The 70584-nt window shown below is 46.6% G+C and overlaps 2 protein-coding genes and 1 long non-coding RNA gene across 5 annotated transcripts; 1 reads left to right on the top strand and 2 right to left on the bottom strand.

Moving 5' to 3' along the window:
* Positions 1–822: 822 nt before the first annotated feature.
* On the bottom strand, positions 823–13199 carry LOC308561797. The gene is made up of 2 exons (XR_013999557.1): positions 13133–13199; positions 823–1021 (listed from the first exon to the last, which is right to left on the bottom strand). It is a non-coding gene; the product is annotated as an uncharacterized lncRNA (long non-coding RNA).
* Positions 13200–14589: 1390 nt separating this feature from the next.
* DLX6 (distal-less homeobox 6) lies at positions 14590–19890 on the top strand. Of its 3 annotated transcripts, none has more exons than XR_013999556.1 (4): positions 14590–15317; positions 16598–16791; positions 18656–19022; positions 19473–19556. XR_013999556.1 is itself a non-coding variant. In XM_081147304.1 (4 exons), exons 1-4 carry the CDS (start codon positions 14936–14938, stop codon positions 19540–19542), a joined length of 894 nt encoding a protein of 297 aa, XP_081003430.1. In that variant the 5' UTR covers positions 14590–14935; the 3' UTR covers positions 19543–19890. The 3 variants fall into 3 exon arrangements, 2 of the variants coding, with proteins under 2 accessions (XP_081003430.1, XP_081003431.1); XM_081147304.1 differs by having other exon boundaries at positions 18656–18903; positions 19473–19890; XM_081147305.1 differs by having other exon boundaries at positions 18656–19890.
* Positions 19891–29255: 9365 nt separating this feature from the next.
* Positions 29256–33590, bottom strand: DLX5 (distal-less homeobox 5). Its single transcript, XM_081147077.1, has 3 exons — positions 33063–33590; positions 30987–31171; positions 29256–29949 (listed from the first exon to the last, which is right to left on the bottom strand). The coding sequence occupies exons 1-3, from the start codon at positions 33412–33414 to the stop codon at positions 29620–29622; spliced, it is 867 nt and encodes a 288-aa protein (XP_081003203.1). The 5' UTR covers positions 33415–33590; the 3' UTR covers positions 29256–29619.
* Between the last annotated feature and the right edge of the window lie 36994 nt (positions 33591–70584).

The following is a 70584-nucleotide window of genomic DNA, read 5'->3' on the forward strand; positions in this document are numbered from 1 at the left end:
GAAAATTTCCTAAAGGCCGGTATCTGACTCTGAAACACAGAACATTAAAGTTAGAATTCCATAAAAGTCTTTAATAATTAAAACGCGGTGGAGGCACCCACAAGTTTTATAGTTTCTGCCGAGACATTGCTAACGTACATATATTCTAATAGGTTGCATTTTTTAAATGTTCATTTTTACAATGTCATATTTTGGACGTGATCCCTTACGTTGCAATTAATATATGATCTTTTTAAGCTAGCAAAGAATCTAAATTTTAAGGAAGGGAAGTTCAGGCTTACCTCTTAGTTTCATATTCTTTAGAAGTGCGATACCAACACTGACTTGTATTTGCTAACTTAGAAAACTTTAAAGGTAAATTTGGAAAATTAACTTGAAAGAAATATGTGACAGAGGGTGACCTTAATCTTCCCTTTTTTTTTTGAAGGGAAGATATTTAAATTAGTTAAAACCTACAGGGTAATTAAATTATGTAATATTTAAAGGGGGGGGCTTCATCTAACAATACTTACATAGAAGTCCATAACCACCAACAGCCAGCATTACTTGCAAATTATACTCAATTGAAACTCTGCTGACAGGGTTTATACTCCCGTGTAGTTTGGGACTGCTTGAAGGTATGTAAGTACAGGATCTATGTATATATAATTCTTATACTTTATATATATGCAGACATACATTCTTTTTAAATGTTTATGTGGTGAGTCACTTTAAGAACATCAAAATAAATGGTGCGTTGGCTTACCCTGACTCGCAGGTATTCCCAAACACTGATGAACAAAAATCTTTATATCGGAAATGAAGAGCTGCCCATTTAAAGGAAAGAATGGAAAGGGGAACTCGATTTATTCTCATTTGTTTATCGCTAGACAGTCCCCCCCTCTCTGCAAATTCATTTGAATAGCTTTCAAGCCGGAAAATGGAAATGTAGCTCCTGCCCTCTATTTCAGCGGCGGCGGCAGCGTCCTGGCAACAGCGCAATTTTCTATCATCAAGGATAAATGGCATCGAACAGAACATTCTGATAAAAAAAGGGGGGGGGGGAAGAAAAAAAAAGCTTCAGTCCAAGGAGCCCATGATTGCTGGCCTTCCTGTCTGCCATCCCTTTACAAAATCCTCTCCGCAAACCTGAGCGGCATGCTGTCAGAGCTAATAACGTCTTCTGACGGGGCGGGGTGGGGGGCGTAGAATTCTCTGCACAATGTTCCCATTTATTAAATCGAGTGCTTATTTTAAAATTGCAAATATCTTTGTTTGGTTCACTGCAAATTAAAACCAAGATGTGGGAAGTTACATGATGCAACAACTATTCGTGTCATATCATAGAATCAAGCCCCTATATCGCCCTTCTGGTTAAGGTCGATGATGGGGAAGGGGGGATCTGGGAGAATCCAGGACAGGAGGGTTTTTGATGGAAAAATACAAATCCGTTCGCCCTGCAGGTAAGCTGAGAGTAATTGAAAGCCAGGGGAGCGACGCCTGTCTCTACCGGGGAGAGTGAGCTGGCTGCTGGTCCGAGAGCGCGTGTGGGCGCGGTCCTGGCCACGACGCCGCACGCGGGTCCGCGGAGCTGGTGGCAGGGCCACCGAGCTTTCCCGACGGGGCGGGGGGGAGGGGGGGCGCTTGAACGTAATGGTGGCTATTTCTTGCCTACTGAGATCCCTTTCCAGAAAAGGCCATTCTGCTCCAAGGAGATGGATCCCTGGGGTCCCCGTGCTAGCACAAGGGGTCCTGGAGAGGTTTAAAGGACACTCTTGGAGGCATCCGGAGTCAGTCGCGCGCTTCTCCAGAGCCGAAGAGCATCACCCCACACCCCCGGGAGGGCTTGCAGATAATGGTCTTGGCTTCTTAGCGGCCTGGGCTGATGCCTGGAAATGGGCAGCCGGGCTTAGCTGGTGACCGGTTCTAGTGCCCGTGGAGTTCTTGGGCCATCCACGCTCCTGAGCTTTGGACTGAAACCCACACGGCCCAGGGGGTAAGGGGGGTGGGGGTGGGGTCCAAGCCGAGTGGAAGGGGGAGCAGTGGTGTTGACACTCTTTGCTCTAGGATCAACCGCTAGGGAATTTGTTATCTGGCTGATAGGAAGAGATGAGGGTGGGACCTAAAACGAAGAGAAAAATCAGATCTTACTGTCTTTGAAAGCAGGTCAGAAGAAAAGGAAATGGAGAGGTATGTAAAGCACCCTAAAATGCAGAGATCCTTTAGAAGAAGAGGGAGCCGCGGGCCGAAGTCTGGATGGCAGAGATTGGGAGCTGGGGGCGGGGGGGGGGGGGGGAGGAGAGGGCGGGGGTAATCAGCTTGGTTTGTAAGGAGCTGCGGCTGAGAACAGTGGGAGGAGAGGAATGATGGAGAAACCTTTTGTTTAATGAGGAAACCTAATTATTGCGCATCTGGGAGTCTCGGTCCCAGCTACCAGCGAAGAAGGGTACCCCCCACCACCACCACCCTTGCGGTGCGCAGTCCCCAGCCCAACGATTTGCATAAGGCGCGCGCGTGAGCCCGCTCCTGCCGAGCTGGGCCCGGTGGCAGCGGCCAATAGAATCCAACTCCTTCCTGCGCCTCAGGGTCACACTGACATCTCGGTTCCCCCACAATAGGCCTTTACAACCCAGTTTAAAAATAAGAAAGAGCGTTTTAGTATTGATTCTCACCTTGGCACGCTAGATTTCTGTGGCAAACAGACACATTTTACAACTGCAAAAACATTTACTGCAAGCGAGGGTGAAAGTATTCAGAATTTTAGAAAAGTTCGAAGGCAAGAGAGGAGTTCGTTCAAAGAGCACTTGTGGGAAGTCAGGGAATCGCGGGACTACTGCCTCCAGAGCCCGGAGACTTGCGCCAATGTTGATCCTTGTCTGTCACATGAAAACCACACCTACCTCCTTGACCAAGTGCGCCTCAGAAGCAGAAACATTATGTGTACATACAGGCCCCAGACCCGGCTCTTTCTCCACCCCCACCCCCACCCCCAGCCCCCACGGTTGCCAGGGAGATGGGAAGCTGGAACACCTGCGCTACATCTCGCTCCCTTTCCCAAACACCAAAGCAGTCTATGTGGCGAGGCCCATGTGTTAGCTCCCACATCTGTGAAATGGGGCTAATTATAGAGGGGCAAAGGGAACTAGAAAGGTAGAGAAGTGTCCCAAATTTCCAGCTTGTCTGGGCCTCTCCCACCTCCACCCAAGCTCTAAGGCTGGGAATGATGAGGTTGATTCTCTGGGGCTGCAGAAGGGGTGGGCCAGCTGGGAAATATTACCAGTCCTGCCCCTTCTGCACACCAATCCTGCTGCCTGCCCTCGCCGCAGCACCATCCTGACAGTTTCCAACCATCCTGACTGTTCCTACCATATATTCCTGCCAGAATTACTGCCCACAAAGGGGCCTGCAACGCCCCTAAGAGCTCTCCTGTCTGTGACAGGAAAACTGCTTGTTCATATCACTGAAATAAAACAGGTGGGGATTATTATTTGCAGTTCCTCTCCCCTTTTGTGTAATTCACAAGTCTCCAATGTAGGATTAGGCTTCAAATGCATTTGGTCAGGTACATACTTTTTAGTGCTCAGCTCAAACAATGTAATGCTTACAACCATCAGCAATGCCTCTGTTTGTCTCTTAGGTCTTTTTCACCCTCTGGGCTTAGCATGGCTTGCTTTTTTTTTTTTTTTTTTTTTTTTTTTTTTTTAGAGTGTGATCCAGAGTCCCATCCTAGCTCTCCAAAATGCAAGGCACTAAAGAGTGGCTTTAAGGTCTTACCTATTAATCTAAGATCAATACTATTTTACCAAAAAGTATTAAGTTGACATATACTATTAAGCATTTAGCTGCCAATATCCATGTCTATTTGTGAAAGAGATATCCACTGAACCTTCAGAAATGTCACCTGATAGTGTCTGTATAGAGTAAAACACTTTTTCACAATTGTGTTTGGAGACTGTCTTTGCAAAAATTAAGCTTTCTTCTAAAATGGCCCAATAAAATCAAGTGAGGCTTCAAGAGAAGGTGGCCATGTCGTTTAAAATACTTCTTGAACACTAGGTTTTAGGCTTTTTCGTATAATTGACTTATCTTTGTGCTTTAAGGAAAATGACGGTGCATTTGAAAGGAAATATAGACCTGGAAAAAAGAAGTCCATCAGTCAATCAATAATCTTCACTGCTCCCAGATGAAGCAAAGCCTCCTTCTCTGTCTTGGGAGTGGCTGTGATAAGTAAAGGGGTTTTTCTTCTTGAGCATTTTGGGTAAAATTGAACCAACTTAAGTCTCATTTTCATGTTCCAGCCTCTTTATTGAGGCAGATTTCAGATTCTCCATGAAACTAACTTTGATGACAACTCACTATCATCTCTGAGAGAGAGAAAAAACCCAGCAGGCTGGGAGTCAGGAGAGGAAACAGTGAAGCATGGACTCAAGACTGTGACCTGGAACCCAGCTTTGGCCAGTTTCAGCCTCTGGAGCTGCTACTTACAAGCATTGCCAGCTCCAACCCCTACTACCCCAGAATCTCTCTGTCTCCCATCTATACAGGCCTTTAGAATACCTACTGGCTCCTGCCTATCCCAGCAGGCATGGCTGGTCATTAGTACCCTGTGCCAACAGGGCTTGTTGGTAAACCAGCTGAGCTGGGAGAATGTCCTTCCCATGTGGGGCTGTCCCTCTCTGATTAATTTGGGACTGGTGAAGTTATAGGGAAATGATAAAGGAGGGTAAGGGGAAGATTACTGAGGAGGCTAGAAAAATGCAATTGATAGTGCTTAGGCTTCTCGGAACCAACACTGTCCTCCAAGAGTCTCTGAGGGCAGTGCCCACAAGTCAGCTGGGCCATGGGAAAAACCTCTTACCCCTTCATGTTCTGGGTCATCAGGAATGAAGTAGTTAGGGTGTGAGGGGGAGAGATTCCCTTTTCTCTGGCACAGGTCAGCCAGGCAGCAAGAAGGGCGCTAGGGGGCTTGGGACTCTCAGTGCCATGGAGAGTTCTTGAGGCACCTTGTCTGGCTGGCTGTGCCTGCCTGCTCTCCAGATTAATCTTTGGTGCCTGGGACCTCCTGAACATCTCTTGGGAGTTTACATAAAGGTGATCCAGGAAGGTTTCCTCTATCTTCTCAACACCAGGAAGCTAAACCAAGCCAAATCGCAGGAGAGTAGCTGAGCTTGGGAGGCTCTGGAGCAAGTGCCGGGGACTCAGAGTCCCAGGTGCTTGGGCAGGTAGAGCAGGCCAAGCACTCGGTGCCCGGGCTGACGTTTTCAAATAGTTAACAGGGATTACAGGCTGCATCTTGAATATGAATTAGCCTTCTGCGCTAGTGTGACTTTGCTTTGAAACTCAACTTGTCAAAGTATGGTTTTAATTAAACATCTTCCGGCCCCGAAAGATTACATGTTTTGTAAAATATATCCTACCATGAAATTTACTTCCACGATCTGAAATTAGGTTCCTTGTAAATGTTTTCATAAAACAAGAAATAGGAAGGGGGTGTGTGAGAGAATGGAACAGTTCCTACTCGCTGCGTTCCTTTAACAACGTCCTGCCAGCCGGCCCGACGCCGGGCAGGTCCTGGGCCAGGCAAGCAAGAGGCCGCGAACGCTCGCCCAGGACGCGCCAGTAACCCGAGTCCTTCCTGCACGCGAGACCCTCGCAGCTTTTGCAATTGTAGACAATTCAGCAGACAGACAAGTTAATCCTGCACTGATTTGTTTGGGATGCACCCGCAGGACGCCGGAGACCCCCTTGGGCTGCTGCTGCTGCAGACACCTGCCTCCCTCCGCACCCTGACTGCTGCGCTTGTCCCAGGAGAGACGGAGAGAGGAGAGGAGGGGTGCAGAATGGCTCTCAGCAGCGCTCGAGACAGTATTTCAGCTCGAAATTTAAAGTTCTCCTTTAAGAATCCCCGGCTGATATTTAAAACAACAGCCACGCTGGTCCACAGCGGCCCTAACAGACTGTCCCAAACTTCTCCGAACCAATCTCAAAGCTTCGCTACGCGAGCCTTCCCCTACCCGCCCCCCCGGGGGGAGGGGCTCTCGGTCACCGGCTTGCGCACCTATCCCAGGCGTGGCCCCGGGACCAAAAGGACCCTATTTCCCCGGCCCGGGGGCGGGGAAGGTGGCTGCGCCCGCTGCATCTTTCCGTTCAATACACAATGGAGACGGGGGTCCCCGAGGAAGCCTCCTTTCCTAAATGCTCTCTGAGAAACCCGCCAATTCTGGCGGGATTTGCTGGATTCGAGGAAAACTTGACGCGCATGGGGTGGGGTGCGCTGGGGAGGAGGGGGGAGGGGGTGCATCTCCTTTCTTTGGTAATTGGGACCCAAGAAGCGAGGAGGGGGCGGCGCGCCAGGCAGAGTTCTTCACCGCCCTCCACCTGGAATAAGCAAGACCAATGACGCGCCTCGCCTGTCGCCCCGTTTTCTCCATCCCGTTCCGTGATTGGCAAAGCAGGCCCTGAAGGCAAAGGCAGTAATTGCTCCGGCGCTCTCCTTGCTAGGGAAGTGTGCAGGCATTTGAAGTGTACTAAAAATAAACGAAGGAGCGAGAAAATGAAAAGGGGACACAGTGACAATTTGCGGCAATTAAAGCGTCTGCACTTGTTGCCGGGGGAGCAGGGACCCACGGCGGTTTTTGTTTTCCCAGGCCTGATGATGTGACTAACTGGTTGGGGAATTTTCGTCCGCCCGTGTGTGCGTGCGTATGTGTGTGTGCGTGTGTGCGCGTGTGTGTGTGCGTGCGTGTGTGCGCGTGTGTGTGTGCGTGCGTGTGTGCGCGTGTGTGTGTGCATGCGTGTGTGCGCGTGTGTGTGTGCGCGCGCGCGGCCCGCGCACATTCAGCAGCCAAGGAGTCCGCTGCAATTAGCCGGGTCCAGGGGCAACAGGGCAGCCTGAGACCATCTCTGGGCCCCTGGAAACCCGGTTAGCTTGGGAAAGAGCGGGGTCCAGTTCCCTCAGCAACCCCCCCAGTCCCTACCCCCCCCAGCGGTCTCAAGCGAGAGGCTCTGGTCAGCAGTCAGCCGCCACCTCTCCCAGGAACTTTGGAGCAAGTGTTCAGCTCTAAGGTGTCTCACCTTAAAGGGAAAGCATAATGCGCAATACCAGCGTTTTCTTCACAACCGCCGCAGATGCGGTGGGGAGGGAGGGAAGGGGGGCGGCCAGCCAAATCAAACCTTGGGAGGGGTTTGACAGCATGCTTGAAATATTACTCTTAAGTTTTGGAAGACTTTCAAGAAGAAAAAGGGTGGTAGGGTGGGGGTGGGTAAGGCGCACCACAACTTTCTCCCGTCTGACACTCCAGCGCCCAAACAGAAAGCGCTCCAAACTCCGCCACACCCGGGAACACACAGTGGGAAATTGCTTCAAGACACAGCGCGGGAGGGGGGGGGGGCTCGCTTCTCCCCCCCCCCCCACCCTACCTGAGCCATGAACTTCTCGAAAGGGTGGGAAGGGGCGGGGTTCCCGGTGTCAAAAATCTGCACAAGCCTGGAACTCGGAGATCCAAATGGTAGCCTCAGGCCCCGCGCTCCTCCAGGGCCTCAATCAGGCAGCCCGGCTTCGCACCCAAACCCGCACACCACGCTGATCAGCCCCCCATTCCCCACCTCTGTCCCCACCCCCACCCCGGTCTAGGGCCACGGAGACTGGACGGGACCGGAGACGCGGTGCAGCCAGCGCCCAAGTCCGACTCGGGCTGGCTTCAATGAGAGCTGGCAAACGCGGCCAGTCTCGCAGAAATTTTCTTCAACCCTAATTCAATTTTAAAGCGGATTTTTACTATTAAAAACGCTGCTGAGCAACACATTGAATTAATCTGACTGCACGGTTTTAATTACAGTGAGGGTTTCTCTACAAATCTGTACAAGACAGTGGCTGGCTCTTGGAGAATCTCTGCCTCCTGAATTCCATTACCCGGCCCCCGTTCCCTGCAGACGGCAGCGCGTGGGAGCCAGCTGCGGGCGCAGGCGCTCCCGGCCCCCGCTTCTGCCTGCCCTCCAGGCGCCTGTCTCCCCGCTTCCCTCCTCGCACCCCAGCTCCCAGGAGCACCCCGGACGCCCGCCTGTCTGTTTGGGACTGTCGCACTAAGATCCCAAGACGCTGAATTCCATTTTTGACTCTTGGGCCCGAGACCTTTAAGCTGCCAGAGGCTTGCTCTTAAAATGACTCCTTTGTCCAGGGAAGGTGACCTCTTTTGTAATTGTTTAAGGGTCTCTCCTGCTTTGACTTCGCAGCTGTTAGATGAGCAATGTGATGCCCTAGGTGTCTGAGGGGAAAGTAAGTGAAGGGATGGAGAGGAGAGGGGTAGAGAACACTAGTGGGTGGGCCGCTAGGTAATGGGATCTAGCCACCCCCCCCTCCAAATGCGGGAATAAATACAGGTGAAACAGAGCCGCTGGCAAACAGGACTCCTTTCATCAGCCTCAGATTCGTTTATTTGTCGTGCCTCTAACCTTGTGGGGCAGGATAGTCCCTAGCAAACAGGACAGAGAAAGAAACTTGAACAGCGGTACTTTCAAAAGGACCCAGGTTCCCACTGTTCTCTCTGGTTCACTCTGTTGGTTCTCTAACACCTTTCTTTCTATGTCCGCTGCTTTTCCACTCTGCTCCCTCTCTACAAAGCCTATGAGAAGAGAGATTGTGAACCTAACTATGAACCCAAATATGTGTCAAAATGGACACAACCCTCAGTGTGTATTTAAAGAAGCAAAGGCCTTGAGCTCTGTGGGGAAAGGGGCCCCACTTGACTGAGGGGGAGCATTTGTGCTCTCTGTACAAAATTAGTGAACACTACAGAAAAATACTATTTATTTCCCCTGGGTAGGATGGGGTGGGGGAGGGCTTTCTTTCTCTTAGATTTGTGTAAAAAGAAGGATTTTGTTCTGAACAAAAGAAAAAAGAAAGGGCACTATTGGGAAAATGTTTTAAAAAAACAAAACAAAAACACACACACACACACACAAAAACCCTCACTTTTTTCTAAGGGCTCTCAAACTGGCTGCCCTCTAAGGAAAGTTTTACTAAAAACCGAATAAATTATCTTAGCATGTACACTGGGATGTTACAAAATAAAAGAGATAAAAAGTGCCGGTGAACAGGTATGAATATGAAAATCACCAGAGCATTTACATCACAAGGGTAGTCAGGTACAGAACAAGTCTCTCTCTAATGAAAAACAGTTTTCATTTCTTTTTTCTGTTGTAACAAGAGAACCGTCTAAGAGCTCACAGGATAACAAGAGGATGTTTTCCATCCCAGGTTCTTCTGACTCGCTGTCCCAAACCTGGCTCTCCTTAACGCTGAGACATTTGCTGTGACTCTGTTATTGTTACTGCTGATGAAGGGATGGAGGAATTAAAAGAGAGGATGCTTGGAGGCATTTAGGAAGGGGCTTGGCCAGCTATATTAGCTCCTTATTATGCCTAAAAATAGTCTGCTGCTTCCTGTTGGTGCTTTTTCCCTGCCACTCTAGGGCCGCATTTATCCTTCAATGGTCAGGGGCTCCTGGTTTCCAAAGACTGGCTTGATTAAAGCTGACTTCTAACACCCCTGCCCTTCCCCCTTTGTCCTGCTATGTTTTCCAGCAGGGCAAATATGGGGCTCAACCTTGGTTTATCCAACATATTAAACAGAAAAACATCACCATTTATCTTGTTTTAATCTAAGTGTTTAAACATTGTTGTGTTCCGCCTCCCTCCCCCTCCCCCCAACTGAGAGAAAGAAGATATTTGTGTATTAGGGAGAGGAGGTCCTATGCTTGATAAAAGAGAAAGAAACTTCTGTATATAATCCCCAAACCTGGGAAGGTAGAAATATGTTATCCCCTCCCCCCCATCCATTCTAGGCCCAGAATATTGGCTCTGTTAAGAAAGGTTTGAGTGTCCAATAGCCTGGGAATGGGGTCAGGGAGAGGCAAACGGTGTTGGATTTGAGGACCTGGTTGGCTTCTTTTTCATAACTCCCCTGGATTCCAGGTTTGAAAAGACCTAGGGGCCTCTAGGTTGGACCGTGCTTCCTTAATATTCTCCAAACTGGACAGCCTAGAAAAAGTCTGTGAAGCCCATAGTGGGTAGCACTGGTCCTGTGGGCCAGGCCATACATGTTGGGACCAGTTCTTGGGACCCAGGACTGGAGAGATGAGGGAGATGTCATCTCCAAACTTCAATGAGCCTCCATCTGGGCCCACTTTTTAGCTGGATTTTGGGGGCCTGGGAAGGGAGTCTTTACATGGGCATTATAGTTTTATCACTACAGGAAATAATGCTATAATCTCAGTGTTTTGTTGCATAGATACTTTTGGCTACTCCAGTGATACCATCACTAGCCTGGGCTAAGGAAGGCTAAGAGGAAGCTCTCATGCCAGTCTCCCCACTCAAGCTTCCCCAGGTGTGTGCTGAGGGAGGAAAAAAGGGTGTCCAGGTTTCCAGGATATCAAGCACCCTTTCCCTACACATGTACATAAACAGAATTTTACAATGAATGGAGAAAATACTAGCAGGAATTTTTTTTCCACTAATGTCTCCTGTTGAGAAGGTTTTTTTGGTTTGTTTTTTTAAAGCCTGGCTATGTAAATCAATACCAAGTTATTTCTTTGAATTCAAAGGCTATTTATCCAGGTCTAATTTCTTTAGAATTAACGTGATAATTGAGCCCAACTTAGCAACCAAACCCAACCAGGCCCTGCCGGGTTTGAATATGCTTCTACATCTTGAGGGGGCTGAAAACCCTACCCATTCCCTGATCTACCGGTGCGCTGCAGGCACCCAGCCACAGCTAGAGCAGCAGGGGACTTTCCCACCCAAAGAGCCCATTGCTCCACAGTGGCCTTGCGCACACTGACTTGCTATCTTGTGTTGGCAAACCCGTGAGGATTTCTCTCTCAATAACACTGACGCCGGAATACAAGCCCCAACACCTGGACACCCTAAAGAGCAAAAAGCAGCTTAGGCCTCAAATCCTGCTTCTTTAAACTTCTTCCTGAATGAGACCCTCACCTACTACAAGCCCTGAAAGAGCCTTCGGCCTCCGAGTCCCCCAGATTGCTTCTATTTTGAATGATAAAGACTTAGAGGCCTCGCCTGACCTTCTCTTCCTACCCTGCAGCGTTGGCCCAGGTTCCCCAGGCGGCGGGCGAGACAAAGGGGTAGGAGCCAAGGCCCCGGTACCGCTGAGACCGGTGCTGGGGCTTGGAGCCCCTGGGGGTGCGCTTTCGCAGCGAGGCCCTGAAGAATCCCAGAAGGGCCGGCGGTGCTGGCTGGGCTAGAACGAACCGGGGGTGACTCCAACCGCCTTGCCTGAAGCTCATCACTGCCGCCCATGTCGCTGAGCGAAGAACTCGGAAGCTGAGATGCCGGGATCAATTGGAGAGAAATAGCGGTGGGGAGAGGCCCCCCGCCACAGCCAGCCACTGCGCGCAGAACTGCTTGTACCCAGGCTGGTGGCGGACACCCACGGCGCGCCGCCTGGCACACTGTGTGGGGCCGGACCCGCTCTCCCGCTGGCTCCTCTCGGGACTAGCCAGAAAGCAGGACGAACAAGCCTGCAGTTTGGATTCTATCCAGCAAGTGCACAGAGACCACTATCAAGCTGGGAGGAACCCCTCGCTCGCCCCGCTTCCCAGCCCCTGACTCACTGCCTGGGCCCAATCTGGGCGGCTCAGCGGGTCTCAGCAGGGCCTTTACCGTGCGCGCCAAACAACTGCTACCTCGGTGCGGCCGTGCGCCTGCTCCTCCCGAACCCAATACGGGGGTTTCAGCGCCCATCTAATGGGGGAGGGATGACAGCCCTGCGGCCACAGCCCAGACAACCCCAGGCCTCAGGGCTTCCTCCGCATTAAGCATACAAGGAAAACAAACAAACAAAAAAACCCAAAACAAAAAATTTTGCAAACAGAGACTGCTGCCCTGGCTCTGGTGTGGGTGCGGGAACCTTCCGGCCCGTGACGCCCCGCGCCGCCCGTGGTGCGGTGCGGCCCGAGTTGGGGGAAGCCGGCCGGAAAGGAAAGCAGTGCACCTGCGAGCATAAAGACAGAAACATGGACAGGCACGGGGGGGGGGGGGGCCGCCTTCACCATGTTAACAGCAAGCTGCAGGGTATAAAGCAATAAAACTGCCACTTCTACCTGCTGGCTTTGAGGACTTTACAAACAAGCTCGGCGTGCAGCCCGGGTGTACCGAGAGCGCTCCAGGGGAGGGGAGGGAGACCTTCTCTTTCCCTGACCTCCCCTTCTGCCCTCCTACACACACACACACACACACACACACACACACACACACACTCACACACACACACACACTCACACACCCGCACACATCTCCCCCTTACCCAGCCCACCTTTCATTTTCCTTGAAGCTTTTTCGGTGGTTGTTTTAATTCACTGCTGCTTTGTAAACGCGTGGATCGGGTTACTGGTTCGCGTGTTAAAGTGTACCTCTTGTTAGAAAGAGGGAAACAAGGCAGGCTACTTAAAAATGAATTCAGGGTTACTGAACCAGCTCCCGAAGCTCGAGAAGTTAAGCGCGGCGGCCTGGGGAAGGGAGGCGGGGAGAGGGGAGTAAACGCCGCTGCCCTGGGCTCCCCGGAGGAACCCGCGGGCCCTGGCGAGTTTCAAGACACCTGGTAAAACTGAAGAGGGGAGGAAAGAAAGAGAGAAACAGAAAAAGGCACACTAGCCCGGCAAAGCCCGGAGCCCCTGGGTTGCGAGCTGAGTAAATCGATTAGCACACACCGACGCCGCGAGCTTCGAGCGAGAAGTAAGTAGAGTCCAAGCCGCTAAGTCCGCAGCCACCTCTTCTGGAGTTACGCGGACAAGCGGCACCACTAAGCTGTCCATGGCTCAGGTTCCTCGGGCCTCATAACTTACGGAGTCCAAGCAAATAGAGTTGCAAAGAAGCCCACAGTATTTCCCCCAAAGAAAGTAATAACGCGTGCACGCAACCTGTAGGCACACAGATTCGGAGCGGCTGGATCACACGATTCCGCCGGCGGCCAGAGGCTCGCGGCTTTGGTCCTGGGGCGGACGGAAAGCTGGCGCTGCGCCCGCGGGGTCTGCGCGCCTGCTGCCCACCCAGGCCTTCTGGCGAGGCGGGCTCCCGGCGCGGCCCGACCTGCCCTCCTCCCGGCCCGGTTGCCCGTCCGTCAGTCCGTGCGTCCTACCTGGTTTCCGGGCCCGAGCAGCGCGCCAGGGCTCGGCTGTCTCTGCTCCGCTGCCTGGACCTGAGCGGGTCTGCGGATTAGAAAGCCACAGGCGAGAGCCGCAGCCCTGGGCTGCTCCGAAGTTCCTGTCTTTCCCCAGTCCATCTTTGAAAGAGAAGTGGTTCTACCACCTGGATGTGCGGATATAAATCCCCTTGCAAATAATAAATGGATTAATAATAACAAGGTATGAAGTTCTTTTTATAGAAAAAAAGGAGAGAATTGAAACTAAATGCGGCAGTTAGACAACCATTTTGATAAGAGGATAATTGAGGCGACACTGGTGTATAATTAGAGGATAATTTATGCTATATCCACTTTTATTCCACCTCCCAAAATAAACCCAGTCCATAATCATTACAGGCAAATTGTTCTGAATTTTATAGCAGCAATTTGAACAAAGTACTGCAGTTAATCATGGGAGATTTTTGTGTATTCCTGATTAGAACTCTAATTGCCTCCTTCCAGAAAGTAAAAATAACTGTAAAACGACTCTATTTTTATCATTAACAATGTTGACAATAAAATAAAATCAATTGGAATTGTAATCGAGAGACAAATTTAGGACGAAGGCACTTTTACTTGGGTAGTTTATATTGTAATCAAGATTTGCCAAACCACTAACCGCATGTATCATTTGCATATATTTGAAAGCATTACAGTAGCTTCTGTTTTCAATAGGAAAAAATGCATTACTGTCAGTCCTCCAACGATTCACTTTCAGAACCCGCTGCTGAGTTCTGGGGGGAGGGGGGTATTCTCCCCCTTTTTGTTTAATATAAGGCCTGGAACGGCAGAAACCTTGTCAGAACAGGGTCTGATTTTTCTTTTTCTTTCCCCCCCACCCCCTTGGGGTGGGGCCCAGGTGTGGGGGTTCTTCTTCCCTCTGTGGTTTCAATAAAGTACGTCTAGGAAAATCCACGGTGACAGGATGCTCCCGTGGGACCGTATTGGACTTGGCGGGGGAGGTCAAGAGAGGGGGGCCTCGCTTTAACTGCAGAGGGTATTGCTTCCGAGCACAGGCAGCCTGCGAGGGTGCAAGGGGACGGGGAGAGCGCAGCCCCCAGCCGGGCGGTGTCGGGGCTGCGGTATTGGGAACCGCGGCTCGGGGTTTGGGGGGCGCGAGCTGCGGCGGGAGGCCCGGCGGGCGGAGGCGCCTCCCTCCCCGGCTGCCCCGGGCGCGGAGCGCGCGGCCCCCGGCTGCAGCTCGCCGCGGGGATTGGAGCTGCCGGAGGTAGGCGAGCGACTCCGCGAGCCGCGCAAACGCCAGTAGAAGCCGTGCGCCTGTGACGTCAGGGGGCGACTGGCCAATGGGGAGGCGCTGCCCTTTGGAGACAAACCATTCGACTCGTGGCGTCTGCATCAAGTCTGAAAGCAGACGCGCAACTTTCGCAGAATCCACCTTAAAATCTCTGCCTTAAACTGCACCAGCCCCCAAAAAATCCAAGGGGGGAAACGAAGGGGGGGGAGAGCAGATTCCCCCCTCCCCCTCTCCTCTCCCATCCCTCCCCCTTCCTCCTCCCTTTGAGTTAACAAGGCCCCGCTCACTATATCTCTTTATATTAAAAATATATATATTAGAGAAGAGCGAGGGAGAGGGAGGACCACCTCCGCCCCCCCTCTTTTTTTTAATTTTTAATTTTTTTTTTTTTTTGCAAGGATCCCAAGAGCTAAGGTGGCTGCAGAGGGGAGAGCGGCGCGAGCCAAGTGGGGGGAGGGTGGAGGAAACCCGGGAGAAGGCTTTCTCCAGCCCCCAAAGTTTTGATGATGACCATGACTACGATGGCTGACGGCTTGGAAGGCCAGGACTCGTCCAAATCCGCCTTCATGGAGTTCGGGCAACAGCAGCAGCAGCAGCAGCAGCAGCAGCCGCCGCCGCAGCCGCACTCGCAGCAGAGCTCCCCGGCCATGGCAGGCGCGCACTACCCGCTGCACTGCCTGCACTCGGCGGCGGCGGCGGCCGGCTCGCACCACCACCACCACCAGCACCACCACCACGGCTCGCCCTACGCGTCGGGCGGCGGCAACTCCTACAACCACCGCTCGCTCGCCGCCTACCCCTACATGAGCCACTCGCAGCACAGCCCTTACCTCCAGTCCTACCACAACAGCAGCGCGGCCGCCCAGACGCGAGGGGACGACACAGGTGAGAGGCCGCCGGGGCAGCTCGCTTCTCCCGCCTCCCGGCTGCCCCCCACCCCGCCCGCGCGCCCCGCTCACTTCCTCAACGCCTGAGCCTCCGCCGGCCCCCTCCCCCAGGCGGCCCGGCGCGCCCCCGGCCGGGCCTCGTGCGCGCCCGCTCGCCTGGCGCCTGCCTGCCGGCCTCGCCCAGCCGGGCCCCTTCGCGCCGCCGTGGACCCTCGGCTTCCCCGTGGCGCGGCCCGCCTCGCTCCCCAGTCTCCCGCGCGCCCCCGGGGCCGCGCCTCCTGCTCGGCGGCGCAGGCTTCGCTCTAAGAGTTGGCCCTCCCTGCGCTCTCCAGCCCGCTGGGTCTCTGCACCCTTTGCCTCTCTCCTCGCCTCCGGGCTGTGACCCGTGTTTGGCGGGACTGGGGACATTTCTGCGCCGGATCTGGGGAGCGTGTTTTGCTTCCCAGTCCGATCTGGGCAGCCAGTGGCCTACTTTGCATGGGTCGCCCGGTGCGCTTCGGTCACCCGGAGGGAAGGTGGCATGGCCTCTGGCTCTAGTTAAGCTGGTGACAGTTGGGCTCTACCGGCGGGCTTTGAGGTGTCCCCCCACCCCCACCCCTGACCAGGCCCCCTCCCTCTGGGTGTTCGAATCACTGTTGGCTGCTCCTTTGTTCGTGGAGGCGAAGCAGAGGGCCTCGGGCGGATGGTTCTCAGCACCCGAGGGGGACAAAGTTGCGGTGTGAGGTTCAGCTTGCTCCGGAGCTGGCCTGAGCGTCTGGTTGTGTTTTGTTTGGGGTTTTGGGTCCTTTCAGCAGAATAATTTCAAACACGCCAAGGGGTTTTGATGTACCGGGCTTGGAACTAGTGACATCAAGTCAACTGGCCGCATAAACACCAGGGTGGCTCAAGCACAGTTTAAGGCACTATAAAGTCAAAACTGGAGCCCGGCTCCGCGGAGAGAGCAGCCGCCCCGCGGCGCCGCGCGCCGCGCGCCGCGCGCCCCGGAGAGCGGCCGGCGCCGCTTCTGCGGCAAAGCGAGGCTGTTTGCCCGAGGGCCGAGGGCGCTCCCTCGGTGCAGCCACCGCGTGTTGTTAGTGCCGGAGTCAGGGACCAGAAAAGCTTTTACAGCCTCTGGGAGCACCTGGGCACCGTGAACCGGAGAGGTCAGGGTAGCGTAGGGACGCTTTGAGGAAAACCCTTATTGGTCTTTGGGGAGAACCTGCGCAAGCCAGGCCATGCTCAGGGAGACTGCAGAAGGTGCCTCGCGGGTGACCGCTCCTCTGTATCCTTTGCTTGCAGATCAACAAAAAACCACAGTGATTGAAAACGGGGAAATCAGGTTCAATGGAAAAGGGAAAAAGATTCGGAAGCCTCGGACCATTTACTCCAGCCTGCAGCTCCAGGCTTTAAACCATCGCTTTCAGCAGACTCAGTACCTGGCCCTTCCCGAGAGAGCTGAACTGGCAGCTTCCTTAGGACTGACACAAACACAGGTAATTCCCGAGAAGCCCGAATATCCCTGAAATGCTGACCCCGCTTGCAGATCGGGCAGGGAGCACATCAGGAGGAATTCTTGGCCTAGTCAACCAAGGATGGAAGATTAATGACAAATGCTTTTCTCCAGTTACGAACTTTCCCGGGACAGCACAGTTTGGAATAAATGAATACTGGATTGGATTTGCACATCTCCCCAACCCTCGACGACCCCACCCCAGTCTAGTGTCCTTTGGTGACCAAGCTCATCATTTATTCGAGTCCTATTTCAAAACAGAACAACATGAAAGAGAAAGAAAAAAGATGTGCAGGCCAGGATGCAGAATAAGACCCACATATATTTTTTAAAGGATCCTTTTATGGGCCCTTGGACTTAAGGATTTCAGCTTGTTGACATAGAAAGAATTATGAAGTGAAATGAAGAGGGGAGATAGGCATAGGCTCCAATAGGATTTTGTAGAGGGACCAAGGTGCCAACTATTCATCCTGGGATGGGTGAGGTGAGTTTTTCTGAAGATTGCCCTCAGCTCAATAGTTAAATCATCCTGGGTGACTGGCTGGTGAAGGCTGAGGTACCTCCCTAGAGCACAGGACTTGGGAGCAATGGCAGAGTTGGAGATCAAAGAGAAATGCTCCCCAAATTACAGCAGGTGAAGCCTCAGTTAAGTACAGTTGGTGAAGTTCTGCTGTCCTACTAATTTGAAAGACATATGGGGCCTTTCAGACTTCACAGAAAGGGGCTTAGGCAGGTATATTAAGACCCTGGTCATAAAGCCAGGCTGCAATCACCTGTGGTTTCTGTCCTTGTCGATTAACTGAGCGGCATGAGGTGGTAGGCCTCATGTGAGGTGGGTGATCTTCAGCAAGGGGACTTCAGGTTTTATGAGACTCTCGTGTGGTGCCTTAGAACAACAGATGCTCCTAAGCTCTTCTTTTCAACTCAGCCTACTTTCTCTTGCCATGTTGCCACTGGAAATATGTGGGGCTTGAAACGAAGGGATTCCTGCTACTCCGTAACTTGTATTCCTCTTGGAAAAGCAGATTCCTATGGCTAAGGAATTTTAAAAGTAAAGGAACCTGCACCATAGAATTTCCTTCTTCAAATAAAGGAGTCCTGGTATGTTAGCTTAGGTATTCTCCCATCCCAGATTCCTGATTCCCATTTAATTTTCAGGGGCCCTTTGACTTTAAGTGACTGCACTAACAATCATGCGATGATTGCTGACCACAGTTTGAATAAGCAACATACAAAGTGGGGAATGAGGGAGGTACAATCCCTAATCTCTGCAGGATTATGGGGATATATTTATGTAAGGAGAAAGATGCCCCATGCACAGTTTGTGGCATGTGCAATATATGCATAGGGATATTCGAGGCATTTGGTTATAAATGTAAGGCTTTAATCTGTTCATAGTTATTTGCTCACTGTACATGCATAGAGATGCCAGGTTTATGGGTTGGTAAATATTAATAATAAAAAAAAACTATCAGAAAAAGTGCATTCAGCTGACTTTGATCCAAAAAATTCTGTTTAAAAACCCTTCTTTAGACTTTGAACCCAGCTGTCTCATTCGCCCTCTTTCTTACGTTAATCTTACCTAGGCTATTGCTCTATACCTAGGTTTGCATCCAACTAAAGAGTTTAGGTATCCAGACAAGATACCTTAGCAAATGGATGGTGTGGGGAAGTGGGGAAGAGACGGCCAGAAAGAGGTGGAGGAAGGTGGAGACTCGAGGGCCTGGTGTCTGCGGGGTGGTTTTATCATTATGCTCATTATTTTAAATAACTGCTCCCAAAGCCTCCACTTGAGGCCCTGGGTGGATGTTTTCGAGCCTCACGATCGCTGCTGCCTTTCGTTCCAGGTGAAGATCTGGTTTCAGAACAAACGCTCTAAGTTTAAGAAACTGCTGAAGCAGGGCAGTAACCCGCACGAGAGCGACCCGCTCCCGGGCTCCGCCGCCCTGTCGCCGCGCTCGCCCGCGCTGCCGCCGGTGTGGGACGTTTCCGCGTCGGCCAAGGGCGTCAGTATGCCCCCCAACAGCTACATGCCCGGCTATTCGCATTGGTACTCCTCGCCACACCAGGACACGATGCAGAGACCACAGATGATGTGAGTCGTCCGAGGGAAATCGACACCCTAGGGAACCGTCTGAACCAGGCCAGGAGGATCCGGGACCTGCTTGCAGCTGCCAGGCCGAGCCGGAGGAGCAGGCTCGGGAGGACTCTTAGGTCTGGAGAGACCATCGCGCGCGCGCTCTCCCCCTCTCCCTCTCTTTCCCTCCCTCCTCCCACCTTTCCCTTTTTTCCTTCCCTTCGTTCCCCATCCGCCTTTTTCCTTGAGCTGCCTCAGTAATTGATTGTGCATCTTCGGGAGAGAGAGAGGGAGGGAGGGAGGGAGAGGGAGAGGCTGGTTACTATGCCAGCGCCCCTGAAACCCCTCACTGTAAGTATATTTTCCCTTACCCCTTGGGATCCAGGCTCTGAGCCTCTTCTTCTCTTTGGGAGTATCCATCAAAACAACTTTTTTTACAGGCATCCCCCCCCCCTACACACACCCACACCCCACCAGAAGAATCTGCGCAAACGTGGCAGCGTTTTTTACTTGTTTAATGAACTTAAGACGTTACAGGATGAAACAGAAGCATTTCAGACGCCTACGTTTTTATTTACCCATCCCAGGCTGACAAGAAGGAGAAGAAAAAGAAACAGAAAGGAAAGAAAAACCCCTCACACAACAGCCGTGCTCTAAAGAAAAAAGGGAACAGCGGCTGTAAGGGTAGAACGTTGCCACAAAGGGAACGCTGCATGTTTTAGCAAAACGCAATGAGCGAGAATGATGGTTTCAAAACAAAACCAAACCACTCTTTCCCCGCCCCACCCCCAAACCCTGAACTGGAATCAGGAAAGACAGAGGAAACCACCAAAATCATGGTTCCATCGCTTTGATACCTTTACTAGGTGAATTGGTGGCATTCACTAAGCTAATAGGGACGTTTATATCAAGAAACATTTCTGTATATATTGTTGAATTTTAGTTGTACATATACTTTGTATGTTTTTGTCTTCTTTCATATATGGAGTAAAAGCCACAAAACGCTGGGAGTGTCCTGTATATTTCTCTCTGTGTGTCTCTATCGCATCACCTCCTGCTCCCTCCCTCTCAGTATATTTTCTGTGATTCTTGAAAGAATTCCCACTTCCTAATATGGGAAGCCCCTATAAACATCAAGTGCCTGCAAAGATGTCAGTTTGAAGCACTAGCCTTTGTCTTAAGTACTTTAATATTAACCATGGATGTTTTCTCAGCTTCCTTGATCTATTATATTTTTATTATAATTTCTTCTATTTTAAAAAAAGAATGATCTATCCCTGACAACCTCTAGACATCCAGTAGTTTCTAGTGCTGAAACCGAGTGTTCTCATTTCCCTTTTCTCAGCTAAAATAGTACAGCTGTATTTCTCTTTCTTTGGAAGCATTTTTTAACAACAACAACAACAACAAAAAGAGAGAGGAAAGAGTAAGAAAAAAGAACAGAAAATAAACACAATTATGACTATTTAATGTTACAACCCTTTGCAAGCTAGCTAGGTAGGAAAAGCATGCTCCTGGATGAAATATCTCCTCCGGTCTTGTGGAAAGCTTAGAAATAATGGAAATGAAAAGTCCTTTCGTCATACAAGCAGGAAGCCCCATACTGCGAGAATTAATGGCTACAGACCTGGGCATCCTTCAAATTATGAACCTTGAAACCACTGAGCCATTTATCAGAAGTCAATAGAGATACTCAGAGTGCTCCATATAATGACAGCGACATACAGTCGAGCAAAAGGACAGTCACTATAATTAGACACAAAGCAAAGACTACTTACCAATATACCCGTTCCTTTTTTTGTTGAGCAACTTCCACGCTCAGTCAGTCTTCAGAATGGTTTAAAACCGATCAGTCTTGTCATTTTCTAGCATTCGCATTGTTACATTAGGAAAAATGTTTTCTTTTCTTTTTTCCCCCTTCCTACTGTGAAACTTTGGGTTCGTAGCTCCCCAGGATCAATTCTGAACAAAGCCTCCAGCTGCAGTGCCATCCAATTTGAAGCAGACATTGGGGACAATTTAAGGTTTTTATCCACAAGAAGGTTTTTTTCCATTCTCTTAAATGCAGCCATAATTAGAGTAATTTTTCATGTAGCCCGCTGATTACAGCGTTTTTACCGTCAAAGATAATTACCTGTAATTTTCTTCCACTTTTAATACTAAAAAGCCATCTTTATTTAGATTCAGGAACAGGAAAGGCGAAACAAAAGAGGGAAATTATTCTGTTATTCATACACAAATTGCAGAGACGTAGGACCTAAAATTGAAAATTAACCAAAATTATAATGCTGAAAAGAATGGAAGAGGCTGCAGAAGTACAGCTGGTAGTGGGGCTTTGCTGAATTATTCAAATTACTTTAGAGAGAAAGCTACCATACATCGAAACCAACACTAATTTTTCTTTAAAAAAAAAAAAATCCACCAGACACATGCCAAACCACTGTGAGTGCATGAAATTCTGAAACCCAGCAAATGCATTTTAACATATGAGAGGTGTTGTCACGATGCACTTGTGTCAATTTATCTCTTAATATGAGTTTAATTAAATTCTGCCAAGGGGCCCTCCCCAGAACTCTCCTTGGAAACTGGGCTTCCTGGGTTCTCTGAACCTCAAGGGTTAATATTTTCTCTCTTTAGGGTGTGTTGACCCGGTAAACTGATTCCCGAGAGAGGGGGTGATTGGTAGGAGGGGCGTGGGCAGAAGGCATCACCCAGTCACGGTGCCCACGACACCTCCCCGCGTTCCCACTTCCCCCGAGTTCGAGTTCTAGAGCCTCATTCTGACCATATCTCCCGTGTAAAAAAAAAAAAAAAAAAAAAAAGGAACAATAGCTTCGGGCGGTGAGGCTGAAGGGGGACATTTCTCCCCGGCGCCAATAAGCATCTCATTATCTTTTGACACAATTTAGTCCAAAGGTTCCCGCCGGCGGCGGAGAAAGGCCTTTCTGCGCGGGGCTGAGGGAGCCAAGGATTGCTCAGGCTCCTGCCCCGAGCGCCTCTAGCTGTTTCCAGCGGGTCCGTCAGGAAACAGCGTCATCTATAGATAGAACTGCGCCGCTTCCTGCGGGAGTCTTCCTCGGGGCGCTCGGCGATCAGACTGGTTCCTGGGCCCCGCACCCCGGGTCTGCCTCTCAGCCAATCATGCCCCTCCAACCCCAAGGTCGCAGCGTTCGCGCCCGCGGGCAGCCGCTCGACGGGAGCCTTCCCGCCCCTTCCCCCACCCGACCCCACCCCCAACTGCAGGCGAAGGCCCCGCAAAGCAGCCCTGAAGGGTTTCAGAGGCCAGTTATTCCAGAAACTTTCTCCCAAGTGGAGAATGTTTAAGGGGCTATACCGTCTAGAGATAAGGCTACACCTGCCGTTGCAAATGTCCGCATACCTGTGATAGTAAAGGAGCAACTATCTCGAGCTCCATTTGCTCTCTCCAGGCCCCCAAACTTAAAAGCATCGCCACACAAAGACCTCGGTGGATTCGCCTAAGACGCTTTCAGTAACGATTTGCAAGGAGATTGCAGCTTGGAATCTGCAGCACTCTCCCTCCACGCCTTACAGAAACCTGGTCCTTCCTGCAGCCTCGGGTCACAAGCTGCACCAAATACATCATCAACAGCACAGAAAGCAAAAAAAGACAAATCGAGTTAAGGATCCCATTCTCACCCCAATCTTTGACTCACCAGAACGACAACCCTTTGACTGTTAAAGGGGAATAAAAGATCAGAACGGAAAAATCCGTAAAGCAAAGTTGCGGTCTATAATGAAATTACAACAGCAACGCATATAGCTTGGAAAGTGTGAGAAGATAAATATGAACTGTGCCTTGAAGGATGAAAGAAATAAAAACTTACCCCCAGTGAATATCTCTTAAGCAATGATCAGGTCTAGAAATCTATACTGAACAGAAGCAGAGGAGAATATTTTTCTGAGTCTCAGGGCAGAAGCTCTTTCTCTATATTCTTGGTTGAGTGAGCACATCCAGGTGTGAAATTGTTTGCACACCCCAGCACCTCTTATATTGCCAGCAAAATTAGCTGTTATTACTGTCACTGTTTAGTGATGGTTAGCGTGATACAAAAAAAAAAAGAAAGAAAGAAAGAAAAAAAAACTGCTGTAATCAAGACCTGGCGCATCTTTGCAAATTACAGATAATTGTAAACGTCCAGATTATGATAATAGCATCCTAATCCAGCCTGCAATATAATTATTACAGAGTGTTACATCTGAAACTGTCCAGTAGGGCTAATTCAGCCATTATTTAGACCCTATTTTTGCACTGCAAATGGGTTGCTGAGTTGAAAATGTACGATGGTAATTTCACAGGGCACTCAATGAGTAATGGTATAGGAAGAGAAAAATACAAAAGTGAAATGTGAACAGTAGCGATCAAATCAAACCCTGAAGGACAAAAGACTGTTTGATTCATATGGAAAAAGAAGAGCGGGAATTAAGAAAATAGCAAATCAGTGGTCTGACGCATTATGTGTCCAAATCTTCAATGTATGTAGGGCTGATGTGTTTGCAAGAGCTGCTGCATCTGCTGTGGCCTGGAGTCTGCAGTAATTTCTTTCTTTCTCTCTTCTAAACCTTTGTCTTTCCCCCACCCTCTCGAAAGCATTTCCTTGTTGAAAAGAAAAGTGCCCCTCCCCCAAGCAAAGAACACTTGTCAGTTTCCCCATTGTTTCCACCGAGGCAGCCTCCGTGTGCCTGTCACTTGTTTATGAACATTTTCTTAAATGAATTTGCAATCTCTCTTGTCATTAGCGCAAAATGCCCTGGGTGCATGTAAGTGTTGCTAAGCTCCTTTTCCATTCTCTTTCACAGGGAACAAGTCACTGAGAGTCCTAAAGGATATTAGCAGAAAATATATTAATTGCTGCTAATTAAATAAAGCTGGGCTGGGAAGCTGTCTCCACTCTGCTTGGCTGGCTACTGGATTTAAACCTATCATTAACTTTATTAATTAACACCCCCCCCCCCCATATAAACCAGTCTAGCTGCTTCGTCTGCTACAAGTCACTAATGTGTTTCTTTCTGGATTCCAGAAAGTCCAGTAATTTTGGTAAAGAACTGTCCTTGCCCCCAGATATGGTTATAAAACCCCAAGGTGAATCTCCTTACAAAATGGAAGGACCAAAGAGAAAGAGAGTAGGAGAGTTAGACCAAGGGAGTCTGGAGAGAGGCTGGGGCACTGTGCTGGTCCCAGAGTGAAAGTGAAGGACAGGTTCCAGCTATTGCCTCCAGCGGGATGAACCCTGCCCTGGCTGAGACTTCTGGAGTCTAGTTCTGGCTTCTAGTGGGGACACCTTGGTTAGGGATACCTAAAGCCCTGATATCCCCAGGAGCTCAATTTTCCCACCATGAGCACAGAGAATTTCCTGAGCATCTTTTCCAGCCTCTAGGACACTGTGTAATGATTCTTCCTCCCCCCCATCACCTCGCAGACCTGGGGACTGCCCAGCCAGGGCCATCCCACAGGGTGGCAAGCAGGCTTCCTAGACTCTGTGAATTTAAGGGCAATAATGAAATGTCCCCTGTGTAATGACCCCTGATCATAGATGAAAGTTGAGTCCATAGCCTGCCTCTTCTCCCTCCCCTCTTCTTCCACCTTGCAAATGGCAAGTGGCAGAAATTGTCTTTGGATGACAATAAGCTTCCATTGGCAGATTTCTGTCTTCTCACCTTTGTAAGAAAAGATGCTTTAAAATAAATCATAGTTTGTGAACTGCTTACCACCCTTCACCCCCACCGACTTAAGAAAATACACTAAACTGTGTATAGTGGAGATTTGACAGAGAATCATTACTGAACTTGGAGTGTGTGTGTGCGTGTGTGTGTGTAGAATGATGTTATGAGCCATTTTTTCCTTCCTGTGGCGAAAGGTCGTAATGTGTGGTATTTCACGGTTTTATATAAATCTTGGTTTAGGATGTGGAACAGACTCAATAATACATGCGCTTTTGGCAAAGAGACTCCTTCGGATCCCCATAAATCAGAAGTAATATGAAGTCCCAGCGAACAAAAGAGCAGAAACATTTAATTGCTGCAAAACAGGACTCCCGTCTCCTTTAGAGAGAGATTCATGTAAATTCCCCCGGTTCCTATCTTCACGGTTAGAGCTCGACCCATAAAACAGGTTATTACATTACAGCCGGCAACCCTGAGTGCTTGAAAGGGAAGGCTCCCCCCGCCCCCCCACCCCAGCCCCTCCTGTGCCACCCGGGAACCTAAAGTTTGTCAGATGCAAAAGAAAACGCGGATGGGGCTGGGGGGGGGGGGGGCGGGTAGGGCTGCGTAGAAAAATATTTAGCCAATCCCCTGTGTGTCACTGCTATTTGGACTGTTTTGGAGGCCCTGAGTTCGCTTCGACTCTGAAAAAACCTGGTACAGTGTGCAAAGACCGCCAGCAACCTGGGAACCCGAGCGCAGGGCGGGAGCAAGCCGCAGCGCCCCCTCCCCAAGCTCCCGGGAGGCGGGAGCCTCCACCCAGCCGCCGTGGGAGGGGGTGCTTAAGGGTGGAGGAGTGGGGTGACCGCAGGCGGGTCCGCCGGCGTGGCGCGCTTCCCAGAGGTGCGGAGGGCGTCTGTCCTCAGGGCGTGCCTGGGGGAGGGCTGGAGAGTTCGGGGTTGGCGAGATCCCAGTGGCCAGTGGGAGGTGCGCGATCCAAGGGGTTGCGGGGATGGGGCCGGCAGGGTGGTGGTGGTTGGGTAGCCCTAAAAGTTCCCTCTCCTAGAATAAAAGGAAGCGCTGGGTCGGGGGGAGGGGGGGTAGGCAGGGGGCAGTGTTCCAGGAGGCATTCCTTGCGCTTCGGGCTGGGGAGCTCAGGAAACCTAGTGGTGTCAAGGCCAGAGTGAGTTGTAGGGCGCACCGGGAGGAGGCAAGCATTGCCTGCCCTTGGCGCTCTGTGGGCAACTCCCAGGACGGCGCGGCCAGGACGCCGCGAGCCGTGGGGCGTCCGGTGGGATCAAAGGAGCCAAAGGAGGCCAGCCGGCGCGTCTGGGATTGTGGGATCAGGGGCGGGAAAGAGAAGATTGGTATAGGCGGGGAGATCCTGGCCTGGCCTGTGTCACCAGGAGAGGATGTGTGCGTGGGTTGGTGTGTGGGTCAGCACGCTCCTCTCCGAGCCCGAGCCCTGGGTGGATCAGAGTGTGGGTGGAAAGGCTCCCGGGTGGGTGACCCAAAGAGAGGGGGAGAGAGCGAGCGAGATCAAGGGCATCGAGGTCTGCGGGTTCCTCTGTGTGTGTCTCAGGCCCTGTGGCTCAGTACTGGAGCCGCCTGGCACCCACAGGAATGCGGCTTCTCTCGGCTGCCCAGGCCGTCCCCTGTTCCACAAGGAGGTGGCCGCCAGGAAAAAGGGGGGGGGGGGAGGGAGGGCAGAAATCTGCCTAGCCCAACACGAGCTTCAAACAAAGGCTAATTTATCTGATCTTTTTCAGGAGGGCCCAGGAGGGCCAGCATATTCTGAACCTCTTGGGCTTTGGGGGGGGGGGGGGCGGCTGGAGATGGGGGTAGGGGGTTGGGGGTGTGAGGGGGTGTGAAAAGGCCCACGGAAAAGAATATGAACTCTTGGAGTGGGCTTGACATCTTGGGCGCACTAGACTACAAGCTAGGCAAGTGGGGACGGGAAGAGGCAGGCTGAGGTCCGGGAAAGTGGGGTCGGGCTGGGGAGTGATACACGTTTATATTAGATATAGGGACAAACAATGGAGGGAAAGAGGGAGGGTGGGAGGGAGTACATGGGAGAGGAACACCACACAGATATTTTTAGACTTTGCTGAGGATCTGTTATTTTTACATCCTTGGGCGCAGGGCTGCAGGGAGTTAAATTCCCCCGGGAGAATCCCCATGGTGCCAGGGAAAACCCGCTGCAGACTGGTTTGGCAGAATATTTTTGTCCACGGCTCCCAGACCAAGTTAAAAAAAACACACACACACACACAAAAAAAAAACGCTCGAGAGAAGAGGCCATTGCGAGTGGAAGAAGTGAGGTTAGCACAAGGGACGGAAACCAAGCCTGCGCGCTGGGTTCTGCCTGTCGGCGTCGAGACCAGGCCTTCGTGTCCTTAACAGCAAGCAGAGTCAAGGCTGGGGGGAGGGGGGGTCGTTAAAGAAGATTTTTCCTCTCTTTTCCTAGGAAGAGTCCAAGCTCGCTCTTCCCTCAGCTTGACCGCGCCAGTGATTCAGGCAGGGTGATAGTGAATGGGGGGATCCCCTTTCCAAAGGTGGGAATGGAGGTGGGGAGATGACCGTAGGGCTGGAAAATTATCTGCCCTCTCTATGTGCAGAAAGGGAGAGAGCGTGTTGCAAGCACACTCTTGCCACTCTCGGGCAGCCGGTGGGTAGGACGTGTTTGAGATGTGCGGTGGGCGCGCCCCCTCCAGCTTTTCCAAACACTCACCGGGGCGGAGAGAGGCGCCCGCGCAGGGGGAAGCTGACTCTGGCAAACCGCGGGCGCGGGGTTTCTCCCAGCCGAATTCCCTAGATAGAAAACCCTGGCTTTCGGTGTAATGGAAACTCCCGAAATCCTTACAAGCAAAGAAAGAAAAGCAGGAACTAGATCCCTTCACGCCTTCCCCTCATCCTACTGTTCTCTGCCAGCGCAGAAAACAGAGTGGGGCTTCAAATGGCTTCACCCCGCGGCGCGGCGCTGTCCAGAACTTCTGAGAAAGGGGAGCTGGAGGGAAATGAAGAGGGGGGACATCTCCGATAAGAGAAGGGGCCGCCCAGGCTTTAGGGGTGAAAGAGAAGGAGGGGTCCACAGCCCTGGCCGCGGTAGGCGAGGTGCCTTAGGGACCAGGCAGGGTGTTGCCTAAAGATCGGCCAAAATTCTGAATCCCTCTAAGGCCAAAGCCGGTCCAAACTGGAAGGCTGGAAAGGAAAGGGGAAGAAAAGAAAGGGATCGAGGAGATGGGGGAAGGAGAGGGAGAGAAAAGGAAGGGAGAGACAGAATCAGAGAGAGAGAGAGAGAGAGAGAGAGAGAAGGAACACGCAACTTCCCCGCGGGGCACACGGCGTGCCTTTTCAGGTCTCTCCTCCTAACCCTGGAAGAACCTTCTCAGAAATCCTCAGATGACAGGATGTAATTTTTATGTTCTAATCTCCAACCCTCTCCCCCCCTTAAGAAGACTCTTTTGTCACATTTATTGCTGCCGACTTCCTAGCTGTAAAATATATCTCCTGCGTCTTGTAATTTCCAACATATGATTTCCCTTGGTATCCCAAAGAAGCAGAAGACTAAATGACAGTCAAAAAGACGCCTACAACCCAGGCCCAGAGCACAGCTGACCGCCTGGGCTGAAGCTCTGGCCACACCACTGATGTCTATGGACAGCGGTGTGGGGAGGAGGACCTGACACAGGCCAAGGTTGCAGCAAGTCCTTCCTCTCTGCCCCAAAGAAGGCTTCACAAAGGAGAAATCGCTGCAAACAGATTCAATTTCCCATGGTTTGGAACCTGCTTTGCCACTGTTTTATGTAAAAGCAAAGCAGAAGGAGCTGCTTCCTGAAAAAACCAGAGAGCGGTAAAGAGAATGGAAAGAAAAAGATTTATATTTAGTGTATTATCTCACACGAAATGAAATCAACACGGGGCCACAATGCGTTCACGCCTCTCCTCCACCCCACAATCCCCTCTCCTGGCAGAAGAATAATGTCCCCCACATGCCTGCTTGGCCTGCCGATTCAGGCCCATCATTGTTTTCTAATCCTGTGATCCTTCCCTCTCTCTGAAAGAGCTCAGATAAATTTATAATCATGCACCAAGGAGCCCAAGGCACTACTATTTGCCATGCTACAAACATTTCAGATTTTTTAAAAAATGTAATAAGAGGGGAAATTCCCCCCCCCCTTTTTTTTCATTTTCTCATCTCTGGAAGCTCCCTTTGAAGGGACTGTAATTTGTCTAATTGCTCTGGCAATACACAGAGGCTGAGGGGGTGGGGGGCAGCTCTCCACCATAATTGTGTTGAGCTTAGAATTCAGAGTGGTTATTGAGGGATTTCTGCTCCTTTCTTACTTACACAAGGGGTTGGAGGGCCCTTTTAGATTCCAGCATTACTTTCTACCTGAAACAATTTGGGGTTAAACTTAAAATTATCTAAACGTTTTTGTGGTTAGGAAACAAACAAACAAACCCAAAACACCTAAATATATATTATAGGGCAGCACCATAAACAGGCCACATACGCATATTGACATATAAAGCAGCATCCAACATATGACATGTAAAGTCCTGCATCCAAGCAACTCTCAATTTCTGTTTTCCTTTTTGCTTTATTGGATCTCTGCAGACATTGTCTCTCTTTAATTGCCTGCATAAAGCGTCACTAGCCCATTACTGGGGGGAGGGGGCAAAGAAGTATTTTTTTTTTAGAAACATTTTGCTTTCATGGTCGAAATAATTTTATTTATCCAGAATATACAGTTTAACTCCTCTATCTACACTTATTTACATGGTTAAAACAACATTGAAAAAAGTCTTTTGAAAAGTTGAGGTCATAGATTTCAAGGCACCATTGATAGTGTCCACAGTTGCGCAAAAAAAAAAAAAAGTGTCTGTAAAAAAAGGGGGGGGGCAGGGTCCTTTGAAATGCAATAACTTACATGCAAAATAAAAGCTTTACACATGAATCTTTTTTGTTTCCGTTTTCCAAACTTCCCCATATGAACTCCTTTCTTTATGATTTTCTAAAACAGCAAAACACAGTAGTCCCAAAAAAGAGAGCAAGAGAAAGCGGCTGGTCTAATAGAGTGTCCCGGAGGCCAGCGCCAGCGGGTGCTGTAAGGAGCCGGGCGGCGGCAGGTGGGAATTGATGGAGCTGGCTGCGCTCGGGTACCAGGAAGCCGAGTTCTCCAGGTAGCTGGACGCGGGGGACTGGTTGGAGGTCGGAGGGTGGGCGTGAGGGTGGTGGCTGAGCGAGCGGGACGAGCCCTGGGGCTCCCACACCGCCGGAGATTGCGGCGAATTACACGCCATGGGGTCGCTGGAGCTGGGGCTGTGCTCTGGGGGCATCTCCCCGTTTTTCATGATCTTCTTGATCTTGGATCTTTTGTTCTGAAACCAGATTTTCACCTGGGTGGGGGAACAAAGGCACAGGTTACCGGAACACTCTGAGGCATCTTCGGCCCCCCGCGGCCGTCCCGGGTGGCTCCCCGCAGCTCGAGGCCTGCAGTTCAGGGTCTGGGCCCGAGGCGCAGCCGGATCTCGGGCCTCCGCGGGCGCGCTGGCGGGGTCTGCTCTCCGGGGCCGCCGCCAGGGCACGACCCCGAGGGCTGTTGTCTTTTGTTTGGGCCGGAGGCAAGGGACAGGGGAGGGCGGGGGCGAGTGTCCCAAACGCCGTGAGCGCACGTGTCGGCCCACGGAGCGCGCACGCAACGCGGAGCCGCCAGAATCTACAAAACAATGGCCGAGCCCCGCGCGCAAGGGCACTGGAGCAGGCGACCCGGGCGCGAGTTCCTGCAGGTAGAGCATTGATCCCCCCACCCCCGCGCCACTCCTTTCACCCCCTCCTCAGCTCCGAGAAAGGTCAGAATCCGCCTGCAGCTCTGGGCGGCGACTCCAACATTCCTTATTCTTATAGGGGTTGGAGTGGGAGTGAAGGGAATGGGACCCTCCAGGGAAAATCCCCCCGTTCCACAGCGCCCCCGCCCCGCGCCCCTCGGGCTGCTGCGGCCCAACCCTCCGCGGCAGCAGGGAGCGACCCCCTCAACTCTTCCCGCACGAGGCTTTGCTCGGCCCGCGACCACCGCGAGGCCGACGGGCCCTGCCGGCCTGGAGGCGCTGCGTCGTGCAGGCACTAGACAACTTCTCCAGGCTGCCAGAGCACCCTAGGGGTAGCCCTCCCCTTCTTTCCCAGCTTAGAAGTTGGCCCCTCGCCCCCGGAGGCCCGCAGCGGGGACTTCTCGGGATGAGCGACATCTGCATCCCGTCCCCACCGTCGCGTGGCGGCGACGCTCGGTCTGACTTATGGAGGGAAGGGCGCGAGGTGGATGTCTGTCTGGGTTTCCCGCAGGTGCTATCCGCCCGGCTGCAGCCCGCGGGGGCCGAGCCGCGAGGCCCCGCCAGGCACGCAGCCGAGGCGGGGCTCTGGCCCCGCGGCCCGAGGTTACCTGGGTTTGCGTCAGTCCCAGCGAGGCGGCCAGCTCGGCGCGCTCGGGCAGGGCGAGGTACTGAGTCTTCTGAAACCTTCTCTGTAACGCGGCCAGCTGAAAGCTGGAATAAATAGTCCTGGGTTTACGAACTTTCTTTGGTTTGCCATTCACCATCCTCACCTCGGGCTCGGCCACTTCTTTCTCTAAATAACCAAAACAGAACCGGTTAGACAATGGCGCTTTTGCAGAACCCTCAAGCACAGTCTTGGAGTTTCTTACCAGGCGGCCTTCGCTCTGTTGCCCCGATATCACCACCTTGCTTCCCAAGACCCAGAGAATGTGCCCCTCCCCCAGTCATGGCCAGGCCAGGCCTTCAGTCTCAGAGTCATTCCCTGCTCTGTTAATTCAGGTTCTCCAGGGCTTGTGTGAAGCGCGTTGGACAGCACAGCTCCCTTCTCCGCGCCCTGCATCTCGCCCTTGTAGCGGCTTCTGCTTTCACCCCGGCTTGTTTTTACGCCCACCCTGGGCTCCTGCGCGTTTCTGGGGCGATCATGAACAGCCCCTCCCTGGCCAGCTTCAAGGGCCGGGACCCCCCCCCTTTCTGTCAGCGTCTGTTCGGGAGCCCGCAGAGGCCAGACCCATGGGCAGAGAAGACGCTAACCGAGGTCTCCAAAGTTCAAAGACCCACAAGCAAACTAGGCTCCTTCAATTCAGCAGCAAGCGGGCCGGGCCGCCGCAGACAGAGGGCCGATTATGCAGCCCCCATAATCTCCCTGCAGATCTGTGAGGACACAGATGTGTCTGGTTTCTTTTACAAATAGACTTAATAAGTTCTTGGCCAAGAGGGAAAAAAAAAAATCTTTCACTTATGCAGGAAATACAGAGACACTGAAAGGAACGAAGACATCCCACCCCCGGGCTCTCTTTTAAAGTTTAACAGAAGTCACACATTGAAAAGGAATCGGTGTGTGTGGGGGGGGGGGGGTTCGTAGGAAAGGGGCCGCAGGTCAGGACGAATTTCTAAAAATCCCGAGTATAGACGGGAAATAGACTTTATGTCCGCGTGTTTTTACAAAGGTGCCCTGGAGCCACACGTCCCCTTTCCCACCTTATCAGAAGTGCCCATCTCTGGAAGGGGCGGAGAGCCTCTCCGGGGTGTGTGTGCGTGTGTGTGTGTGTGTGTGGCGAGCTCCTGGGGGAGGAAGGGTGGATGGAGGAAGAGGGCTGTGGTCTGGATTCTGCCAGAGTAGGAGATGCTAATATTAGCAGGATTATTAATGTGCTGGCGGGAAGAGATCAAACCTGACCAGCAAAACCTCTCCACGGAGACCTCATGCCTCTCTCTGGCCGCCCAAGCTCAGTAACCCTCTTAAATTCTCTAAGTTTCAAGGCCGTTGAAAAAGGAAGCGGTGAGGCCGAAGATACATTTTAGGCACCCATGGAGAAAGAAAAAAAAAAAAAATTGCTCCACTAACGCGACGCCTCAGCCACCCTCCTCCACGTTTCAATGGCTTTTTGTTTTTTGGCGTTGCCCTGGATAAACGGCAAGGCTCCCCTCGCCCTGTTTCTCAGACCCCCCCCCCCCCCCCCCGGAGCGCCTGGGCTCCAACGCGACGCTGGCTCCCGGCTGCTTTCAGGCTGATCCCGACCGAGCCTCCGAGGCCGGCAGATTCCACTCCCACTCGCACCGACCGAGCGCGCTCACCGAAGATCCCAACAGCTAACCTCCCCTTTATTACGCAAACGCTACTAGGGCTGCTAGATTCTTTCTTCTCTCCACCCCTACCCTCTTTCCAGCCTAGCTGGCTTCCTGACCCGGCACGTCGGGAATCCGGCGACAGATTCCCCACCCCCACCCCCGCCCCCCGCGCCAAGGTGCAGGAGCGGAGAGACGCGGGTCCCAGCACCCGCAGGCTTCTCCTACTGAGAATCCCCAAAGCGCCGGCCTGGGAACCTCTCCTCGGTTGTAGGGTGCAGGACCCCACTCCCTTCTGCCAGAGGCACCCCCGCTGCGGTGGATGGCGGGGCCCCAATCTCCCACCCGCCTCGCCCCCCGGAGCCCTGCCCCCCCCGACCTGGCCCCCGCCCGCGTACCTGGCTGGCTGGTGGCGCTCGGGACGCGGTTGTAGGCGCCCCCGTACTGGTGGTAGGGGCTGGCGTAGCTGTAGTCGGCGTAGGCTTTGGCGGGGTAGCCGGCGGCGCCGCCCGCGCCGTGGTACTGGTACTGGTAGGGGTTGAGCGCTTTGCCGTAGGAAGCCGAGGTAGGAGAGCAGTAGCCGTGCGGGGCCGCCCCCGTGGGGCTGTAGTAGTCGGAATCTGTGGCCGACGACTCGGGCAGAGTCGGCGATTCCTGAGACGGGTGGTGCATGGCTGCGGACGTCTGGAACGGAGCTTGGAAGTCGCCGGATCGGATGCTGGGGACCCTTCTGTCAAACACCCCTGTCATCGCTCCCGGGCGGCGGCGGCGGTCCTCGCTGCTGTGGCGGCGGCTGCCCGGGTGGCTGTGGAGCGGCTCTGTCTAAGCAGACATGGCCGTGGGAGCGCGGGGGGAGCGGGAGGAGGAGAGGAGGCGGCGAGGAGGCGGCGGGGCGGCGCGGAGCTCGGTCTCCGGCGGGCTGACTGCTGACTGAGGCGCAGCACAGCCTTGGTTAAATCCTTAATTGCGCGCTTACGCACAGCGGGGTGGATCGGGTTCCATTGGCCAGGGCCTCGGGAGCAGCAGCAACACCCTAACTCGTCCAACTAGTTTTAACACAACAAAGCATTGCTTAAAAAAAAAAAAAAAAAAAAAAAAAGAGGGAGGAAAAAAAATGTAGGGATGAGGGAAGTGTGTGTGTGCGTGTGTGCGCGCGCGCGTGTCTGTGTGGCTCCTCGCTGGGGGACGAGCAGGGTCTCGGTTAATCTGTTTTCAGCGAATACCAAAGAAAACGCAGAAGCCCTCACACCAGCTTCGTAACGTCTGGAGACAATGTGTCCCAATCAGCAGCTTCGGAAAATGCACATGTTTGGGGGATGAGGTCCCCGACGGTCTTCCTTGCTCCCCGCTCTCCACCCCCACGGGCTTCAGCAGGGGGGGGATGTGGAATCGAACAGTGATCCTGGAATGGGGAATCAGGGGTGTGGGGCAATGGCGAAAGGAACTGAGACCATTTTTTATTGGGGCTGCTGGGAGTCAAGTTGTAATTTCCATGTGTTGAAAAATTGCAATCTGAGGAAAGAGACAAATTTGCAACAAGCACTTCCTTTGCATGAGATAAATATTTCTCAGAAACGGGCTGAATAAAGGTGCTCATGAATGCACACTGTCCACTCCGCGGTTAACAGCAGAGAGAGTTCCTACAACCCTAAATCCCTACAATGAATTTAAAATATTACTGTCTTAAGCACAAATAACTTAATGACACCCAAATTGCTGGTCCCAAAGAAGAGCCTGCAGCCCCACATTTTGTCCAATATTCTTGTCTATTTGGATGCCGTTGGAATTGAGGGTTTGTAATTCTGTGTTCAGTAGTTAAAAGACTCCTGCAAAAGCGAATGGTTCACTTATGACCCGTCATTCCAAGGGACCAAATGGGAACCCCAAGAAGACGCAGGAGTAGACAGGATTAAACCCCCTTTGGGGAGGCTGGGTGAAGCCCACTGATTTCCCCCTCCCGGCTTTATGGCCGTGGCATCCAAGGGCCTGCCTTTCCATTTCCCAGGTGTGGGTTCCTGTACCTTGTGTCCCCATTTCCTGCCTTGAAGACATCTTAGCTCATATGCAAAGGGACAAAAGTCTCAGGAACCAACCACTGGGTTTTCATGGTCCAGAGAGTTTGCTTTCATGATGACCTGTCACTCTTGCTCTAGCGGTGATCCAGCTGGGAGCATAGAAATTTAACGTAAGTCAATCTACTGCTCCCCATTTCCACTCCCCTAAAATAGGCAACTCCAGGAGCTGGATCTTGATTTGGGCCTCTCAGCATCTTCCTCCAGAGTGCCTGAGGCGGGAACCAAGGAGATCCCCCAGACATCCAGGCTGGGACGTTTTGGTCTCTCTAACATTCCCTCCACCCCAACAGAAAGAGGAGGAGTCTACATTAGTTGTGTCTGGTGTTAGGTTAGCCTTACTTTGGCTGTGGAACTACCCTGGCCCCAAAAAGGCAGGCAGGGAGAGCTGGGGGGTCTGGAACTTGAGGCAGGGTGCCAGCCTAGCTCCAGAACACCACAGCCAAGCAGCCACACGAGCACCAGTTCCCTGCCTCTGACGTCTGGTAGCCCTAAAACCACAGCTATTGTCGCTTTGCCTTTGGGGGCAACTTGAGTGCGCAGGGGGCAGGGGAGGAGTGTGTCACTGGGTCCCTCAGTGCCCTCCCCGGCCTGGCCCAGCCCAAATCTTCTGCTTGAGGCCTGCTCCGCCACAACTTTTCTGAGACTGATGTTGGGGGGGGGGGGGAAGCAGAGCCTGGGCTGCCCTCCTGTCCTTACCTCACGCTGTCGATTTTGACACTGCTCTTCACGCCCTAGATTTAGAGCTACAGGACATTGGGAAGCACTGACAACCGGGTGGGGCTTGCAGTCCGGGCCTCTGCTCAGGCGGAGTTCTCGGTGTCCATCCAGCCACGTTCCTGCTATTTAATTACGGGAATCGCACCCCCAAGGCAATGCCAGGGAGGGTTCAAAGCGCCTCCCGGCAAAGGCAAGTGTGTGTGGAGGGGAAGCCGGCAGGCCTGCACCCCCAGAACTTTTTATTTCTTACAGGTTTAAAAGTTACGACATGAAGGGAAATCAGGTCAATACGGTTATGCTAAGAGGGTGTTCCTAGCAATGTTTTTAGACCTTGCTGAGAAGGCAGATTCCAACCAGGGTGGGATTGGAAGTTGCAGACTTTGGGCAAAATTGAGAAGTTTGGGGTCTGGTGGGAAGCACAGTGTTACGGTGTTCAGTTAGCTTCGTTTCTGCTCCATTTCACTTTCCCCTCCGTCAAAAATAGACATTATCTCCCACATTTTGCACAGGACAAAAAGGAGTGGGTCGGAAGGGAAGGATCTAGTCAGCTTCTTTGTTTCAGTTCCTCCAGCGTTGACCCTCAAGCCAGACTCGAGTCCCTTGTGCACAGGCCGCGGCTGGGCGAGGCTTCCAAACCTGGGTGTGTCTCTCAAGGTCCAGAGCCTCGACTTTCTCGACTTTGCTCTGCCTCATTACTAAGTCGACCCCACTTCCCCCTACCTAAGGAGAGCACTGAGTTAAAAGGAGCCGGAGTCTGATCACAAAACAGTCCCATTTCATCCCACCGCCGCTCGGGGTCCTGGACGCGCTGTGGACCCGCGCTCTGGGCGCACGCGCGCCGGGTGTCCGGGCTCTCAGGGTGGCAACTTTGGCTGGTACTGTGGGTGGTTGTGACACCAAGGCCTGGATCTTTGTCTTAAGGCCAGTGGACCGGACGAATGCTGCCTTTTTCAAAACCCAAGGAAGGGCTCAGCGTCGGAGAAACGGCCCCAAGACATCAAATTTCTCCAGAAGTGCGCTCCACTGCGACACGTAGGAAGAATGTGAGTAATTTCATCTCCTAGTAGCCAAAATCTGCGAGGGGCGGGGGTGGGGGTGGGGTATGGGGGTGGGGGTGGGGGGGCGGGTGGAGAAACGGACCCCAAGAGAAGTGCAAGTCTTTACCACGAGCGCCACCCAGTGTCCGCGAGGAGCAGCGCGCAAGTGGCTAACGTTTCCCAGGCTTTGGAGTCGCTGGCTGGACGCCGCCGCTTGTCCTGGGGGTTGGAGTCCACTACCGCGTGGTCTTCCTTCTCTCTACTTCCAGCAGATCTTTCCCTCCACTCCCAGGCCCCTTTCTTCCTTTTGTTTACTTCTTACATGTCTGGGTTCTTCCACCCACGAGATCACCTTTTTCTGGATCTCAGCAGAAATCTGGCGATTTGGGGGAGTAACTGGCTCTGTTCAGTGTCTTGTGGTGCCTGGAAACAGTCGAGGGTGACCCTTGCTTCCTAGAGAGTCCTGGGAAGCTGACCCTCCTCTAGAAAGATGAGGTGCTGGGGAGGCTGCAGGTGGGTCACTACTCTCTCAATTGGAAAGATAGTGCCACCTGACTTTGCAGGGAGAGTGCCTTGGTGCGGGGAGATAATTTTAATAACTGCATTAACTCGGTTTCCTCCCTCTGGCCCAACCTGGAAGCCTTTGTACTCATAGGTGTGCCAAAAGTAGAACATACTTTCCTTTGGGCTTGAAGCTCAAACAAATCAATGCGCCTGAAAAGACTTAATTTATGAACTTCAGACCTTTTTGATATGGAAACTACTGCTTCATTTATTTAAAACATTGTACACATAAATTCTATGCACATAAGGCAGGTAGATAAAGGACCCCAGAACATGATACTAGCATTATATATGTAAACTGATATAAATAATGCTTCTTGGCTTTAGAATTATTTTTATTTTGTTTTAGAGAGGGCAGGGAGCAGGGAAGGGAGAGAGGAGAGAGAGGTAGAGAGATAGAGAGAGAGAAACACCCAGGTGAGAGAGAAACATGGATCAAACATGGATCAGTTACCTGCTGGGGATCGAACCAGCAACCTAGGTAGGTGCTCTGCCTGGGAATCGAACCCTCTGCCTCCTGGTGCGTGGGACCATGCTTCAATCAGCTGAGCCACACTGGCCAGGGCTTGGCTTTAGAATTTTTATCAGTGGACTACTTTTCTTTTAAAAGTCCTGTTCTTGAGCTGAGGTTTGCTTTACTTTTTATTTGCAGTGCTTTATCCATTTATTTTCTTTATCTATCCAGTGATAAATGCCCTCAGAGCAGTTCACTGTTATTATGTCCTTATTGATCATGATCCATCTAAGAGCACTTTTCATCCCAGATCTCAAACACAAACAAAGCTGGTTTCATCACCCATTTTGTGGCTATAGATCTGAGTAATGATTTTATTTCCAGTGGTACTTCATTTTTCTTTGAGCTAGGGCACTAAGACCATTTAATAACTTAAGGTAGCGGCCCTGAAATATTCAATTTGTTGGTTGTCTAGAAGAGACACATTTTCATGAATTGGGTTGACATGGAAAGACAGGAGTGATGATTACAAAGAGTGGTGAAGGCTTTCAGAAATATCACAGACTGTTGGTCATTGGTTTGGGCAACTCGGCTGAATGCCCTTTGTGTCTTCCAACAGAGGGCAAGGTGCACTGGCTTGGAACTGACATTTAGAAGGGGCTCATCTTCTGAGTTAGCAAAACTCTTTAATTTCCCACCTAGGTTTCAAGTTCTTCCCATGCACTTGAGGCTGAACTAACAGGCCCAAATCAAATGCTTTGGAGCCCATATAAACTGACAATGAGCTCACCCAGGGAGGGAGGTAAGGGAAAGGATAAGTAGGAAGAAAGATTCCTTCCATGCTGAAATCAATGACAGTATCCCTTTGCCCTCAAGAAAAATGTGTTTGGAGTTAAAGAGCTTCTCCAATAAAGTAATCTCAAAAGATTCACTAGCAGGCAATTATATAAATATTCTGAATAAATTAAAAATCCCCAGGGGGGGAAACTATTTTCCACTTAATTCCAACCCAATAGGATTTTTCAGTTTGTTTCCAAATGATAGAGTAGATCCTAGACTTCGGCACGTTTTGTGTTCATAATTAAGACATTAAAATGTGTTTATTCATTTAACTTAAACATAACTGGCTAGGAAAAGGCCTTAAGTATCCACTCAAATCTATTCTCTATGAGACGAATTTAGTATACCACAGCTGAAAACACTTCAAGTTCATCTAAGTAGGAAATAAATGGGATTATATTATTATATGTCTTTGCAAACTGAAATTGAGGCATATTCTCCATCCTAAACTCAGATATCATCTTCTTGAAAGGAAGGTTTGGCTGTGGTACTATTTACAAAACCTTTATTCTTCTTAAAGACATATAAATATCCCAATTAAAAAAATACCCCTTGTGGAGTTAAAAGAAAAGTAACCGGCAGACAGGGATTCATAGCAGTGATCCAACTCTGGCCAGGAAATAGCAAGAGAAAAGCTTAAGTCATCTTTAATAACATCCTAATTACAAGATCAATTTAGAATTTTAAAGTTCATTGATTCTAAGCCACTGTATTTTTATAATCTGACAACACTATATGCAAGGATGTAAAAAAACCACTTCTAAAGTCAAATCCATTCAGATTATTTGAACACTGTAAGCTGGTGAAGTTTGGCCCACAACATATATGCACACAGGCAGTTAGTATAATTTTATAGACATCTTTTCACTCTGCCTTAATTATATCATTTTAATAGATTAAAAACAAACAGCAAGAAAATATAAAACCTTTTCTACAGCTGTGTTTACTACCTTATACCTTTTATAAAGAAAAAGGTTCTTAAACAGGCAACCCCAGCCTGAGATAAGAGGTTTCCCTGCTGTGTTACACAGCATAATCAGGCAAAGGCTCAGTGCCCACCTGGACTTGCATCCCTCTGTGCTCCTGCAGAAAATTAAGGCAACAGAAAAGAGAAGTCAATAGCTTTCCAAGTGAAGTGTAGATGACATGGCAATGGAGTCACTTTTTAAAATCATGGGTAGAAAAGATTCATTACTCTGCTTGTACCCAGGATCTTCGTAGCAGTCAACTTATATAGCCCATGGGCAGTTATGGCAAATATTGCTTTTGCAGCGTGAAGTCTTCAGTTTTATTTCACTGTCTCAACATAGCAGGCTCTTGGATGGTGCATTTAGCAAAGATTATAAACATATACCTTCATATAATTTATTGCTGCATCCTGGTTTATAATTTCTGGGTATTGACTGCATGGCCCCAATGGTTTGAATGCATTTTCAAAGTTTTACCCCCAACTGATGTATTAATTTTTTAAAATATGTTTTTATTGACTCTTAGAGAGAAAGGACAGGAGAGGAAGAAGAGATAGGAACACTGATGAGAGAAATATCAACATCGATGGGCTGCCTCCTGCAAGTCCTCTGCTGGGATCGAGCCCACATCCTGGGCAAGTGCCCCAACTGGGAATCGAACCCATGACCTCTTGGTGCATGGGTCGACGCTCAACCATTGAGCAACACCAGCCAGGCTGAGGTATGCATTTTGATCGGTTACTCGGGATATCAAAAAACTGATTGTACCCACGCCGAGCATGGCTCAGCAGTTGAGCATCGGTCGACCTGGGATCCAGGAGATCGTGGTTCGATTCCCGGTCAGGGCCCATGCCCAGGTTGCGGGCTCAATCCCCAGTCAAGGGCGTGCAGGAGGCAGCCGATCAATGATGAGTCTCTCACCATCGATGTTTCTATCTCTCTCTCTACCCCTCCCTTCCTCTCTCTGAAAATCAATAAAGATATATAAAAGGAAAAAAAAAAGAAAAGAAACATTGGTTGCTGTTGCAACTTTTCAGCAGACCTCACTTTGCAGGGAACATACTGTGTGTCTACATGCACTGTTGTTTACCTAAAATGGGGTTTGGGGATGTGGGTGGGATGATATGGTGAAGGGGATCAAAACCTACAAAGTTCCAGTTAAAAAAAAAGTCATGGCGATTATAGTTCTAATACTGTATTGCATGTTTGAAAGTTGCTAGGAGAGTAGGTCTTAAAACTTCTCATCACAAGAAAAAAATGTGTAACTCCATGTGGTGATAGATGTTAGCTGGACTTGTGGTGAGTGATCATTGCACACTGTATATAACTATCAAATCATTATGCTGTGCACCTGAAACTAATATGCTTTCTATCAGTTATACCTCAATAGGAAAAATAAAATAAAATGGGGTTTAGGGATATCTGGAATTTTTCTTACAACTTTCAGTAATCCTTGGAACTATAGAGGGAAAAGATAGCTCCAGACTTCAGATAGCCACAGAATATATACAGACATTGCACTGAATTCTCTCAAAGGGGGGGAAATGTGAAAGGGGAAAGCAACAAACTAAGTAAGTAACAGATAGAGGCGAGAGTAGCTGTATTCATACATGGAAAAGTGCAGAATGTACTATGGATGCATCATTCTTTCCTTGCGCTTCTCCATTGCCTCCTTTGTTATTTGAGGCCCTCGCTGCTTCAGGGGTATACAGTTTTACAGCTTTTTCACACTTGCAGTTTAAGAGTTTCAGACACTTTCAGAGTCATGTTACAGAGTAACTGCTAGGTCGCTGATAGTTAACCTGCACAGTAAACTTGGTGGTGGTGGTGGGGGGGAGGGGAGTAAGGGGAGTTTTTTAGCGTTGAGAAAAAGAAGTGAACCAAAAAGATCATCTTTGCTGCAGTGATAATATTATTAGAAGAATTATCCCTGTAGTCAGTCTATTTAAAACTGGGGGGAAAGTATTTAGTACTTAAAATCTTGTCAGTTTGGTCATTTTCCCCAAACTTACAAGAACAATGGAAAAGATTAGAGGAGAAATAGAAGAATGGGAAGCAGAAAGATAGAAAAAGCCAGGCATTAATAACCACCCTGCTCTCTCTGAATTAGAATAATCACTGGGGTGGCATTTAGGACAAAGCACTTGTCCACCCAAGGATTGTCTTTTGGCACTTCCCAGAGAAGTTGAAATGAATGGAGTAGAAGATGCTAATGACAGTTCTCTCCTTTGTGACTTTCTTTTACTAGGATTGTTAAAATCCAACATGGCCTTAAATATCACAGTTTAGGAAAAAATGTTCTCTAAGTTTTCTAATATGTTGTTAGGCTCTGTTCCACTTCAAGTCTCATGGTGAACATTTGGCATGTCTTTTGTACAATTTATAGACTTTAAATGGTTTTTCCCAAAGGGATTTCATATATGATTCACTTCTTTTTTCACAGTAGCCTTGAGAAGTACCTATGTCAGGCTGTTATGAGTGGTCTTCAACTTTTATATATTTGCCCTTCATTTAACTTGAACTTGCTCATATTCCATATTGAGCCATGGAAGGTGTGAGCCATGGTGTACTGGCACGGCCTGGCATCTAGTACTATTGGGAGTAAAGCACCTAGCCTTTGAGGCGTGGTGTGGAGAGTGCCCAGTGAGTGTCCCTTTCACCCTGCACTATGCTTAGGAACATCCAGGCCTATGCCCAGCTGGCATGGCTCAGCAGTTGAGCATCAACCTATGATCCAGGAGGTTCAATTCCTGGTCAGGGCACATGCCCGGGGTTTTGGGCTTGCTCCCCGGCCTGGGGCGTGCAGGAGGCAGCCAATCAATGACTTTCTCTCATCATTGATGTTTCTCTCTCTCTCTCTCCCTCTCCCTTCTCTCTGAAACCAGTAAAAATATTTATTTAAAAAAAAAAAAAAAAAAGGAATATCCAGGCGTAGAGTTGCTGGCTCATGCAGGGCTGCCATCCCTCCCTGCCTGACCGACTCCCTGTTTCCCCCCTACAGCCATCCTTGCAATCCTTACTCTGTCCATGGGCATGGCAGGCTAAACATTGGGCTTGCCTAAGCTTCTGCCCCAGTCTCTGTAGGTTAGTGGGCACCTGAGAAGGAGAGATGCCTGCTCGGCTCTCCCAGGCCCACAGAAAGCCAGCTGCCACCTCCTCTGCCCTCCAGGGAGTGGAACCAGAGGAAGGTAGCACTGGTAGGGACCCCAGTTAGCGACTATGTTTAGATCTTTAGAAATGATATCCACTTTCAAATACATTTATTTTGAATAAAAGGAACTCCTCGAATACCAATATGATAGGTGTAATATACGGAGGCTCAGAGAGTCCACTTTCATTATAATAATACCTTGAATTTGCTTAGAGTTTTAAACTTTTTAAAAAATCCCAAAGGGTTCTCATATAATTTAATACCCTTGCAATATTAGCAGGTAAGGCAGTGAGAAACCTGCCTTCCTACCTTTCTATTGGACATACGCTACATAAAAGTATACAGTCACCTAAGGTTAGTCCACATTTCCATGGTTAACGTGCTATCAGTATGCACCCACACACGGAGAAGTTGGTCATAGATTGAAGCAAATTTGCTACTCTTTTAAAATAAAAATAACACTTATTAGGCATTTACTACATGCTAATTATTTTGTGTATGTTATTTCATTTCATCTTTACAACGGCCTGTGAGGAGCTGGCGTCTTTATCCCATTGACATTGAGGAACGCGAGACAGAGCAGTTAAGAATCTGAATTATGCTCCCGTGGCTAGTGAGTTTATTGCATGCGGAATCTCCAAAACCAGAAATCCTATACCCTGTGGAAAACAAAAGCAAAGAATTGTGGCTCTATAGATACCAGATTAACATTTCTGTTCGCCTCCCTTTTCTTTGTATTCTGAGACCTAAAGACACGCGCAATAAACCTTTTAGTTGTAAGGGTTTGTTTACATCAACAATCTCCTTTCCCTTTAATGAACCTCACTTTTCTTTGGGATCCAACTGCTGGATATTAGCATCTAGAACTTAGGAGAGCGAATTGAGATATGATGTATATTTGGGGGATTCTTAGCATTGGAACCAAGAAAATGCAAGAGAAGTTGCTTGAATAAAATGCTTAATTTCATAACTGATGTTAAATGTCAGGGAGCAATTGGTCCCTGGAACTAATGACCAACCCACATAAAAGTGAGCCAGCAGTCCTATTCCACCACTTGCCTCCATCCCCCTGCCCCTCACTTTCACAGTCACACATGTATCTCAGACATCTATCTATAGACTATTCTAGCAAAATTTTCAGTTCTTTATCAAAGGTGTGTGTAGGTTGACCATATATTGTGTCATTTAAACCAGGACACTTTTGAAAGTGAACGGTGGTAATTACCCTAGGACATCAGGCATAAGCTGGAACAGTCCTAGCCAAACCCTGATTTTATGGTATATTTCTAACAACCCCCCAAAATCTTTCAGGAGGCCATTGTGGGAAGTTCTGTCCAATATCCTAGCATTATGGGAACTTGTGTGGTAGGCAGAGCAAAGATTTTCTAGGGTCCTTGCGTTGAGCTCCTTGGCCTACAACCAGGACATTAGGGATGGTCTGGTGTGGTTGTGCAGATTGTGTGCTGCACAAGGGAGTCATGATGAGGGGAGAAGGGGAGCTGAAATCCAGCGTGCACCATACTTGCCCAGCCATGTGTCCAGGCGAGGGGCTGTATCTACCCCAAGAAAGATGCATCCATTTCTAACTCACACAAAGGTGCCACATAAACTGGTGGAATCCCTGAGTATAGCAAAGTTCAGTCCTTGTCTAACTTTCCCCAAGTTTTGACTCTATATCCCTTATTTCATTTGGATTATTACCTTTTTAATAGTCTTGGCAGAAATAACACCTCTATATTTTAAAAATTATTTAATCCTAATCCCCTACATAACAGAAAGCTTCAGAGGGCTGAAACCTGAGGCTCCCAAATGCACTAAAGTATACTGAAAGGTTTGTTTTCTTTTCAGCTTGGACCTTCCTAAGACTTTTCAAAATCTGGTCTACAGAGAGAATAAATGCTTGTGCCTAAACTGACGGTGCATAGCACACACGGTCAGAGATAACAGAGATATCACTCTTACTGCCAGGTTTTCTTTAAAGAGTGAAATTTGGAGGACTATTAACTTTCACAAAACTTCTTAAATGTATCCCCTGCCCTTGCAAAAAGACATGACCATCAGGTGCAATTAATGTTGGACCATAGAGCCACAGAACCATGGCTATTTTCAAATACAAATTACTTCTGAGAATCCTAGTCCTGTCCTGGACTTGACGACATTCACGTAGGAAATTAACAGAGAATTTTAATTAAAAAGTCTCCGGATAAAGAAAATTTGGTGAGGAATGCAAGTTTGTCTCTTAATTTGTCTGAGCACATTTGTCATAACAGACATTGTCCCAGATTATGGAACCCTTCCCTTCTCACATATTTTAATGGTAGTAGAACTTACAATGCCAAGATTTCCTTTCATTTTTGACAGTGTTATGCTATCTTTATAGACACTGACAGCATTTCATCTTGACATCATTAGATCGTCTCTCCTGACTTTTGCATGGTGCACATCATTGCATTACGATGATGGCGCCATACAATTACCAGTAAAATGAATAGGGTATTAATATGATTACTGGAGGGGAAAATAGTTGGCCTATACAGACATAGCATTCTGCATTTGAAAGCATTTTATAGCCATTAATTAGCCTGCCCAATGCTCCTGGGGCCCAGTGAAACTTAGTATTCTTTTTTTTTTTTAACCAAGTAGGATAGTAAAAGAGTGACTTAGACAATATTACAGGACCAGGCAGCGGCGGAACTTAAGTTCTTCGACTTTTTTAAGCCTAAAAAAGTTGGATGTAAAAATTAATAGTAACTAATCACTGGCTTGGAAGGCCAGACATATAAGGAAATTTCATTTCACTTAGGAATTCTACTTCTCCTTTCATTTACATAATTATTATGGCAATTAATAAGAATCAGTTCTTCTAGGTTTTGTGAATGTTTGTTGATCCATAATATGGAGTTATTTCAAGGCTCCATCTTAACAAAATGGAATTGATTTGGTCAGAGGACAAGTACCTAATTTTTAATCAGGAAATCATGTGATCAAGGGTGAGAAACAAGCAACTTTAGGACTATACAAATCTTTATCATTGAAAAGCCTTGATATTTTCTCCATATTTTTTCCTAAACTATCTCATAAAGATAATGCCTTACCAATGACATCCCAAACTTGGGAGATCCGGTGCTGTCTGGGTAGGAGAGGATGAACTGATTGTCTTAAGTACCATAATTCCCCCTGGTTTCGCGTTTTAGGGGCAGAAATGAATCGGCTCTATGAATAGGGAAAACTTTTTGTCAACTTTCTGAGCCTCAGATTCAGCATTTGTGTAATTATGGAGAAAATACGTATTACAAAGATTATCATAATGGTAACATGAGGTGACAGATGTCACTATCTCAGCTCAGTGCTTGAGCCTAGAAGATACTCATGAAAGAGGGACAATCCCTCTCACTTGAGAGAGCTCGACTGGCCTGGGAACTAGGGCAGAAACTTTGGTGGCTTGGGAGTGGGGCTTCTCAGGGGACATTGCTTCACTCTTGGCCTTTCTTCTGTTAGGTTTACACTGCCAGGATAGGGCAATATTCCAGAATCTCAGGGATTAATATTTTACTTGGACACTCTCTGCAATGATTCAGCAGTGAAAGGGAGCAGTGTCAGCGGACAGAGCCCATGGATCAAAAGCAGTTTGTCTAACTTGGACTAATATTATTCTACCAAATCTTCCCCATCCTCCTGTAGGAGGAAGAAACCAAAGGAGAATACAGATTTTCACTTTTATTGAATAAAATCATAAGTCCTAGAATTGTACATATGTTCATAGTCACCTATTTTGAGACAAAGTTATATTTTTAATCAAATGAGCTTTGGAGGTCAAGAATATTGCATCTTTTATATCTTATGCACAACTTTCAGTCTTCCCTCATATGCTTGTATTTAAGTTTTTCTTCTTACCTCCAGTCTCTCTACCTTATTCTAGACCCTCCTCTTCTCAAGCCCCCCAATGAGTCTTCCTGTTTCCAGTCTTTCCATGTTCCACTCCATCAAGCCCACCCCATTCTGCCCTCCAGTGATAGCTATGCCCTGTGAGATCAAGTCTGAAGTCCACACTGTGGCATGAAATGTTTCCAGAATCTGTCTCTGACCCATCAGTCCAGTACATCTCCATCTCCTTGAGCTCCCCAAATAATCTCATTTCTTCAGTCAAGCTCAATTCCTCTTTGTTCCCTGATCATACCAAACACTTTTCCACCTCTGAGCCATAAATCTTTTTATCTGAAAAATAAAAAAAAATTTTTTTTTTATAGCTCTTTGTCTATAAGCAGGAAAGGTATTAGGTCTAGTTTTTAAAAATGAGTAAACTGAGGCCCAGAGAAATTTAGTTTCTAAGATAATACAAAACGTTGCTCTTCAAGGTGGGATTATAAATGAATCACTTCTCCCAATTTTTATACTTTTTATTACTTATAATTAATCATCATATATAAAATATAACCTTAGTAACTGAAGTAACACAATTTACCTGACAGTTCTGTAGGATAGGACTAGTTTCACCAGATGAAAATTGAGGTGTCTGCAGACTGCCTTCTTTTCGGGAAGCTCTAGGGGAGAATTCATTTCCTGCTTGTGGGGTTGGTTGTCGGTTTACCAACAGTTCCTTGTAGTTGTACGACTGAGGTCCAAGCTTTCCTGCTGGCTACGATCTGGAAGCTGGTTCCGGCTTCTAGAGGCCACTGTGTTCCTTAGCTCATTTCTTAGCTCCACCTGCTGAACCAGCAACAGCGAATGGAGTCCTGCTCCTGTCGCATCTCTGTGATCCACTCTTCTGCTTTAAAGGGCTCCTGTAATTAGACTGGACTCACTCAGGTAGTCCAGGAGAATCCTCACATCGCCACGTTGTAACCTTAGCCCCTTTTCCCATGTAAGGTAACAGATTTACATGTCCCAGGGACTAAGACGTGGGCATCATTGGGTGGTGGTATTCTGTCTGCCATACCTGGCTTTCATGGCATCACCCTATCCTGATCCAGTCTTCCCTCTTTGTTTCCTGCCTGCCTTCCTCTTTTCTATTCATTTTTTTCTTCTAAACACACTGTTGAGCGTCTACTACAATGGTGGGTACTTATATGCATTAGTGATACAAAGTTAACAAAGGCAGGGCCCCTGCCCTCAAGTTACTATCAGGTGGTTCTTTTACTCTTCTGGTGGCTGCTTTTTAACAATCACCCATCTCCCCTCCCCCCCTCCCCCACACGTGGAGCCGGTCAGTGCCCTGTTCCTGGGAGATTTCATTCAGTGCTGAGCTTCTAGGCATATGAGCCTATTAGTGCACAGAAGCCTTGGGTCTACTTCTCTTTTTCAGACCTCTGCCCTGAATTCCAGTTATACATCTTCACATGGACATTTCAGTTGATTTCGTAATGACCTCCAACACAGACAGGATGGACTCCAAAATTCTCCCAGTCACAAAGGTAGAACACTTTGGAATCAACCTTGATTATACTCTTTTTCTTATTTTTAAATTTCTTTGGGGGGTATATTAAACTGATATATTTTCTCCCTGGCAATCCCTAATTCCTAGTAGTCCCACAGCTTCCATATCCAAATCTGGCCAATTTATACACAGAGCTTTCTCTGTAGTGTAAGGGAGATTTACCCTCTGCCCGTGATGCGTATGCTTTGAAATTCTGCCCTAGGGTAGAAAACAGATGTGATATAGGAGTTTGAACTGAGAGAAAGAGGAAAGCCCTTTTTAAAGGCAGAATAATATTCCAGTGTGTGTGTGTGTGTGTGTGTGTGTGTGGATACCACATTTTCTTTATTCATCTGTCAATGGACACTTAGGTTGTTTCTACATCTTGACTCCAAGTCTTCTCTACCCCGTTGCCATGATGTCACATGAGCCATGCTAACAATGAGATGCCATCTTGGGGAGGAACAGGGAGAGGGAGAGAATCTGAGGGATGAAGCAGCTTTCAAAAGAGACTGAGTTACTGCAAAGTGACTTTAAAACAGGGAGTCTAAGACACTTGAAGTTTAGGTTTTCTTGACCCCAGATTTATACTTAAGGAAGGAGTCTCCTGGGAAAGATAAGATTGGTTATTAAAAAAAGGAAGAAACAGAATTTTTTTGCACATATAATTTGCAAATTTGAAGCCTTGCTACATTTCTCTCTGTGTGAAAAATAGCTTGCAAAGATGGCTCAAATTTTCCATCCCTCTTTGTATTTACTTCTTTTGTAATGTAAACTTGCAGCTCCTTCCATCAAGAAGTAGAGTCTGTTTTTTGAATGTGGGCTGGACTTGTGACTTTCTTTGTCCAAAAGAACATGGTAGAAATCATGACATGCCAGTGTCAGGCCTAGGCCTCAAGAAGTCTTTCATGCTTCTGTTAACTCTCCTGGACCTCTATTATCACCATGAGAACAACCCTGACTAGCTTGCTGGAGAAGAAAACCATATGTAGACTCAAGTCATCTCAGAAGATGTCATCCTATATCAGCCAGCCAGCCACCAGCTGACATGACAGATGATTCGTAAGTGAGCCCAGCTGAGATCAAACAAGCCTGGCCCAGTTGAGCAGAATCCTCCAGCCAACTCATAGATTCACAAGAAATAATATGATGATATTTTATGCCACTAAATTTGGGGCTGGGTTTGTTATGCAGCAGTAGCTAACTGTTACACCTATAGAAGTAATAATATGTCCTATTGCCGCTTTTCTTTCTGTCACCATGTTACAATAACCACATTATCTTCTTGTAAGTCTAAGCCAGATTAAGCCTTCTGCATGCTTTTTTCCCCCCCTTGAGTCCTGGGGATCAAAGTAACAGTGGTATTTGACACCAAGTCACTCCCTGGTTTTATTTCCAGGGATACAATCCCTTCTCCTTGCTGCAACCCTCAGTACTTCTTGGCTTTCCTCAGTCACTGTGGTAGCTGCCACCCTGCAGCTCTTCTGGGAATAACTTCTCCAACTGAAGCCAGGGATGCAGATGACTGGTCTGGCATGCTCTGTGTGCACTGCTCGGCATCACTCTTCCCCAGTCCTGTCTCTGAAGGGGAGTTTTCTTGACAGTCTTTATATCTACCCTTGTGTAGAGGATCTTCTCAGTGACTATAGCTCAACCTGGAGTAATCTGGCCTCCCCATGACTACAGTATTCTAAAACCTTTGAAAGTATGCCTGCCTGCACTTTTAGTCTCATAGCTTAAGTTACCAAGAAAGCTGGGACAAGAAGGAAGGGCTTGATACAGTGGAATATTATTCAGCCTTAAAAAGCAATGACTTTGTGACACATGCTACAACCTGGATGAAACTTGAAGATATTATACTGAATGAAATAAGCTAGATGCAAAAGGACAAATAATGTATAATTTCACTTATATGAGGTACCTAAAAAAGTCAAATACATAGAGACAATGGGAACAGTGGTTAGCAGGGGATGGGAGAAGAGGGGAAGGGGCAGTTATTGATGAATGGGTAGAGAGTTCCAGTGTGAGATGGTGAAAAAGTTCTGGAGATGGATGGTTGTGATGGTCACACAGCAATGTGAATGTACGGATGCCACTGAACTGTACACTTAAAATGATTAAAATGGTAAATTTTATGTTATATTTCTTTTACTAACTAAAAAATGTAAAAGATGCCACTTCACATGCACTAAGATTGCTATCAGAAAAAATTTTTAATGGAAAAGAAAAAAAGAAGAAGGTCCCAGTGCAACCATCAAACTGGCCAAAACTTGGCATCGTTCTCTAAACTCTCTCCTCTGTCCTTGGAGACTTTATTTTCCTTCTGGCCTTGAAAGTCTTACTCTGTGTTTTGATGCAAGTCCTCAGTCCCAAAGCCACTTTCTTATTTGGGTATTTTTCCATCTCTTCTCTATTGAGTCAAACCCCTCCCCTCCTGTAGGGTCCAGTTCAAATCCCATTTGCTGTTTGAAGCCCTCCCTGATCACCACCATGATCTTTCTTGTCTTTGACTTTATCACTTGTACAATTATTTCACCCCTTTCATAAACTGTTTCACACTATTCAAATACTATTTCAAATAGTTCTTTATATATTCAGATGTTGCTATCCATATCAGCAACTATTTATCCTGTGCTAGATTCTCTTTATCCAACTAATCTATACACACACTTTAAAAGAAGGAGCCACATTCTGTATCTCCTTGAATCCAGTGTTTCTCAACCAGTTTCTCCTCATGGTACTCCCCTTCTCCCAGGAGCCTTTGCAGACAACTTTCCCTAATCTCCTTTTCCATGAAATTTTAATACCACAATCAGCAGATTACCCCTTTATGGAATATATATATATATATATGATGATTTTTAATTTTCTGTCCTCAAGAACCAATTCTTGGCCACTTGGGGGCAATAGCACTTGCATTGATAATGTATGCCTTACCCCAGAGAGGAGACGGGCTTTTAATGTTCTACAGCAAGGCAGTGGAAAAGGTGTTCATCCGAGTGGCTCTTCAGTCATTTCAGGTTCCTCAAAGCCCAGTTTCATGGAGGAGAAGTTCTTCTACCCCAGCCCCTGAGTTCTTGAAAAGCCCAGCTCTTTCTAGCCTCTGTGATTATTGCCTTGAAGCTAGTTACCTGCATTCACAGTGGAGGACAGGGCCTGAAAGTATCTAAAATGTACTGACTTCTCTAAATCTCAGTTGATCCGGGACTAACATATTCACTTATTTAAGAAGTTATTATTTAAGTAGTTATTAACTCACTCATTCGGCCAAATGTCTAATTTGGGGGGAAATAAGTTGTTGGAGTTTACACAAGGAAACATGCAGTGTTGCCTCTTGCTGTGCACGGGCCGAATTAGAGAGAAAGGACAGAGCACAGCACACAGGATGGGAGGCTGCCACCAGCACATATAGTGCCTTGTTTGAGTTGGAGCCAGGAGCCCCTTCCTTCGGGTCCCACAGCCCGCTCACACCTGAGCACCCTTGTCTGGGTGTCTTTATGGAGAGAGCCACCTGCACACCCTCCAACAGTAACACCTGGAAGGATAAACAGATGTAAATGTAGCAGTTAATATATCGAAGCTATGTTGTAAATGCCGTGAAACTGTTTATGAGACGTGCTTTGTGTAGCCACAAGCTCCTTCTCCCCTCTTACTGACCGTGCAGCCTGGGTTTGGGAAAGCCAAGCCAAGCTCTCGATTTCACAGGCCTTCTCCTTGCGCGGATGTGGTGCACGACTGGCCCAGGGCCCACGGGGAGTGTGGGAGCATCCGGAGAGAGAGCGTTTCCAAAGCGAACCCCAGACAAGTCATTGTGTAGAGCACATGTCTCCTGGGACGCCTTGCCCAGAGTTTTAATTGCTTTTCCCCTTTAATCTGGGCTTTCCATCTGAACTATTCAGTTTTAATTTAGATGAAGACATCCCATCAACTTCACTACCGGTAACAAATTGTTAATTTGCAAAGACATTTTAGCATAGCTAAACACAAAGTTTTGGGTGTTTTTTGTTTGTTTGTTTTTCAAGTTACCAGTGATCAAAAAGTTCTTCTGTTTCTTTAAGCTTAAACCTGGGATTTCCGCCAAATGTTGAATTTTCTATTGTTAACCACATTTTGACCTCAAGTGGAAATAACCATCTACATTACAAATATCATTGCATCATATAAATTAGGAAAAATTTGCATGGCTTCTGATGGAATAGAGGACTTCAAGTAGTTCCTCTTGGTTGCTCTGAAGTAGCCTTTGTAGAGTTAACGGACTCCTGAAAGTATTATTAACATAATTCCTAATGGAAAATATGTAAACTCTTTTTGTGGGTAAACATTTTACCCTATAAAATATGGACTCCACAATATCAGTGGGGAAACAGTTTACCTGATATTATGGAAACTCCATAACGTCAGTGGGTATATATTTTACCATTTAAAATATAGATCCCAAAATATCAGTATTTTCAGATTGCTTAAGGTTTCTGGCTAGTTGCTTCAGAAGAAATTGCACAGGTGACTGAATGATTATAAGCTTATTTTGAGATTTATAAATCTTTGATTTATATATGATTCATGACACACAGAATAATCCTATTTTCCTTCAGTATCAAAAGTTATTCATATTGTTTCAAAGCCTCATTTTATTTTGCTAATATAAATATTTATTTCTCTGTGTATCTCCATTTTTACTTACAAAAAGAAATGTATGTTCATTCTTTGAAATGAAACCAATGTGTAAAAGTCTGAATATGCAAATCAACACAAGAACTCATCGCAGTGTATATATAGTGTTTCAGAGCAGCATGTTTCTGCGGGGCATTTAAAATACAAACTGATGTACTTTTCCACATCTTAGTACATATAGAGAGGCCAGCTTTTCTGGTCATTCAGTTCCATGTTGCATGGATGCTGCTCAAGGAATCTGTCAGCCTGAGTCTTTCCTTTGTGGTGAGTCAGATTCGATGGAAAGAAAAGGAAGTTTTCTTTGGAGGGGGCGAGGGGAGGAGAAAGGTCTTCCTCTTGTATGTCACCGTGCCCTCAGAAGGCTGGCTGCTTGCACACTGCTGGGCCGGCACATCATGTCTGGGACCTTGCAGGTCTTTGCCCTCAGAATCTCCTGAATTCTCTGCATGGCCCTAAACCTGGAACGTCTGGTGTGCTGAAGTCACAGTGAGAGATGAATTAGAACATGCTGTGAGATGAGCCTCTGATTTTGTGCTCTTAGGAGTCTAGCTGAGGAAGTGACCAAATAGTTCTCCAGAGAGGCATGTACCTGGAAAAAAAAGATAATTTTTTTCTACAGGCATGGAGACCTGGCTACATATGTCTTCCAAAGTTCCTGGGAGTGGGAGTGGGGTGTTCAGGTTTGGAAGCATCAACAATGAAAAAAAGAAATACAGCTTTCTGATAAAAAAAATCTATACCCACTCTCATGAATTTGAAGAACAATTATGCATCTTTGTCTTTAATCACCTTAATTCAATGAAACTGTACTTTGTAATATCCCATCTGTAGCTTCCTTGTGGAATTACCATCAGAGATAGAAACAGGAGCTGAAATCACATGTCTGTTACCCCCAAGAAAACAGGAGAAAACAAAAACTCTAGATATTTAAGATGGCTTCCACTTTAGTGTGTGGCTGACTCCCCACCCCCTTAATTTAAATAGTATCTTTGAAGAGTAGAAAAAGACCCCGAGAATTTGGGTTAAATAAAACTCATTACCATAGGAGATGGTCATTAAATAGTTCATAAGGTATTTAATGTAGTATTTATTTACCAAAAGTACATATAGTGCTAGTTAAGAGCCTTTATTAGGTACACAAAACATATTTTTATATGATGCCATGTTCAGAATATAAACTATAGCCTAAACATGTAGGATAATTTAAATATCCCAAATATCGTTAAAGGTCAGTAATGAGGACTGTGTAAACCATGAGAAAGCATGCTTTGAGCTTCCAAATTGCCCACTCTGTTAAGTAAAAGCTACATTATGAAACACTGACAAGGAGAACTCTGGGATTCTGCTATAGCAATGGACCTGGGACACATGCAACTAAATTGAACACTCCAAGTCAGATATTAAGTGATTAAATTTTTAGATCGTTAAGTGATTAAATCTTGAAAAAGAATTAACCCTCTAAGTCAACATGGCTGGATATGCCGCTTCAAAAGCCACAGCCTGGCCTTCCACACAACACTGTGGAATACCCAGGGCTAAGGAAGGAAGCTGTATTAAAAATAAGAGTGCAACAATAGCAGCCAGCTTATTTTAGAAATTATAATATGCCCTCAGGCGGAGAGCACAAATTTCCCTCCTGGGCAGAGATTTGATGTGGGGGAGAGCTGGGTTGGGGAGCATTTTGTCTGTAAGTATTATGGATTTTTACATTTTTCTCTTGCAATTGAAAATGCAATTAATTTTAAGCCCGCTGAGGTGGGCTGGCAAGAGTGACATCTAGTGGCCACATTTCCCTCTGCCTCTGCCTCCACTTCTCCCTCTGCCTCTCCTCCCCACCCCAGCCCCTTTTCTCTCTCTTAGCAAAGAAAGAGTGTTATCAGAGTTAAGCATTTAAAGTTGAATCTCTATTAATATCCACACTTAAATGGTCTTTCTGGGTCTCCAAGTTGCTTCAAATACACGTGTCGATGGATTAACACTGAAATGTTTAACTCTGACTGTTTTACTGACCTGAATGAAAGTCATCTAGCAGTACAGCCCAGGGAGAGTAATTGGGCCCAACTATTTAAAAGGACAAGTTTGACAGCCCGAAGCACTTGGTGATGGATAGAATGCTCACAGGTGCTCCCTTTGCTTTAGCACTGCCCAGCCCCCTGCGCCCCATCCACACAGGGGGCTGCCACCAGACGAATGGTCCCAAACAGTGACTCTCATCAATCCTCCAGCTGCCCCAGTCGTCCACCACATTGAATTCAAACGCCCATAAGAACAGTCCGCGGTACTTATTTCTCACAGCCCCTCAACTCAGTTCTCTATCCAGTTCTCTGTCTCTGTCTTCTGGACCCATCACATTATTTTCTCCCTTCATGCCTTTCTTTTCTGCCGCCTATTTTTCAAGGTTCATTGTAAGCCCGTCTCTTATCAAGCCCGTCTCTTCTTTATTCTTTCCGTCTACACTGACCTCTCTGTCCTCTGAAGTACTATTTTATATGTTTATACTCAGTACCCCACAGGGAAGCATTAAACTGCGTGTCTGGTATTTCCTGCTGCTTCGTCTCGTCTCATCTGCTAGAGGTGAAGCCCTGCAGAAGCTAGGGTCGATGTCTTCTATGGCTTTTTGTATTTTCCTTAATTTTTTCTCTTTTCGCGGGGGATTGCTAAATTACAGAATTTGAAGGAATGGTACAAATGAAAGAACTTAAGTGGATGTTCTGGTACAACATTAGTTTTTTAATGGTGTAAAAATGTAAAACCTAACCTCTTCTAAACCATTCCTTAGTCTTTTCTCATGTTTTGGAGGAAAAGCTCTGTCTCCTTTTGTCCAACCACTTGAGGGGCTACAGTTTTTGGTAACTCCCAGTATAATGTTAAGCTGTGATGCAAATCAGTCGGTTGTTGTGAAAGTTTTCTTGCTCTCAGGAAATTTTCAAGGCAACATAAACATAGTTTCAATTCTTTCACAAACATTGGATCCTACAGGACAGAGCAGAATGATACAGAATTTTGTGGAAATCTGCCTCTGTACTTGAAAGGCTCTACTCGTTTTCCTTCAGGAAGCTCATCTACTCTAAAAATGTGACCTTGTATCTTCATCTCAAGTTTTATTCCCTATTGTTTGATATCTCACGGCTTTTCAGATGCTGTGGTATACTATCATGTGGACTGTTTAAAGAACACTGTCAGATTAAAATTTCTGTTATTTTTTTAAGCAAAGGGAGCATCCATACAAGAATTTGGATAAATAATATTTAAGATTCTATGACACATTCCCTAAGCACTGGCTGGGTTAATACCATATTAGTTAAGATTCAACTGAAGGATTGAATTCTCTCCTGGGCACCACGTTTTGAAAGAGACAGACAAATTGGAGAGGGTTCAGAGGGGAAGAACAAACATGATCAAAGGTTTGGAAAATCAGCCCTGTGAGGAAAGGTTAAGAGAATCAGGCCTGTGCTGCCTAGTGAAGAGAGGGCTGGAAAGGGCCATAATAACTCTCCAAAATACATAAAAGGATGTTTTCAGGAGGAAAGGGACCAATTATCCTCATTAGTCAACAAGGACAGGACCAGGAGTAATGGGACTTAAGCTACAGCAAAGGAAGAAAAAAAGATTAAATATTATGAAAACCTTCATTTCAAGGCTAGGACTAATGCTTTTTCTGAGTTACGGATAAAGAAATCAGTCTTGCTGTGATGGTAGGGGGAATATTAGAAAATTACCAGAGAAAACCTTGACAACTCAATAATTCTAAGGGGGGAAAAAATGGAGGGAATTTTTATATTACTTTTAAATTTTACATAATGTCCAACAGACCAGCCCAGTGAGGGAGTTGTTTTCACCAAAAGTCACACAAACACATATGTATCAAAAAAGATGTATCAAAACATAAATCACAAAAGAGGAAAGACAATTTATTGCCCATACCATTTTAGGTATTCCTATGCCATCTTGGTTCATTCTTTCACAGAATTAACACATAAAAAATTGGTTATATTATCTTAAAATAATATATTTCCTGGGCATTGTTCCTATATTATATAATAACCGTATTAAGTGGTGTTAGGACTGATAGTACAGTAAATCACGCATGAATACAATGATGATAGTTTGAAAGGAAACATAATAGATCTGAAAAGAATCAAAATGTGTTTGTATGTGATTCCTTTTTATTGTTTGCCATTGACTCACTGTGTTCTTTTTTTTTTTTTTAATATATCTTTATTGATTTCAGAGAGAAAAAGGGAGAGGTAGAAACATCAATGACAGGAGAGAGTCATTGATCGGCTGCCTCCTGCACGCCCCCGACTGGGGATCGAGCCCACAACCTGGGCATGTGCCCTGACGGGGAGTCGAACCTCGATCTCCTGGATCCTACGTCGATGCTCAACTGCTGAGCCCACTGGCCAGGCAAAGCTTGGAATATTCTTAGCACCATCCTCTATCTAAAAAGCTGTAACTTGAAACCTATGTAATCTTATTAACCAATGTCACCCCAATAAATTTAATAAAATGAAAAAAAAAAAAAGACATAAAAAGAAAGGAGTGACCAAAGACTACATGTGTTATAGATTTTCCCCTTTTTAATTCTATCATTTTATAACTTTGTTGTGACATTAAGGTTACAGTACTGTTTAGGCTTAGGATTTGGACTAAAAAGGTGTGGAAGTTGTATTAAGTAGAGTTCTCTGGTTGCAAGTAGAAAACAAAAGTCAACTCTGGCTAATTTAAACAAAAAAGGAAATTAGTAGAAGGGACTTATTGCCAGAATTCAAAGAGCCTGGCCTCCAAAGAATGGGAATTAGAGTAGCCCCAGGAATATATGCAGCAAGAATCAATGACCAGTTCTCAAGGTCACTGCCATCAAGATGAATAAACTTGAGTTTGAGTTTTTGTTACTTGCTCAAGATTCAGATTCCAGGAAGAGAGCTTCTGATTGATCTAGCCTGGGTCACACACTCCTTTCCTTAAGTCCTCTCAAGGGCTTATCCAATGGGTGAGGCTTGGTCTCCCAAAAAACAGTTAGTGGATGCTGAGTGGGCAGAAACAACAGATGTGTGCTTCTCAAAAGCACTTTCTCCTGCAAAAATATCAAGTGCCACATAAATTGCATTTTTGTTGTATTGTGCACAGTGATTCTTGAGCTTGAAATTTTGATTAAGGTTTATGAATGTGAAACTATGGACTTCATGGCTTTTTCATCCATCAGAACTTAGTTCTAGATTCTAATTAATATGGCCCAGAATGCAGACAAACCCAGAGACACTTTTGTATCAAACAGTAGTCTTATGTAAATGCAAGTCACAATCTTACCTTGAAGACCAGAAGAAAAAAAAGTAAACCGTGTTCCAGAGTCATTAGAAAGGAGGCAGAACCCTGCCAGTGTGGCTCAGCAGTTGAGCATCAACCTAGGATCCAGGAGATCGAGGTTCAATTCTCGGTCAGGGCACATGCCCAGGTTGTGGGCTCGATCCCCAGTCGGGGGCCTGCAGGAAGCAGCCGATCAGTGACTCTCTCATCATTGATGTTTCTATCTCTCTCTCCCTCTCCCTTCCTCTCTCTGAAATCAATAAAGACATATTTTTTAAAAAAAGAAAGAAAGGAGGCAGAGATACCAGTTGGGAGAGTGCTGAAGCAGTCTTGATATGAGATCATGTCATTTTAGATTAGGGTAATGGTGACAGAAATAAAGACAAATATGTAGATTCAAGAGATTTTATGGAAGTGGGATTTAGATGATTCTATACTGTAAGTAGTTTTAGAAGTGAGAACCTGAATTGACAGTAATACTGCTAAAAAATCCTCTTTCCCTGTAAGCATAAAATGTCCCTCTGAGTCTGAGTAACATCTTTATATTCCAACTCTGCAAATACGGAAAGACTACCTGTACATACTTAGTGATTCATCCAAGATGAAAAGTGAATCCTGTCCCCTTGCTGATTCTCAACTTGTTTCATTTGTATTATAGCACAGGTGGCATCTAATTTTTCTGCATTTTTCTTAACTATAGGCTTTCAAGTCACTTCCAGGTACCCTGCTATCTTCAAAATCAAGAGACGTGTGTTCAGCCATCTGTCTAAAAGCCCCCATTTTTTTTTACGTTGTTTATGTTGGAATGGGCGACAACTCTATATGCGTTTTAAATGAGGAAACGGACAGCATATCACAGAAATCAGGACTTTTTCAGAAACCAACTTAGAAACTTGACTCCTTTTTGTCTATTTTTTTCATTCTGACAGTAGTTAAGACGATGATGATTTTCGCAAAAAAATGTTTGTTAGGGAAGAAAACAATCATGATTCCTTTTTACCGCATCTACTACGTGGAGACTGCAATTGCAAAACGACAGATGGCAGAAACCGCGTCTGCTCCACTGAAAACATGAGGTTTCTTAGCATTTGTTTAATTAAATACGGCTGCTTCCACAGCTTCTGAACCAATGTTTTGGAGAAATAAACTCTCTTAAAAGAAAAACTTATTCATTTCACTTTATTTGCACAGTTGCTGCCAAGTTTTCCAACCAACTCTCTTTCCAGAGCTATAATAATATCCAGGAGAGCTCAGGAAACTATGTGAGAAATGGACTGACTACAGAGCGTTCAGACTAAGGATTCGGGTTCAGCTCTGGCTGCGCACTAGTTCATATTCAGCACTTGCTGATGGCATGTACCGTTTGCCTGATTTCTAGGCATTGGAATGCACACCCAGAAAATCCAGCTGCTCAGGGTTATGATGCTTCTTGGAGGGATTTATTGGATCAGGCTGGAGGAAACAGGATTTTGGGTTTCTGGCTCTGTTAGTAATTGTCTGTGTGACTTTAGACAACTTACTTAGCTTCTTTGTGCATCCCCTGCCCCCCCCCCCCAGCAATAAAAGGCAGCAGTGAAAAATATAATACTAACATACATTTCAGGGCTGACATAAGTAAATGTGAATTGATGTTTTATGATATGCAGTCTCTTTATGATTAAAATGTAAGTGGAAAAGAGTGTGATTAAGAAGACCAAATAACTAAGAAGTAATCTTATGTAGTGTGGTCCTTTTGTTTACACCTTCAGAGAAGTCTTTTATTGTATACGTCTCTGCATTGTTGAACTTTAAGGTTTCAAAATTCATTTCAGTCAGCTTCTCATGGTTTACTATCTCTATCTGAACCCTATAAGCTGAGAGCATATCTCTTAAAAGAGATTCTTTTCCATTATTACTTTTTACAAAGGTTTTTATTGTTCTATTTCACTCTAGACAAATTACGCTCAGAGGAAAGGATCATAATGACTTATATGTCAAGAGAAGGTTTGTTTGGACATGCATTAAGGATACAACTTGATGTTTTCATAAAATACTGTGTACAATAGACCTAGTCCAATACTCGCTTTTAGCGGATGCTTAGTTCTAAAAGGGAGCACTCGTTTTTGTCTGCGGAAAGTACTTGATAATTGGTCACTTGCATGTACATTCTGCTTTTCACTTTGTGATTATTTGTTCCTCAAGTCCTTTTAGTCCAGGAGCATTTACGCCGAATTGAAGGTGTGGAAATACACTTATGCCATTTGCCATAATGTCTAAAGTTAGGAACTGGGTGGTTTTCCTTGGTCCAGCTCAGAGACTTGTACTGAACAATGATGCTTGTCACTCTCAGCTCAACTGAGCAGACTCCTTATTCAGGAGTCATGCGGTTAGCACGACTCGGGCCTTACAAATGCAAGTACTGCGCTGGCCTTTACCTGCGGCGACTGGTTCAGGAGTGTGTGTTACCCTCCCCAGGCCGTTTATAGTTAGTTTGGGAAAGGTAATTTCTTTTTGCTGGCACTGCTTTGCTGATAGGATGTAATATTGCCCAGAGCTAATATTGCCCATCTTTGCCATCACAGCCTCTTCATTCTTCTAGAAGGACGTAAAGACAGTCTGTGAAAGAGGCACTAAATGACTAATAAGCCCTAGCTGATTTGGCTCAGTGGTTAGAGTGTCGGCCTGAGGACTGAAGGGTCCCAGGTTTGATTCCAGCCAAGGGCACATACCTCGGTTGCAGGCTTGATCCCCAGCCCCTGTTGGGGCATGTGCAGGAGGCAACCAACCGATGTGTCTCTCACACATCGATGTTTCTCTCTCTCTCTCTCTCCCCCCCCTTCCACTCTCTCTGAAAAGCAATGGAAAAAATATCCTCAAGTGAGGATTTAAAAAAATTATTTAAAAAAAGGTAAAGTAAAATGACTAGTAAATAGTCAGTCTTATTAGTAATGAAAGCAATGCAAATTAAAACAATAATGAGATGTGATTTACTTTTAAATTGGAAAATGACTGATGAATTAGATGATAAACCTAAGTGTTGGAAAGAATGCTGTAAAATGCTCAAGTTTGTAGGGGTAGGAATTTCTATGATGTTTTTTGAAAGCAATTTGAATATCTTTGTCAATATTATATTTTTTTATCCCTATGATTGGGAATCTATTCTAAAGAAATAACCCTAAATCCAGAAGAGTTTTGGGCACAAAATCAGAAACAACTCATATCCAAAGAGAAGAAAATATCAAGTAAATTAGAACAGATACAGTTGACATTTTTTAAAAAACAAAACAATGTTTTTATTGATTTCAGAGAGAGGAAGGGAGAGAGAGAAACACTATTGAGAGAGAAACATCAATTGACTGCTTCCTGTACATCCCCTACTGGGGGTGGAGCCCACAATCTTGGCATGTGTCCCCACTGGGGACTTGAACCAGCCACCTCCCGGTACAGGGGACTACGCTCAACCAACCGAGCCTTGCCGGCTGGGCTACAGTTGACATTTTAAGGTCAAGTGAAGAAAGCAGAATACAAAATTGTCAGCTCATAGTTCCTTAATGTATCTCGATTTAATATAATTCTAATTGATTTATTGGATATGATTCGTCTCTACATATTTTCCTTTAAAATATATATATTAAACAATTACTGTTGTGCACTTTTAGTGTCTTTTCCCTGCGTGCCAAGTGCTAGTGTACTGTCTCAGCCAGCAAGACCGAGTGGAGGAGATTAGGCTCAGCTCTCCCACATTGAATGTGTTGGCTCTCTTCCCGCCATGTAGTTTGTACCAACTGAATAGTTTTGCCTCAAAATGACTGATAAACGCCTGCAAGTAGTAGTGGAGCAACTGTTTACAAGCATCAGATATTAAAACTCAAGTTTTCGGGAAGTTTGAGGAGTCTTCAAGGAAATGGCAGAGGCAATAATAAATAAAAATACAACAAAATAAAATAGAAAAGAATCAGGAGATTAGGGATTGGGGAAAATCTTTTAACCTTCTGAAAGTATATAAACATGACTGGGACTCAGTAAACTTTTTTAGGCTGGAATTCCTCTTTCTGTTTGAGGGAAAACAACGCTATGATTACACAATTTGTAATTCATAATAAAAACAATAAAACCCCCCACATAATACATTCATCATGTATAATACTCTGCATAATAAAAACTCTTCTTGAGTACATAATTTGTAAGGCCCAGTGCTAAATAAAAATGTGAGCCCCCAGCCCTGTGTGACCACACTGGTTTCACTGGCCTTGTCTGTTTGAAGGAGGCACCCAGGCTGGTTAAATTGTAGCAGTCGTCCAGTTTCAGGGCCTGTGGTTCTAGTCTAGGTTGCATTTTTCTCTTTCTGTGTGCATATGGAGTTTAAGATTATATAACCCAACTTAGTGCTTATTAAAAAACATCACCCACATAAAACTGACTGGACACCAATAAGACCCTTAGCATGGACAAGATCCATGTGAACATTTCTTATCTTATGAGGACTCTTTCTCCCCACCTGGTTTGTCAAAGCCTTCCAGGTGGGGAGACAGACCCTGTTTTATACTTCTTTAATCCTGTTGCCCCCCAAATCACCTTTCATTGCCCAACATGTGACCTGTGAGTCTTCTATTTGTGGTGGCGATAACATGGTATGTTAAGTCTGCTCTCCCCAAATAAGGTAGTCACCTTCTTTAGAACAATACACATGGTACTGATCAACAAATATTTGTGAATCCATTAAAGAAAGGAATTGTGTCCTATGACTTTAGAGCTGGAATGAAGAGGAGAGTCACCAGTGGGGTTGCAGTGCTGGTCTAAAGTCACACAGCTTATTACTGACAGGTCCAGACTACACCACGCCTCCAAATTCTCAGTTCCAATGCTCTTTATAATACACGATACTCCTATTGCTAAAATTTTAATTAGCACCGATTTTGAATCTTCTTAAGCTCAGAGCTAGTTGTACTCCACACGATGGGAAGATGACTTAAGTGATAGCTGAGAAATAAAAACATTGTGAGAGAGTTATGCATGTTAGAATACCATTCATTAGCAACTCGAGAAGGACAATGACAAAAAGAAAGGGCTAATTCCCATAATATAAGTAACACTATTTGTGCTTTCCTGGTAAGTTTGTATTGCCTCCATGGAGCCTATTCTGTGTGGTACAGACAGGGAAAATGTAAACTCCAGACTGGCTTCTCGCATCATTCCCCACCTGGCTGGCTGTCTTCTTTCATCGTCCGTAATGCTAATATGAACATTAATCTGCTGCTCCTCAAAAGACAGACCAGTCCATTTCCCTATTATTCAGTGCATTTCACTCAATACCTTTTTGCTGAAAACCTACACTGTGTTAAATACTGCGGAGGATATATAGCTAATTAAACAAACAACGAAACAAAACAACCTCGTTTTCAAGGAGCCCAGGCACGAGGAAAGGGGCCACCAGGTTTATTTGCTGTTTTGTTTAATCCAGGTCACTGCTGCCTCTTATTACAACTAATCAAAAGTTGAGGTGTAATAGAAAAAACAAACACCAGATGGGGAAGCTGGAGACATGGAATCTAGTTCTTCCTCGGCTTTTAATTAGCTGTATGACCTTGGGCAGGTCACTTAATCACACTGGATCTTTTTTTTTTTTTCATCTCTAAAATGAGAGGTTTAGATGGGAAATAATTTCAAAGCTCCCTTCAAAGTCTAAAATCCCAATTTATGATTACAATATATTTATGTGAACTAAGCAATCATCTAATTCATTCCAGATTATGCCAAAATTAACTTATAATTAGCTGATGTTACTCTCACTTTAATTCAGAGCACTGAGGAAAACTGAAATTGCAAATTGAAATAAAAATGAAACAAAGCTTTTAGTGTTGGCAGTGTTGGCAAGAAAGTCAATAGTTAAGGTTCAAATGACTACTACATATTCTTTTTGTTCAGTTCTTGCCTAATCCATAGTTGCTGAGTGGGAAAGCCCTAGAATTTCATGTCCTTTTATTCTGATTTAAGATACAAAGTGCAAGTGAGCTCACCGGCGCGCACACACACACACACACACACACACACACACACACACAAATTCTATTTAAGGAAGGAAGAAGGTAAAAGAGGGTATTTTGGCCCAGGGCTCACAATTCACCTATTCTTTGCACCAAACGAGGGTTTCTCCTTTCAGCTGCGGTTAGTCTTGATTTCTGAGTGGAGCATTGGGCAGGCGGGTACCTATGTATATACAACTTTGCCACAGCTCATGCCCAGGAGCCCCAGCAGCTGAAACCTGTACACTGGTGGTCCTGACCCTTAGTGCCCGATCTGACAGGGTGCCGTTTAGGGAAACTCATGTTCTTGGAAGTGTCCTCAAGGTTGTTTTTTTGCCTTTTTAACATTTCAGCATATCTTTGCTTTCCTTTGATTCTTCTGAGGTTTAAGGGTGGTCACTGGCAGAATTATACAAATAGAGTGTTCACAGCTCAGCAGTCCTTGGATCCACATTTGGAGTTCTACGTGGGTGGCACAGGAATAAATGCCAATAAGGAGCCAGGACAGATCTGTTAACAGAAATTAAATGACTTAGGATGCAGTTCTGAAAGCTTCGATTAAAGGGCCTGAAACACTTAAAAATTATAATAGTAGGGGAAAAAAGTTGATTTCCAAATTGCTAATAGTTTGACTCTATTAATCTTTTCAAAAAATGTATCTTTTTATACGTCCAACAATTAGTGTTTTTAATGCTTCTAAAATTAGAGGCAAGGTAGCCTTTAGAATCGAATTTTGTTTCACATTAGATTTTTAAAAACTGGAGCCAGGAACAAAATTTCTTTGTGTTCCTACTCTGGCTTGGGGTGGTGGAAAGAGATTGGAAAATGAGAAAAATATCAACCAAAAACATAGCCTGTGAAATACAACCTATTCTTCTAAATTTCTTTCTTTCTATGGGATGTTATCTTGATGCAATCAAAATTAACATATCGATTGAATTAAATTTCCAGAATCCTAATTAGTGTGACATCAATGATCTGTGCCCATATTTCTTTTTTAAAAAAACATTGAGCTTGGCTAGCCTTACTATTAATGAATAGCTTGCCCAAGATTTTCACTCAAAGCAGTGATTGAACAATTCATATCACATATATATAAAAGTATTGACATATTTTTTTCAGAAAATAGCCTCCATTTTGGCTTTTAGAGTAACAGCTATTTCAGGTTCTGCTTCTCTCTGGTTAGAGACCAGATAAATATCTGAATATATAAGCAAACTAATTAATGTTCAATATTTTCCTTTAACCATTGAACATTAGAACTAGTTTAAGAACCGTCCCACCTGGTTGTCAGGCCACCCATGCTGAGCAGCCACAGAGCCTGATTTCTATAGCAAAGCAATATTTCTCTTCATACCCTGCAAGGATGGCATTAGGTGATGGCCTCAGACATGGCTTTCCTGGGACACAGTTATGTGTTCTTCTCTCCCTTGTTGCTAGGGTGATTATTCTCAGGGAAAAGCTATTTCCAGAGGGATTGTAAACGACTTGCTGGCTGCCAAAGGAGGAATTTTGAAAAGAGGTGTGGTGCTGGAAGAAATGATCCTGACCACACATGTTCCCTGAGATTTCAGAGAGAGCAAAGCTCACAAAAGAGGCCCTTTGGAGAGAAGACATTTTCTCCTATTTCTCCTATTGAAAAGCAATGGGACCTGGCTGGTGTGGCTCAGTGGTTGAGTGTCGACCTATGGACCAGGAGGTCACAGTTCGATTCTTGGTCGGGGCACAACCTGGGCTGGATCCTTGGAAGGGGGCGTACAGGAGGCAGCAGATCAATGACTCTTTCATCATTGATGTTTCTATATCCCTCTGCCTCTCTCTTCCTGTCCCTGAAAGCAATTTTTTAAAAAAAGCAAGAAAAGCAATGGGGCCTGTTCCTGTGGAGCTACAGACTAGATTTAGGACGGGAAGCAGCAGTCCCCTCTGCAAATCATGGAAGGGGTGCGGCCTTTCATCTGTTATTTAACAAGTCAGCTTCAACTTTTTAAAAGACCTTCATGAAGATGAGTGGGCCTGAGGAAGTCAAGCCACAGCTGACATTTACTGAACACTGTCCTTAAGAGAATTGTTCCTACTATGTCCTGTTGACCCTCACAGCCTTCCTAAGAGCCACATAGGGTCTTTGTAGATGTGGAATCTGAAAAATTCAAGTGAATTGCTTAAAGTCATCCCTTATAAGCAAGTTGTAACAAGGGGTAAAGTCTAAGACTCTTGACTCCAAATCCTGTGGTCTGTATGCTTAAATTCTCCACAGCAAGGCCTCTGGTCAGAAATGCCCCTTTTCCCTCAGGGCCCCAGCAAAACTGTACTTTTGGTGACTGTCCTAATTATCTATTCTGTGTAATAAAGGACCCCAAGATCATGGCTAAAGATGAGAACATATAATATTTCATGGTTTCTATGGGATAGCACTTCAAGAAGGGCTCAGCTGGGTAGTTCTGGCTCAGAATCTCTCATCTGATTGTAGTCAGACAGTGATAGGAGCTGGAACAGTAGGTGGCAAGAACATGAGTCATCCCTCTCTTTTTATAGTCTCTGAGGCCTCTCCCTGTGGCCTCTTTGTGTAGGTTTAGTCTCGGCTTCCTCACAGCAAGGCAGGCCTCTATGTAGGACCTCCTAACCTGGCATCTCAGGGCCCCAGCACAAGTGTTTCAGCAAACCAGGTAGAAGCTGTATCTGAGACTGAGAGGTAAGGGACATGCAGCTTCCCGCTTCTCTGATTGGAGTGCTCTTTTCTGGTCCCCAGTTTTAAAACATAATGTTTTCCTGCAGAACATGTCATGTGGTTGACCTCTCATATAGAACTGGTGCCTTGGACTATTGGGACATTGGTGAAAAACATCAATTGTATGTATTCATGGGGTAAAAAGTGACCTTTAAGTCTCTGATGGCAAAAGAAAAACAAAATGAAAATAGCACTAAATTTGGTGGTACTTATCCCAGTGAAGCCATACTCTATAGCTCAAATAAAGCTCCAGTGGGTGAAGGTGATGCACCATGTCTATCCTGTTGTTATTTATCTTTAAGCAGCGTCTTATATTGAAATAAATCCAGACAGAAGGCAGATCCTGTGCCAAAGCTTCTGAAAAGTAAAGTATGTGGTGTAATCGAGGGAGAGAGGTTGCTCTTAACAAGTCCTGTTTATCTGGAAAATATCCATATTAATTAGGGCACAGGCTAAGTTACTCTCGTAAAGAGACTTGAAAGTGGTTCAAATGAGATAAAACTTTATATTTCCCTTATAGATTAGTCTGAAATTAATTGCCAATTTAGGGTGTGTGAATTGTTCTGCTTCATGAAGTAATTCAAGGGTTCAGGGTTCCTTCTGCCTTGTTGTTAGGCCATCCTTTAGGGTGCTGTCATCTTCAAAATAGACTCAACAGCTTTATGCTGTGCATGTGAGCCTGGGCAAGAGAAAGAGAGATAGACTAGATAGAAAGGAATTCAAGTAAATTCCTTTTTTTAAAGGATTTGACCCAGAATGTGCACACATCACTTTTGTCCACATCACACTGGCTGGAAGTTAGTCATAGGCCTCTGCTTAGATCTAAGGAAGGCTAGACAATTCGATGTCATCTTGGCAGCCACGTGTTCAGTTAAAATGTGAGATTTCTATTTCTAAAAGCGCAAGTGAGGATAGTATGAGGGGACAGTAAACAGTCTCACAAAGTTATCATGGAGTTACAGAATCTACATAGAAATGCTAGTGGTAGAGGTAATTACACTGAAGACATTATGCTCTCTTCACTCTCACTTTTCTCATCTGAGCCACTGCAACCAATCTAGCTTGAGTATTGTTGGAGACTACCCAGAATATAAAAGGGGTCCAACTGGGGGTCCAGGAGGAATAGAGGCAGACAGCTGATCAGCTCCAGATTTACAAGGCAAATTTTTTACTCTGTGGTATCCTTTTGGGCCAACTTTGTCATTGATAGTGTTGAATAAGAAATCAATAAATACGTATCTGTTGACCACTTAACATATGCAAAGCATTGCCTTGGAAACGCTGAAAGATAAAAGGAATATTAAGATGATCCTTGCCTCCTAAGAGCACAAAGACTACCTGGGTGGACTCAACCTTGAAAAGTTAAAGAGCAAGGAGATCATAAAGTAGCAATTTAACATCTCTTGGATTACTCGTTGTGTGCTCTATGACACAAGAGGACCCTATGATCCATTGAAGGTCCACCTAAACCCTCCATTAGATGGGCTGCCTTATGCAGGCAAAAGACAAGGAAAGCCAAAAGGTACTGAGTGGTAAGGAGCTGGAGAGAGAAGGTGCTCTAAGAGGGTATGGACAGGGACTGACGGCCCCTCCCAATCCAAACTCTTCCCTTTATACTCACCCATGGCCTAGTGCTTTCTATAGGGAGAAGCACAGAGTCCAAGGATGCAAGGCATTCTGGGGGTTGAAGTCCTCTTAGGGAGTTCCCTAAAGAAGTATATGTCACCTATCATCGAAGGATGGTTAAAATGCAGAAAAGAAAGGAGGGCTTTGGGATAAAGAGACAAAAATGGGAAAGTGGGAGGCATTTTCTAGGACTAGCTAGTTAGGCCAATTGACTGGACTCAAAGGTTGTGCAGAAACAAGAATGGGAGGAACAAGGGCTGGAGTCTGTGATGGAAGGACCTCGAATGTGCAGTCAAGACATCTTTTTAATGCACTGTCTATTGTGGGAAGCAACAGGGTGGGCTTGGCAGCAGATGCTTTTAAATAACATGCTACACCTAGACAGTGAAGGAGCACCACTTAGCTACATTAGACTTTAAATGATAGCTGGAAGTTGATAATCACAGTGGTTTCTTCTGGAACCTGGGGCATACACAAAAGTTCCATTTTGAAGATCTATATTTAACTAGCTAAGCATCTTTTACAGACTTTGGTCTTCGGGTGTTTGATCTGCTTTTGTTTATTCCTTTTGATGAGCCTGGTCTCGCACAGTCTTCTTTGGAGCTTCCTAAATATGAGTGTCTTCGGAAAGGAGAGGAGTAGGGGTTTATCGACGCCTCCTCAGGCCTGCCCCTACCATTACTGGGTTTAGGCACAAAGCCACAAAAAGATGGACGTGAGGCCTGGACCTTTGTGTCTTCACGGCTGAAGACAGGTATGCCGTAACATCAGGTGACCCTGCTTTCACTAAAGATCAGAACAAAGTGATAAAAAGTTTGCTTAGAGCAATTCTACTCCCAGTGACATTAAGGAAAGGTGGGGAATAAGAAATTTAGTAAAGGAGCAGCGGTAACAGGGAGCCTGCATTTATAGCACCTTCCAGCGGTCAATGAAGGGCATTAGGCTGGAAATTTGTTTGATAAAATCATGTAGGTATATTAGTTCATTCCCCATGCCAAGTACAAGGCCTGGTGCCTAGGAGATTCTTAATAAGTTTTACTAAATAACTGATTTAAGTAATTTATGTAAAATAGTTGCGGAACAAATATCAACAAGAAAAATCATTAATTATGCTTCCCCTTGTAGTAGAGTCTCTTTTGTTTGATTTTGTTTTAAAAGGCTCAGAAATTCTGAGGTGAAGGGAAAAGAAATTAAAAGTCACCTCTGATTTCACTCTCCAGAGAGAACCGCTTTTAACATTTAGGTGTATTTCTTGCAGTTTTTTTCTCTCTATGTATATCTTTGTTCATATATAAATTTTAATTTATTAAAACCAAGTACATAACCCGGAGCACAGAAATGTAAATGAAAGACTACTACATGGACTTAAGAAGTTTGATTCTCTCGTCTAGCCTTCAGACGTAAAAAAATGTATGCAAACATGTCCCTGTGTCTTGTGTGAGTCACCAATTAGCCTAATCACACGTATTTGGAGCCTGCTGTAGCAACACACACACTTCATATTATGCTTGTGCTCCCTTCTGCTCTCAGTTTTTAGCACCATTCTATTAAAGCCCAAGTAATATTAAACTAAAACAAAACAAAAAGGCAGATAAAAACTCACAAGGTTTTGAGGCTGGTCGGCTCTCTAATTGAAACAGCCCTTCGGCGGCATGTGCCCGTCAGTCAGGCCTCACCTTCCTCACGGGGGCCTGAACAAGACAGAAGTCAGAACCTGTATATTGATGGCCCCACATTGGATATTTTGCTAAGACGTAATTACAGCCTCTGAAACTGGCTTTTAGAGGAGCCTCCAGCCCAGAGATCTATGGTAAAGAGAGCACAAGGGCCAGCAAAATATTTTAATACATTGGCATCGTATAATTGGACGCTGCCCTGGTTTTCCCTGAGCCTTGGAAGGCTGTCCACATACTTGAGGGGTTTCGCGCACCCCTCACTCTGTCCATATGCTGGGGGGATAATGGGCTTTTCTTAGGCGCTGTAAGGGGGTGTCTATGAAGGGCACTGTCTGTGCATTGGGGACGTTTCCTTCTCTATTTTTTGCTTTTGCTCTGGCTGTCCTATCTCCCGCCCAGGAGGACCGATTAGGCGCCTGGGAGGGGCCCGGGCGGCTGGTATGTGCTCTCCCAAACCTCCACCACAAGCCCGGCTGCCTAAGCTGAAGCAGCCACACAGAGAGCTAAGGAAACTTTAAAAACTTAATTAAGGGAAAAAAAGCAAACAAAATAATATTATAGTGGATTTACGGAGTGCTGCAGCCTTGCCAGGGAAACCGCAGAGTCTGCATTTATGTGTTTCTTATATAAGACATATCTAATTAAAACAGGAGACGGGACAACAAGCTTTCTTCTAAGTTCATTTAAATACATG

Source organism: Miniopterus schreibersii, assembly GCF_964146895.1.
Source record: "Miniopterus schreibersii genome assembly, chromosome: 9".
Classification (NCBI taxonomy): domain Eukaryota; kingdom Metazoa; phylum Chordata; class Mammalia; order Chiroptera; family Miniopteridae; genus Miniopterus; species Miniopterus schreibersii.

Excerpts from the sequence above, each read along its gene's own strand:
- DLX6 (XM_081147304.1), top strand. The coding sequence starts at position 14,936 with ATGATGACCATGACTACGATGGCTGACGGCTTGGAAGGCCAGGACTCG. Across the intron at positions 15,318-16,597 it reads GACGCGAGGGGACGACACAG|ATCAACAAAAAACCACAGTG; the intron begins GTGAGAGGCCGC and ends CTTTGCTTGCAG. Across the intron at positions 16,792-18,655 it reads TAGGACTGACACAAACACAG|GTGAAGATCTGGTTTCAGAA; the intron begins GTAATTCCCGAG and ends CTTTCGTTCCAG.
- DLX5 (XM_081147077.1), bottom strand. The coding sequence starts at position 33,414 with ATGACAGGGGTGTTTGACAGAAGGGTCCCCAGCATCCGATCCGGCGAC. Across the intron at positions 31,172-33,062 it reads GAGCGCCACCAGCCAGCCAG|AGAAAGAAGTGGCCGAGCCC; the intron begins GTACGCGGGCGG and ends TTGGTTATTTAG. Across the intron at positions 29,950-30,986 it reads TGGGACTGACGCAAACCCAG|GTGAAAATCTGGTTTCAGAA; the intron begins GTAACCTCGGGC and ends TCCCCCACCCAG.